The sequence below is a fragment of the Beta vulgaris genome, chromosome 9 (assembly GCF_026745355.1).
Source record: "Beta vulgaris subsp. vulgaris cultivar EL10 chromosome 9, EL10.2, whole genome shotgun sequence".
Classification (NCBI taxonomy): domain Eukaryota; kingdom Viridiplantae; phylum Streptophyta; class Magnoliopsida; order Caryophyllales; family Amaranthaceae; genus Beta; species Beta vulgaris.
In genome coordinates, this window is record NC_079210.1 from 7,114,234 (window position 1) to 7,178,612 (window position 64,379).

At 35.2% G+C, this 64,379-nt stretch overlaps 4 protein-coding genes across 6 annotated transcripts; all 4 read left to right on the forward strand.

Moving 5' to 3' along the window:
- The first annotated feature begins 26,065 nt into the window (after nt 1–26,065).
- On the forward strand, nt 26,066–35,194 carry LOC104902962 (asparagine--tRNA ligase, chloroplastic/mitochondrial). 2 transcript variants are annotated; one of them, XM_010690918.3, is made up of 15 exons: nt 26,067–26,596; nt 26,749–26,817; nt 27,431–27,541; nt 28,483–28,587; nt 29,096–29,233; nt 29,840–29,920; nt 30,042–30,119; nt 30,220–30,288; nt 30,380–30,454; nt 30,562–30,645; nt 30,969–31,055; nt 32,184–32,279; nt 32,361–32,435; nt 34,078–34,204; nt 34,878–35,194. In XM_010690918.3, exons 1-15 carry the CDS (start codon nt 26,183–26,185, stop codon nt 34,991–34,993), a joined length of 1,725 nt encoding a protein of 574 aa, XP_010689220.1. In that variant the 5' UTR covers nt 26,067–26,182; the 3' UTR covers nt 34,994–35,194. The 2 variants fall into 2 exon arrangements, with proteins under 2 accessions (XP_048491980.1, XP_010689220.1); XM_048636023.1 differs by lacking the exon at nt 30,969–31,055 and having other exon boundaries at nt 26,066–26,596.
- Nucleotides 35,195–41,269: 6,075 nt separating this feature from the next.
- On the forward strand, nt 41,270–47,585 carry LOC104902961 (uncharacterized). The gene is made up of 5 exons (XM_010690916.4): nt 41,270–41,370; nt 42,298–42,405; nt 42,548–43,570; nt 44,801–45,832; nt 46,339–47,585. Exons 1-5 carry the CDS (start codon nt 41,311–41,313, stop codon nt 47,452–47,454), a joined length of 3,339 nt encoding a protein of 1,112 aa, XP_010689218.2. The 5' UTR covers nt 41,270–41,310; the 3' UTR covers nt 47,455–47,585.
- A 5,582-nt stretch (nt 47,586–53,167) lies between these two features.
- LOC104902975 (uncharacterized) lies at nt 53,168–54,183 on the forward strand. Its single transcript, XM_010690937.3, has one exon. The coding sequence runs from the start codon at nt 53,230–53,232 to the stop codon at nt 54,175–54,177; it is 948 nt and encodes a 315-aa protein (XP_010689239.2). The 5' UTR covers nt 53,168–53,229; the 3' UTR covers nt 54,178–54,183.
- Nucleotides 54,184–55,197: 1,014 nt separating this feature from the next.
- Nucleotides 55,198–59,602, forward strand: LOC104902960 (pentatricopeptide repeat-containing protein At1g03560, mitochondrial). 2 transcript variants are annotated; one of them, XM_010690914.3, is made up of 3 exons: nt 55,198–55,366; nt 56,212–58,697; nt 58,842–59,602. In XM_010690914.3, exon 2 carries the CDS (start codon nt 56,340–56,342, stop codon nt 58,317–58,319), a length of 1,980 nt encoding a protein of 659 aa, XP_010689216.2. In that variant the 5' UTR covers nt 55,198–55,366; nt 56,212–56,339; the 3' UTR covers nt 58,320–58,697; nt 58,842–59,602. The 2 variants fall into 2 exon arrangements, with proteins under 2 accessions (XP_010689216.2, XP_010689217.2); XM_010690915.4 differs by having other exon boundaries at nt 55,199–55,360.
- Nucleotides 59,603–64,379: the final 4,777 nt, after the last annotated feature.

Consider the following 64,379-nt stretch of genomic DNA (forward strand, 5'->3'; position numbering starts at 1 on the left):
CCTAAGCCTTGTTCCTATAGTGCCAGGTCTGTTCCTTTCATGGGAACAGAACCAAGTTCCTTTGAGAATTCACCACGAACTTAATAAAGCTATTACTCAACCTTAACAAGAAGATTAATAAATACCCTAATGTATTCTAATCTTCATTCCATGCTTGATTCTTCATTTCTCGAACATCTTTACTTCGATCTTGATTAATTCTCCGCTTTAATCTTCAATCAAGTATTCTCTTAGCTCGAGCATGAATTACCTTGCAACAACATAAATAAAATATACTATGTCTTTTGTGGTTAGGTCATCTTCAAAACTCAAGGGTCAACAATTTCCCCCTTTTTGAAGATGGCAACAAAAGGCATATACTAAAAATAATACAATAAGTCATATAAAAATAATTTTAACAAAGTATGTAACCAAGTTAAATTAAGTATTATAGACTCGTTATTTTATTTTGTAAAGTCGAAATATGAGAACATAATTCATGACAAAAAAAATTTACTCTGATTTGCCTTATCTTTCCCCCTTTGGCATCTTCAAAAACATAGTCCACGATTTCAAAAAGATGAATATTATTCACTAAACACATCACACCACCAAACTTGTAAGAAATAAGTTGGTTAGTATAAGCAAATAAAGCATTCAACTCTCAAAAACCGCAATCCAAGAATATTAGCCATTCATTTAGACGCACACATGCAAAAAGATCAAACTTAGAATTAAGCAAACCAAGAAGTTCCATTGTAGCATGATTAAAGGAGAAGGATAGAAAAGACAAATATTAAACAAAGTTCATGTTCCCACACAAAATAAAACAAGCTAAATGAGAAAAGTTTATGATTTAGGAGAGGGAGGTTGTTCTACTTCTTCCACCACATCATGAAGCTTTGCCATCACTTCTTGATGATTTTCGGCCAATGTATCATTTCCCTTGAGCACAATGTCTTCCAACTTCAACAATCGAGTTCATAGCTTGAATGGAGGAAGAAAGTTCACCAAGCCGAGCCATATCTCTTGTTGTCCATCCAAGGCTTTGTCAACTTTGCTCATAACCCCTTTTACCAACCCATTTAAATCCTTAGCTTCCGTAGCAAACTCCATCATTGCTTCCGAATGACCCATAACCAAGGAAAACAAAGAATCCAACCTTCTAGCATGAGCTAGAGTATATGTAGAACCAATGGTAGGATTTTGAGAAGTCGAGGGAGCTTGAGAAGGCTTGGGTTTGCGGTTTGTTCCTTAGGTTTGGGAACAGCAGGTTGTTCCTCTAGAATGGGAACACCACTGTTTCCTTAGCTTTAGGAACAGAACAGGAGGGTTTTGAGGTAGAGGGAGGGATAGTATCATCTTGTGGTGCTAGGGTAGAGGGTGAGGCAGATTTTTGTGGAGATGGAGGAAAAGGAGGATTGGTTTCCATGGGAACAGGAGTCGGTTCCCTAGAAGGAGGTAGGTTAGATTCATAATCTTCCCTATCAATCACCTTTACTTCATCTTCCTCACAACTTTCTTCGGCATCAAGAATAGGAAAATTAAGCACTTTCATATTTTGAACCCTTTGACTAGCTCTAGTGCTTTCAAACCGGTTTCACCACCTCATCAACCACCTTCTTCCCTTTCTTCTTAGTTTCTTTTTTTCTTTTTCAATTTTCTTTTCTTTTTGATTTTTCTTTTCTTTTTCTTTTCATTTTCTTCTCTTCAACTTCTTTTTCTTCTTCTTCTTCTTCCACTTCATCATCCACATCATCATCATCCTCATCATCATCAAGATTAGCACGTCCCTTAATAACTTCTCCATTCACAACACAAACATTTAAGTTATTCAAGGCACGCACATTCAACATATTTCCGTGGACACACTTATGGACTGAGTTCCCGAAATTTTCACTTTAAACTTAAGTAGAATTTCGGTTACTAAGGCTCCATAGCCAACAACAAATCCATTTTCAATGCAATGACTCAAATGTTGAATCATTAAGAGGAAAGTTTATGTGTTTGTGAGAAGCTAGACAATGAATGTAAATTAAATCCAACATGCTAACTTGAGCACGTTTGGAAGACGAGGCAATAAAGCTTTCTTGAGGATGTGAAACAAAATTTTGTGATAAGGGGAAAGAAGATTATGATCAAGAAATGTTTTTCCCTTTTGACCACCATACTTAACAATCAATTGATCAAAGGAAATGTCCGAAAATGGATGAACCACGTTGTTTCTTGAAATAAACATCTGTTCCTCTCACGGGAACACCAAGCAGTTTACCCAAATTTTAGCATTAAAATCAATTTGAGTTCCTTTCACCAAGTGGAACAATTTCCTTCTTCATCCATGGAAAAGTTTTCACAAAATTCGTCCATCAATTTAGGAATCAAACTATTTCCATAACATTTCACAAAAAGATTTTCCCAACCTTGAAACTTAATCATATTAAGTAATTGACGAAAGTTTACTCTTTTGCACCAAGAAACATCAATAAAAAGTCCATGCACATACCTAGTTGCCGTGGAATTTTTTCGAACAACCGAGTTGTTCCTCTCTCGGGAACATCTGATTCCCCCTCACTAGTTGCATGAGCTTCTTCAACCTCCATTTCAACCGATTCTTCTTGTTTCTTCCTTTTCCTTAGAATTCTTGATGAAGAATTGGGAGAAATATCCATGGGTGTTGGTGATTCAATTTTAGAGGATGAAGGAGAGGGTTTTTCGGCTTTGTGGGAGGAGAGAGAGTGATAAGTGTTTTTGGTAGTCATGTTTTGTGGAGTAATTTTCGGTTTTATGAGAAGGAAGGAAAAAAAATTTGTTTTGTTTTAAGGAAAGAATAATATAAAACCGTGTATTTACACGTTTTAAGAAAAAAAATCTTTAAAAAAATATCTTCAACTAACTTGAGAGATATAAGGAAAAATCAGATTTTTAGGAAATAAAATCTGAACAAATATTTTTGGTTTTTCGAATTTTGAAAGAAAAAAAATCTAACTCTAATACGCTGGGAATTGGGAACAGCGTTTGGGAACAGTGAATGGGAACAATGAAATTTTGCTACTTTGGAACTCCATTAATTCTTTTAATCCTTTGTTATCACTTAAGGCATAGAATTGTCCTATGAACAATAAGGGGAATATTATTGGACATTGGTGAGCAGTTTTCAGACATTTTTACTTATACATATGAAATAATCATATAAGAATTGTGATGTATTTAAGCAAATAAAAACATCAAAAATGCACATCAAGACATAATGCCAAAGAATTAACACAAAGGGGAATAATGTAGCAATCATTTCAATTTAATTAAGCCAAGTTCAAGTCTCAATTTCTCAAACCTATCTCTATTTAAGGGTTTTGTCAAGATATCTGCAATTTGACGTTCAGTCTCACAGAATTCCATTTTAATAAGACCCTTTTCTAACATTATCTTTCAGAAAGTGATGCCTAATATGGATGTGTTTGACTCTTGAATGGTGTACGGGATCTTTAGAAATACTAATAGCACTAGTATTATCACAATAGATGGGAACACATTCAAAGTAGATTCCATAGTCACGTAGTTGTTGTTTTATCCATAGCATTTGGGAACAACATGCTGCTGCTGCAACATATTCAGCCTCTGCTGTAGATAAAGCAACTGTGTTTTGCTTCTTGGTGCTCCAAGAAACTAAACTATGACTAAGGAACTGAACCATACCTGATGTACTCTTTCTATTGACCAGATCTCCTGCATAGTCAGCATCCGCAAATCCTTTCAATTCAAAGGTATCACTCCTCGAATAGAATAGGCTTAAATCATCTGTTCCCTTGAGGTATCTTAGGATTCTCTTCACAGCTGTGAGATGAGATTCCTTTGGATTGGCTTGAAACCTTGCACATAATCCTACACTGAAAGCAATATCAGGACGACTTGCAGTTAGATATAGTAATGAGCCAATCATACCTCGATATTTGGTTTGATCCACACTTGTTCCTATAGAATCTTCATCCAATCTGGTTGAGATTCCCATAGGTGTATGATTAACTTTGGATGCTTCCAAACCATACTTTTTCAATAGTTCCTTTATGTACTTTTGTTGATGGATGTAGATTCCTTCTTCTGTTTGCTTGATTTGCAACCCCAAGAAGAAGTTGAGCTCACCCATCATACTCATTTCAAATTCTTTACTCATGAGATTAGCAAAGTCCTTGCACAAAGATTCATTAGTGCACCAAATATAATATCATCAACATATATTTGAACAACTAATAAATGTTTTCCTTTTGATTTTAAAAACAAGGTTCGATCCAATTTTCCTCTTTTAAACTCATTTTCAAGAAGGAACTTAGAAAGTCTTTCATACCATGCTCTTGGAGCTTGCTTTAACCCATAAAGAGCTTTGTCAAGCTTAAAGACATGATTAGGAAATTCTTTATTTTCAAAACCTGGAGGTTGTTCTACAAATACCTCCTCATTAAGATAACCATTTAGAAAAGCACATTTTACATCCATTTGATACAATTTGAAACCCATGAAGGCAGCAAAAGCTATGAAGATTCTAATTGCTTCCAATCTTGCAACTGGAGCAAAAGTTTCTTCATAATCAATGCCTTCCTGTTGATTGTATCCTTTCACAACTAACCTGGCCTTGTTTCTTATGATAGTTCCGAACTCATCTAATTTGTTTCGAAACACCCACTTTAAACCAATAACCTTGTTATGTTTAGGCTTAGGTTCAAGGTGCCAAACTTTGTTTCTTTCAAATTGATGAAGTTCATCCTGCATTGCTACGATCCAATCAGCATCAGTGAGAGCTTCTTCATGATTCCTAGGTTCCAACATAGAAAGAAAAGCATGAAAAGCACAAAAGTTTTTCAATTGAGATCTCGTTTGAGTTCCCTTATTTATGTCACTGATTATTAGTTCCACAGGATGGGAACGATGAGTTTTCCAAGGCTTTGGTTGGAAATCCTGGATGGAAACTTGGTTTCCTTGATCATCTTCATTTCCTGTACTTGGGAACCAGGTTCAACAATAGTGGATTCATTCACTAGTGCATCATCACTTAGTTCCTCTTCTTCCTCATTGGGAACAGGAACAGGATGTTGTTCCCTTGGCTTTGTTCCCATGACTTCGTCTTCCAAAGTCTCATCAATAAGACTTAGGTCTTTTGTCAATCCTATTTCGAAGTCATCTTCAACCTGTGTGCTTGCATCAAATTTATCTGTTTCATCAAAAATAACATGCACACTTTCTTCTACACACATAGACCTTTTATTATACACTCTATAAGCCTTGCTACTAGAAGAATATCCTAAGAATACAGCTTCTTCACTTCTAGCATCAAATTTTCCAATATTTTGTTTCCCATTATTATGAACAAAACATTTACATCCAAATGTTCTGAAATATGTAATATTGGGCTTTTTACCAAAATACAGCTCATAGGGCGTTTTATTTAATAAAGGTCTTACCATGGCTCGATTTATAATGTGACAAGCAGTATTCACAGCTTCTGCCCAAAAGTTTTTAGGAAGTCCACTAGCTATCAACATAGTCCTAGCCATCTCTTCTAGTGTTCTATTCTTCCTTTCAACAACACCATTTTGTTGAGGTGTTCTAGGGGCTGAGAAATTGTGATCTAATCCATTGTCTCTGCTAAAGTCATCGAACTTATAATTTTCAAACTCTTTACCATGGTCGGATCTAAGGTGAAGTAACTTATGACCACTCAAATTTTGTACTTTCTTTGCAAAGACAAGGAACTCATCATAAGTCTCGTCCTTGCTAGAAAGAAAAATAACCCAAGTAAATCTAGAGAAGTCATCTACAATTACTAACACATATTTCTTTCCACTTCTACTTTGTATCCTCATAGGTCCACATAAATCCATATGTATTAACTCTAAAGGTCTTGTGGTACTCACCACATTCTTGGACTTGAAAGAGGACCTAACATGCTTGCCTTTTGCGCATGCATCACACACATGATCTAAATGAAACTTAGTAGAGGGTAAACCTAAAACTAGTTCTTTAGAACGCAGTTTGTCAAGCAAGGAAAAGCTAGCATGACCTAGACGCTTGTGCCATAAGAATGAATCATCATCAATAACACTAAGGCATGTGAATTTGTTTTTGGGAACAAGGTTGAGATCCACAACATATGTGTTCCCTTTCCTTGTTCCTTCCAAAATGATATCCTTTGTGCTATTGTTGACTATCAAACATTTTTCACTATTAAACTTCACACAGTTCCCTCTATCACAGAATTGGGAAATACTTAACAAGTTATGCTTTAATCCATCAACTAGAAACACATTTTCTATGGAATGTGACGATGACTTACCAACTTTGCCCATGGCAACTATGTTACCTTTCTTGTTGTCACCAAAAGTCACACTTCCACCATTGTAGGCTGAGAGTGAGAGAAATCTTGATTTATCTCCAGTCATATGCTTAGAACAACCACTGTCTAGGTACCATGTGTTGTTCCCCCTCACTCCAACCTGCAAGAAAACTAATTGTTAGAGTTAGGAACCCAATCTTTCTTGGGTTCCTTTCCTTCAGGAACAATAGATTTCTTTTTCCAAATTACTTTACTTGTTTCCAAGTTCTCATTGATGCGACCAAGTCTTTTAGGACAAGAGTTCCTAAAATGACCAGTGTTCCCACAAAACATACAAACTTTATCACTTGGTAAATCAACTCTCTTTTTAGGTTTTTCAAATTTCTTTTTGTGATTAAAACCAAGACCTTCAGTTCGTTTTGTTTGAGGGTTCTTAATCCAGTTTGGAATAGGTAGCATTTTCTTTTCATTTCTCATATTGTGCAGTTCCCCTACAAGTTCCTTATTTTCAATTTCCAAAAATGAAACATGATTTTTCAATTCGTTTATTTCAGATTTGAAACTTTGCAAGGGAACTGACTTAATGTCAAATGAACTTACTTCAGGAACAAACTCTTTTAGTTGTGAAACTCAAGACTAACAAGTAGTTCTCATTTTTAAGATTTTCGAAATCCTCTTTAATTTAAGATTTTTGTCAAACAATTCGAAAAATCTTTTCTCAATATCAACATCGAACACTTTTAAGCCAAGAGGTATGTTCCTTTGCTACACTTAAAGCATTTTGACATTGTTTTAGTTTAATGGTTTCATCTTTGCAATCATTTACAGCGTCAACAATAAACTCAAATAATTTTTCTTTACTTAAAGAATTAAGACGAGTTTTGATGGTGTCTAGACTTGCCTCAAGAGATTCAATCTCTTCATCAGATTCGGAATTGTCAAGAGCCATAAGACAGAAGTTTGCAGTCTCCTCATTTGGTTGAGGATCATCTTCTTCCTCAGAGTCAGAGTCTCCCCATGCAGCAACCATAGCTTTCTTCATGTCAGATCGAGTATAGGAGTTTTTGTATTCTTTGTTCCTATCTCTGCTCTGTTCCCTTCCTTTGCCTTTTTCTTGTTCCCATTGGGGACAATCCTTGATGAAGTGCTCAGAACTGCCACACTTATGACAAACAAGTTTGTTAGAATATTTCTTATTCTTACCTTTGTAATCACCTTTCTTCATGTTCCTAAACATTCTTTTGAATTTTCGGACCATGAGAGCAGATTCTTCTTCATCTGTTTCTGAGCCTTCACTTTCATCAGCTTTTAAGGCAATCGACTTTTGCTTGGACATGTCTCCATTCTCATTGTCCAATTGCAACTCATGAGTCATGAGGGAACCAGCAAGTTGTTCCAAATTGAACTTAGTAAAGTCCTTAGTTTCCTGAAGGCAGTTACCTTAGCCATCCAACGATCCCTAGGAAGGCTCCTTAGGACCTTTCGTACCTGTTCCTCAGATGTAATCACTTTACCAAGAGATGTTAGCTCATTAATTATATTAGTAAAGCGTGTAAACATTTCTTGGATAGACTCTTTTGATTTCATTTGAAAAAGTTCATATTGGTTCATCAAAAGATCTATTTTTGATCTCTTAACTTCACTCGTACCTTCATGAGTGACTTCAAGAAGATCCCAAATTTGTTTTGCGGTTTTACATCCCATGACACGATTGTGTTCATGAGGACCAAGACCACAATGAAGCAATTTTATAGCAAGAGCATTAATTTCCATCTTTTCGAAATCAGCTTTATCAAAATCAGATATAGATTTAGGAATTACCTCATTCTTGTCATTAGTGGTAGTGACTTCAAAATCACCTACCTCTATGACTCTCCATACCTGGTAATTGTCGGCTTTGATAAAGATCTCCATTCTGTTCTTCCAGTAAGTGTAAAACTTACCATTGAACATTGGTGGCCTCTGCGTAGAGTACCCTTCTTCCAGTTTCTCTCTAGTATTCATATTTTTCAAGATCTTGAACTCAACAGGGTTTCCTGAATATTAGAGTTCCCGCTCTGATACCAATTGTTGTATAATATGAGCACTATAAGAGGGGGGGTGAATTATAGTGAGAGAATAAGCACTACTTTTTGCGGAATTAAAAGTAAACTTGGGAACAAACAATGGGAACACGAGAGATTTTACGAGGAAAAACTTCCTAGGCCTAGTAGGAAGAAACAACCTCGACCACAAGGGATTTTAAACAACTTTCCACTATAATAGGCCAAAACAACTCTGATTACAACCTATTACTTTTCTCTCGATTCTCAACTTAAGTCACTCAACTCAAGTTCCCAACGACAGTTCCCAACAACTGACGTTTTCTCTCAAACTTCACTCGAAGTTCTTTTCTCTTTCTCTTTCTCTTTCTCTTTCTCTTGCTTCACTCAAAGCTTTCTCACACTTACAAGAGTTCACTCAAACCCTTTTTCTCAAAAATACACTTTGTAAAACAATGGAAGAGTAATAAAAACTCGATTAATGTAAGTATGAATTCTCTTAAGGAAAGGCACTGACACTTTAGATAACTTAAGACAAATTAACTAAGTCAGACACACTTTGACTATAAATCAGACACATTTTTCTAAATGAATTAGGCGCCTATTTATAGACCTTTAAGACAAGACATGATTTCCACTAACTTAGACCATTATCACATGTTCTCCATGATTTCTAATTAATTAATTAAATTAAATTAATTATTCCATGTCATGTACATCATCCACTAATCCATTACTTCACTTCATAGAAGCAGTAACAAAGTACGTGGTTTTGCAAACTTGGAGAATAATTAATCTTATTTAATTTAATTAAATACTTGGAGGATAATTAACTTAGCCACTAAATCCACTAACTCCATAAACATGTAGCAGTAAATCATTTAGGCGTGTAAGCTAGAATTTAGGAAATAAATAAATAAAAATCCTTTAGCTAGTTTTTAGGAAAAAATCTTTTTCAAAATCTTTTATAAAAACCGGAAAACATTTTTTGTATTTCAAAAATCCGAAAATTTTAAAACCGGAAATAATATATTTTCGAAAATAAAATCTTTTAAATAAAATTAAAAGATAAAATATATATTTTAAAAAGATAAGATTTGAAAATCAGTTATTTTAAAATCAGAAAATCTATTTAAAATCTTTTCCTAACAAACTTAAACTAACTTCCTAAAATTATGGATCTTAGTCAAATTATCCCTAAAAACTCTAACAACTATATTGGGCACACAATTACTTAGGCGCACAATATTAGTCACTTAAGTTCCTAAATTAGTTTTAAAGTCTTGTTCCCTAATTATTAAGTCTTGTTCCTAAGCCTTGTTCCTATAGTGCCAGGTCTGTTCCTTTCATGGGAACAGAACCAAGTTCCTTTGAGAATTCACCACGAACTTAATAAAGCTATTACTCAACCTTAACAAGAAGATTAATAAATACCCTAATGTATTCTAATCTTCATTCCATGCTTGATTCTTCATTTCTCGAACATCTTTACTTCGATCTTGATTAATTCTCCGCTTTAATCTTCAATCAAGTATTCTCTTAGCTCGAGCATGAATTACCTTGCAACAACATAAATAAAATATACTATGTCTTTTGTGGTTAGGTCATCTTCAAAACTCAAGGGTCAACAATTTCCCCTTTTTGAAGATGGCAACAAAAGGCATATACTAAAAATAATACATATAAGTCATATAAAAATTATTTTAACAAAGTATGTAACCAAGTTAAATTAAGTATTATAGACTTGTTATTTTATTTTGTAAAGTCGAAATATGAGAACATAATTCATGACAAAAAAATTTACTCTGATTTGCCTTATCTTTCCCCCTTTGGCATCTTCAAAAACATAGTCCGCGATTTCAAAAAGATGAATAATATTCACTAAACACATCACACCACCAAACTTGTAAGAAATAAGTTGGTTAGTATAAGCACATAAAGCATTCAACTCTCAAAAACCGCAATCCAAGAATATTAGCCATTCATTTAGACGCACACATGCAAAAGATCAAACTTAGAATTAAGCAAACCAAGAAGTTCCATTGTAGCATGAGTAAAGGAGAAGGATAGAAAAGACAAATATTAAACAAAGTTCATGTTCCCACACAAAATAAAACAAGCTAAATGAGAAAAGTTTATGATTTAGGAGAGGGAGGTTGTTCAACTTCTTCCACCACATCATGAAGCTTTGCCATCACTTCTTGATGATTTTCGGCCAATGTATCATTTCCCTTGAGCACAGTGTCTTCCAACTTCAACAATCTCGAGTTCATAGCTTGAATGGAGGAAGAAAGTTCACCAAGCCGAGCCATAATCTCTTGTTGTCCATCCAATGCTTTGTCAACTTTGCTCATAACCCCTTTTACCAACCCATTTAAATCCTTAGCTTCCGTAGCAAACTCCATCATTGCTTCCGAATGACCCATAACCAAGGAAAACAAAGAATCCAACCTTCTAGCATGAGCTAGAGTATATGTAGAACCAATGGTAGGATTTTGAGAAGTCGAGGGAGCTTGAGAAGGCTTGGGAGTTGCGGTTTGTTCCTTAGGTTTGGGAACAACAGGTTGTTCCTCTAGAATGGGAACACCAACTGTTTCCTTAGCTTTAGGAACAGAACAGGAGGGTTTTGAGGTTGAGGGAGGGATAGTATCATCTTGTGGTGCTAGGGTAGAGGGTGAGGCATATTTTTGTGGAGATGGAGGAAAAGGAGGATTAGTTTCCATGGGAACAGGAGTCGGTTCCCTAGAAGGAGGTAGGTTAGATTCATAATCTTCCCTATCAATCACCTTTACTTCATCTTCCTCACAACTTTCTTCGGTATCAAGTATAGGAAAATTAAGCACTTTCATATTTTGAACCCTTTGACTAGCTCGAGTGCTTTTCACAACCGGTTTCACCACCTCATCAACCACCTTCTTCCCTTTCTTCTTAGCTTCTTCTTTTTCTTTTTCAATTTTCTTTTCTTTTTGATTTTTCTTTTCTTTTTCTTTTTCATTTTTCTTCTCTTCAACTTCTTTTTCTTCTTCTTCTTCTTCTACTTCATCATCCACATCATCATCATCCTCATCATCATCAAGATTAGCACGTCCCTTAATAACTTCTCCATTCACAACACAAACATTTAAGTTATTCAAGGCACGCACATTCAACATATTTCCCGTGGACACACTTATGGACTGAGTTCCCGAAATTTTCACTTTAAACTTAAGTAGAATTTCGGTTACTAAGGCTCCATAGCCAACAACAAATCCATTTTCAATGCAATGACTCAAATGTTGAATCATTAAAGAGGGAAAGTTTATGTGTTTGTGAGAAGCTAGACAATGAATGTAAATTAAATCCAACATACTAACTTGAGCACGTTTGGAAAGACGAGGCAATAAAGCTTTCTTGAGGATGTGAAACAAAATTTTGTGATAAGGGGAAAGAAGATTATGATCAAGAAACGTTTTTCCCTTTTGACCACCATACTTAACAATCAATTGATCAAAGGAAATGTCCGAAAATGGGTATGAACCACGTTGTTTCTTGAAATAAACATCTGTTCCTCTCATGGGAACACCAAGCAGTTTACCCAAACTTTTTGCATTAAAATCTATTTGTGTTCCTTTCACCAAAGTGGAACAATTTCCTTCTTCATCCATGGAAAAGTTTTCACAAAATTCGTCCATCAATTTAGGAATCAAACTATTTCCATAACATTTCACAAAAAGATTTTCCCAACCTTGAAACTTAATCATATTAAGTAATTGACGAAAGTTTACTCTTTTGCACCAGAATTTTCAAGGCTTTTAATTTAGGTTCTTTCCTCAATCACTTCTTAATCCTCAATTCTTCTTGACTAAATTCCTCCAAAGTATATTATATACCTTAATAGAAGTATCTCGACTTACTCAATCCTTAATCTTACTTCCGTGATCAACAAAACAATATTAATGACTACTACCAATCTCCTAATTCTGAAATGCATAAATTACTCAATTATCACATAGCTCATGTTATTAGTTGGCTAATAACATAGTTAGCTAATAACATATAATATCCACTGTAATACTCCGTATTTTTTTAGTAGTAATTTCGTATTAATTAAGAAAATATAAAGAATTAATAAAAAGGTATTTTAGTTTATTTACAAATTAATAGGAATAAATTATTATTAATATGAAATTGTTAGGCATTTTCGGAGTTTTAAAAGAGTAACCTAATCTTCACTTGACCTAGGGTTACTACCTTTTGGAGGGAGTATAAAAAGAAAAGGAGAGGGAATTTCAGAAAAACCCTAAACCCTTTCTTCTCCCTCTCCTCAGCCGACTTTTGCCTTTCTCTCTCTCCTCAGCCGATCTCTCTCTCTCTTTCTCTCTCTCTCAGAATTTTCTCTCTCTCTCTCGGATCTCTCTCTCCCTCAGATTTTTCCCTCTCTCTCGCTGTTCTCCTCATTTTCTTCGTCTCCCTCGCCGTGTTCTTTCTCGGAAATCTCGAGGGTGCGAAGGGGGTTGTGGTTCGAGCGCGCGGAGGGTGCGCAGGCGAGGAGGGTCGAGAGATTGCGCGAATTCGTCGAGGGTTTGGTCGAGTTTTTGTGCGAGTTTGTCGAGGGTTTTGCTCGAGGTTTTGTGTGCGAAGAGTGTCGTGGTTCGTGCGAGTTTGGTGCAAGTTCCGACGAAGTAGCGTTGCGAGTTCGTCGAGAGTTTGGTGCGAAGGGTTGTGCGGTGTTCGAGATTTTCTTGTGCGAAAAGTGGGTCGAGTGCTGCGACAAGGGTCGTGGTGTTCGAGGGTTTTGTGCGCAAGAGAGGAGTGGTGCTCGAAACTTTGAGCGATTTTCCGTCGAAGGTCTTCGAGGGCTGCGTGAGGCTGTCCGTGCTCGACGAGGGGTTGTGAGACGGTCTCGGTGTTGTGCGCGTGTGTGGTGTGGTTTTCGGTCGCCGGAATTCTTTCGCCGGCGAGTTCTAGCGGTATAATTTTTGTACTTAACTTAGTATGTCAGTTTATTAATTATTTTTATATTTACAGTTTTTCATAATTACGTACGTTGTATTTTTAGTAATTAATAATTAATAATTAGTAAGTAAAGTTGTGTAATAATTTATTAGATTGTTTAACTAGTTAAGTTATTGTTCTGTTTTAAGTTAAAATTCTGGTTAGGTTTGTAATTGGAATAAGTTGAAAGTAGGAAAAGTGTGTCCTATTATTAGTTACAGTTATTATCGTTTCATGGGTGACCTGTTTCATAGAACCTGACTTTGGGATTTATGACTTACCTTTTTGGACATGGAACTTACCTTTTGGACATGGAACTTATCTTTTGGACATATGACTTACTTTTGGACATATGACTTAACTTCTGGACATAAGACAGGTTGGACTTATGACCATTTTGGATTGGTAAAATAGTGGACTAATGTTACTAACTAACTTAGTTACTCACTAACTCTGACTTCTAAAAGACGTTAAATTCACTAGATTAGAATTATAACGAAAGTTCTGGAATAAGGTTTTAACTATCGTTTAATTCGAATCGTTAGGTCGTTATGGTCTTAGTACGTAGTAGTTGTTAGTGTTATCAAGAACGTAACACTAAAGCGTTGTTTTAACGGTTTAGGTCCCAATTTCATAAGCGGCTCGTTCTATTAAGTCAGCGAAAATTCTCCACTACAAGGTACGTACACGTACCAGTTTACTTTCAAGCTTAGTATCATGATTAGGTTGCAGTTCATGTTATTGGAACCTAGCACCATGATAGGGAACATTTGATTGTGATTGTTTGGTTAGACGTTTATAACGTGAAATCAATATGATGCATTGAAATATGTTGCATTGAAATGCGAAGTTCTATCGTAGTGTAACATCAGCATTATTAATCTGATCTATAGAGTAACGAGAGTGTTACCAGAGATAAGATTGAGTTTGGTAATTAAGAGAGCATGTAAATGACTCCTTAAAGTTATAAAAAGAATAGTTGGTAGTAAAAGAAGATTATGGCAATACTTGTAGTTGGATTCCTACAAGTATAGAACAATGGGGGGAGTGTGGGACTTGTCCTACACTCCTACGCAGGTCTACTGTGACGACAGTAGTGTCCTTATATTTTGATAACTCAAGTAGGCGAAAGGTTCCGTTCGATCTTGGGGGTATGCATACTAAGGTGATGGGTGTGAGACGGAACAAAACCGTATTTGCATTTCATCTAATAGACCAAGTTGTCTATTAAGGATTCAGTAGCCCGTATGATTCTAGTAAGATGACGGTGCCCGTTCGATGCAAATAATGAAAGATTAAAGAATGTGAGATATTGTAATTTCATATAGCAGTCTGTAAGGTGTGCATCATTTATGTTCAAATAGTTTCAATGGTTCATTACGTACTCAGCATAGCTGACTCTGTGTGTTATTATGTGTTTGTTGACCTGTGATGAACCATTGACACTTCAATGGGGAGCAGACTAGGTGAGCTGGTGCTGCTGTGTAATCCCCCACATTTTTAAAGGATTTTCATAAATATATTAAGTTATTTATGTAATTATATTAAATCCAAATGAGTTTGGAAAATGATTTGACTTTTAAAAAGGGTTGACTATTTTAAAAGTCAACAAAAATATTTTTCTAAGCTTAATAAAGTTTGTAATATTTTAATTAAGCGTGTTTTAAATAAGAGTTTAATTATTAAAAGTATATTTGAAAAGAAACTTAATGGAATCGAAAGCCCAAAAGAAATAAAAAGGGAAAGGATAATTTGATGACTAAAGTCCTCTTGTTAGTCATCAAAGTTTTAATTATTGAATTCCTTTTCCTAAGCCCAATAGGATTAGCCTATTGTTTTAATTATTGAATTCCTTTTTCCTAAGCCCAATAGGATTAACCTATTTAAATATCCTAAAACCCAAATATTTTTGCCCTACACTTATTTTCTCTCTCCTCACTTGCACGTGATCTTTGAGCCTCCTCTCCCACTCGACATTTTCTCTCTCTTCTTCCTCTTGAGCGTGACTTTCATTCTTTCTCTCAAAAATCGTTTCTTCTTCGCTAAGTAACGTTTCTTGTCGAACAAGAAACGTCACAAACCTTTTCTTGAAGCCGAAAAAGTGATTTCCGCCGGTTCCTTGCTGCTGTCCTCAGTCCGGCGCCCTCTTTCCTCCTCTTATTTTGGTTGTTTTCTTTACTTCTCCTTTAAGATTCCATTAAAGTTCTAATTTTTATTGTTATTTTATTATTATTTGCATGATTTCGATTTGATTATTATTTTATTATGAAATATGTATTTTTCGGATCATATGTAAAAAGAAAATTTTCAGATTATTATTTTTAGTTTTAATCATGAAAGATGTGATTTTTAGGGTTTTAAATCACTAGAAATCGATATTTAGAGTATGAATATGAATTTTGATTGGAATACGATTTTTATATTCATTTAAAATATTTTCAGAAGGTTTAGAAAATTTTATAGTTGCTGGAAATTCAGAAAGTTAATATTTTAAGGTTTTTTAATGGTTTTTAATCGCTAGAATAGTTTATCTATACTAGGGATTAAAAATCATGAGAGTTTAAATTATAAAAACGATTTTTAAAGAAGTTTAGAAGGGTTTGGGACGTTTTAAAGTTGCTGTATTTTTTTTAGTACAAGTATTTACTCGATTTCTTGGTTGTTTTAGGCGGAGAATCACTGTAGGGGACTTTTAGTGCTTAAAAGTGGCCTACCGTTACGTTTATACGAGGTACGTACATAGTCTACGTGCTAAATGGTTAGAAACATGCTCTAGGGATGTTTTTAATTTGTAGTATCATGTATAGGACCTTGTAGTTCATATATATGATTTACTGAGATGGCTTTACATGTTATTTGCTTGTATGCTACATGTAAACTAAGAATATGTTTAAGTATGACTTGTTTGTATGGAAGTTTGATGCAAGAAACTAAGTTTAGTTTGGTATTAATTCGTGAGTGAATTAATGTAAGTAGATTGGAATCATGGATTCTTTGAGTTTATCTATTTATCTTATAAGAACCGAGGATCTTATTTGGTAATCTTGAGTTATACCTATATAAAGGTACAGTTTACTGTTGGCTAGGTTCAACAGGCAAGTTAGTAAAGAATAAAAGAAGTTAAAAGAGTCTTGGATGCTAAGTTGTAACACTTATTAATTCTAAGATTAAAAAGGAGTTTTGTGATGTTATGTGATTAGTAGTTGTGAGTATTATGTGCTTGGTTGGTGTCAACACAAGTATAAAATGAATGCAACGTAAAGTGAAACGAGAATAGGTTATAGACTTTAGACTGGTGCACGTCTAGAGTTGGACACTAAGGGTTGGGGTACATAGTCCGCCGTGATATGTATCTTCGAGGTTGGATTGATCACCATTCCTCTTTAGTTCAAAGGTTCCTCGATATCGTAGGTCATTCTGGTTTACGGAGTCATGACCGTATTTCCTATTTCAGTATAGTCAACTCGTCCCAATAACTATTCCATTTAAAGAAGAAATAAAAGTTAGAGTCTAGTTCAGTAAGAGTTATCTGCAGCTGTTATGTTATTATTATTTTATTCTATAAGTTGTGTTGTAGTATCATGTTTAGGATTATTTTTGTCTGATATGTAGTACTCAGCTTTGCTGATTACGTGCTTGTCTGTGTTTGTGATCATGGCTTTGCCTATTGATCCTGTGGTGATCCTTCGGGGGAGCAGAGTCAGAAAGCATTGACATTACAGGTTCGAAGATGCATACCATTGGGGAATCTGGAATGGAGAGGCTTTTGTGACAATAGTAGTATTTAAGTTGTTTCTAGGAGTTTATATTTTCAGACTTTAGCTTTAAGTGGGTGTGTTTCAGTTCAAACATTGTTTGACTCTTATTTCATAAGTTTAATAAAGTTGGTTTTTTTTAGTAAGTTTTCCGCTGCAAAATTCTGAGTAAGCCGAAACGTTATCACACGGGCGATAATGCCTGGGTAATTCTCTAGATTTGTTATAAAAGTATTTTCTAGAAAGAGAGAATTATCGGGGTGTTACATGATGCATGGTATCAAGCATAAGGGGGCTAGTCTGTAGTTTGAAGTTAAACTTTTGGTTTAAGTATTACTGAATTTTATAGAACATTGTTAAATGGTTTGAGTTTGAATAAAGAGGGGTCATCTGTGAATCCCGAGTTGTATTTACATTTTCTATTCCGCTGCAATTTGGTTTTGAGACAATGAATTTGAGTTACCGTATTTCTAATTATGCCTTGCGTTCCATCGCGGCGGTAACACTCCAAAGTCGATGCGACGTGCATTAGACGTGTATGGAAACTTACCTTTGGACATGAACTTATCTTTTGGACATTACTTACTTTTGGACATATGACTTAACTTCTGGACATAAGACAGGTTGGACTTATGACATTTTGGATTGGTAAAATAGTGGACTAATGTTACTAACTAACTTAGTTACTCACTAATCTGACTTCTAAAAGACGTTAAATTCACTAGATTAGAATTATAACGAAAGTTCTGGAATAAGGTTTTAACTATCGTTTAATTCGAATCGTTAGGTCTGTTATGGTCTTAGTACGTAGTAGTTGTTAGTGTATCAAACGTAACACTAAAGCGTTGTTTTATACGGTTTAGGTCCCAATTTCATAAGCGGCTCGTTCTATTAAGTCAGCGAAAATTCTCCACTACAAGGTACGTACACGTACCAGTTTACTTTCAAGCTTAGTATCATGATTAGGTTGCAGTTCATGTTATTGGAACCTAGCACCATCATAGGGAACATTTGATTGTGATTGTTTGGTTAGACGTTTATAACGTGAAATCAATATGATGCATTGAAAATATGTTGCATTGAAAGCGAAGTTCTATCGTAGTGTAACATCAGCATTATTAATCTGATCTATAGAGTACGAGAGTGTTACCAGAGATAAGATTGAGTTTGGTAATTAAGAGAGCATGTAAATGACTCCTTAAAGTTATAAAAGAATAGTTGGTAGTAAAAGAAGATTATGGCAATACTTGTAGTTGGATTCCTACAAGTATAGAACAATGGGGGAGTGTGGGACTTGTCCTACACTCTACGCAGGCCTACTGTGACGACAGTAGTGTCCTTATATTTTGATAAACTCAAGTAGGCGAAAGGTTCCGTTCGATCTTTGGGGGTATGCATACTAAGGTGATGGGTGTGAGACGGAACAAAACGTATTTGCATTTCATCTAATAGACCAAGTTGTCTATTAAGGATTCAGTAGCCCGTATGATTCTAGTAAGATGACGGTGCCCGTTCGATGCCAAATAATGAAAGATTAAAGAATGTGAGATATTGTAATTTCATATAGCAGTCTGTAAGGTGTGCATCATTTATGTTCAAATAGTTTCAATGGTTCATTACGTACTCAGCATAGCTGACTCTGTTGTTATTATGTGTTTGTTGACCTGTGATGAACCATTGACACTTCAATGGGGAGCAGACTAGGTGAGCTGGTGCTGCTGCATGGTATCAAGCATAAGGGGGCTAGTCTGTAGTTTGAAGTTAAACTTTTGGTTTAAGTATTACTGGATTTTATAGAACATTGTTAAATGGTTTGAGTTTGAATAAAGAGGGGTCATCTGTGATTCCCGAGTTGTATTTACATTTTCTATTCCGCTGCAATTTGGTTTTGAGACAATGAATTTGAGTTACCGTATTTCTAATTATGCCTTGCGTTCCATCGCGGCGGTAACACTCCCAAAGTCGATGCGACGTAGCATTAGACGTGTATGGAACTTACCTTTTGGACATGGAACTTATCTTTTGGACATATGACTTACTTTTGGACATATGACTTAACTTCTGGACATAAGACAGGTTGGACTTATGACCATTTTGGATTGGTAAAATAGTGGACTAATGTTACTAACTAACTTAGTTACTCACTAACTCTGACTTCTAAAAGACGTTAAATTCACTAGATTAGAATTATAACGAAAGTTCTGGAATAAGGTTTTAACTATCGTTTAATTCGAATCGTTAGGTCGTTATGGTCTTAGTACGTAGTAGTTGTTAGTGTTATCAAGGACGTAACACTAAAGCGTTGTTTTAACGGTTTAGGTCCCAATTTCATAAGCGGCTCGTTCTATTAAGTCAGCGAAAATTCTCCACTACAAGGTACGTACGCGTACCAGTTTACTTTCAAGCTTAGTATCATGATTAGGTTGCAGTTCATGTTATTGGAACCTAGCACCATGATAGGGAACATTTGATTGTGATTGTTTGGTTAGACGTTTATAACGTGAAATCAATATGATGCATTGAAATATGTTGCATTGAAATGCGAAGTTCTATCGTAGTGTAACATCAGCATTATTAATCTGATCTATAGAGTAACGAGAGTGTTACCAGAGATAAGATTGAGTTTGGTAATTAAGAGAGCATGTAAATGACTCCTTAAAGTTATAAAAAGAATAGTTGGTAGTAAAAGAAGATTATGGCAATACTTGTAGTTGGATTCCCTACAAGTATAGAACAATGGGGGGAGTGTGGTACTTGTCCTACACTCCTACGCAGGCCTACTGTGACGACAGTAGTGTCCTTATATTTTGATAACTCAAGTAGGCGGAAGGTTCCGTTCGATCTTGGGGGTATGCATACTAAGGTGATGGGTGTGAGACGGAACAAAACCGTATTTGCATTTCATCTAATAGACCAAGTTGTCTATTAAGGATTCAGTAGCCCGTATGATTCTAGTAAGATGACGGTGCCCGTTCGATGCCAAAGAATGAAAGATTAAAGAATGTGAGATATTGTAATTTCATATAGCAGTCTGTAAGGTGTGCATCATTTATGTTCATATAGTTTCAATGGTTCATTACGTACTCAGCATAGCTGACTCTGTGTGTTATTATGTGTTTGTTGACCTGTGATGAACCATTGACACTTCAATGGGGAGCAGACTAGGTGAGCTGGTGCTGCTGCATGGTATCAAGCATAAGGGGGCTAGTCTGTAGTTTGAAGTTAAACTTTTGGTTTAAGTATTACTGAATTTTATAGAACATTGTTAAATGGTTTGAGTTTGAATAAAGAGGGGTCATCTGTGATTCCCGAGTTGTATTTACATTTTCTATTCCGCTGCAATTTGGTTTTGAGACAATGAATTTGAGTTACCGTATTTCTAATTATGCCTTGCGTTCCATCGCGGCGGTAACACTCCCAAAGTCGATGCAACGTAGCATTAGACGTGTATGGATTTTGGGGGTGTTACATCCACGTCAGCAACAAAATTCACATAACAATCATTTCAACTCTTAGATTTTAGAACGTAACGGTCACAACTTAATTTAATTGTCATTAGCATAATTGATCATGGATTATCGATTCTAATCTTAGCTTAATAAGTCAGGCTATTACATAACTAGTCAACTATTGTGTTAAAACTTAAAACAAACGTAAGAAAAATGAGAGTATCTTTTGGACAATGTTTCATGTCCATTTCTCACATTTTAACATAAATTAAAGAAAAATATTGACATGAATAATTCTGATTATGGGTGCTAGTCCAACTTTTAATTGTTCCTGAGTGGTCCTAAATATTACTCATATTTTACAGAAATGGTCTCACCAGGTAAAACGACCCCCCATTATCAACCCCACCGTTCTAGCCACCCAAAACCACCCTGCCGCTAGTACTCCCACCAACTTGAAACACCCAACCCATCGCCAAACCCAACATCGATTCTTTCATCCAATTTCAAATTCATAATCAAAGTCTTTTTTATTGGTTATTTCGGTAGAAAATTTTAAGTATTTCACTAGAATTGGATCTTTCAATTCTATAATGCAATTGTAATTATAGTTCTTCGGTGAAATATAGATGTGTAGGAAGAAAACTGTTAAAATTCTACTTTAATGAAATTTCGTATTATACTAGAAAACTATGTTCAGGACTAAGTTTTTTTTTTCACCGCAGTTGAGAATTATTCTTTCTTTTTCATGTTTAGTGACCAATTATTTATAATACAAATATGTAACATAATTGTGGTTACTAAGTGATAATACTATATATTAAATGATACATTTCTAGTCTTAATTCCCAAAACTGAACATCCTGAACTAGCTTCACAGTTTAGACCAATTGGATTGTGTAATGTGGTTTATAAAATGATCACAAAATGTATTGTGAATCGAATTAAACCTATGATGTCTCACCTAACAACATGTACACGAACTAGTTTTGTGCCTAGACGACAGATAACGGATAATATTGTAATAGTCCAGGAAGTTATACATACAATGAGAAGCAAACAAGGCAAAACGGGATACATGGCCATAAAAATAGATTTTGAAATAGCCTATGATAGGCTACGTTGGAACTTCATACAAGAAACCCTCTCTGAAGTTTGGTTCCCCAACTTTTGAACTCGGTTATCATGGAATGCATCACAACCTCTTCCATGAAAATCCTCTGGAATGGTGAACCAACTGAATCTTTCTCTCCGAGTCGGGGAATTCGTCAAGGGGACCCTCTATCACCGTATATTTTTGTTCTATGTATGGAGAGGTTGAACCAGCCTATAGAGGAGGCCATCATAGCAAATAAATGGAAACCCATCCGAGCAAGTAGAAATGGTCCCAAGCTTTCAAATTTATGTTTTGCGGATGATATAATATTGTTTGGAGAAGCAACAGTGGAACAAGCTTTAGTTATCCATCAATGCCTTCAACGTTTTTGTGGTGCTTCGGGGTCTAAAATCAGTTTTGAGAAATCAAAAGTTTAATTTTTTTCTCGAATAATATGAGTTGTGAGGATAAAAAACGGGTTAGCGAGGTGCTCTATATTGATACTACTAAGGATTTGGGTATGTATCTAGGCATGCCAACTTTAACTAGTAGAGTCACCAAGGATACCTTTGGGTATTTATGTGAAAAGATTGATCGCAGACTAGCAGGGTGGAAAACTAAATACTTATCATTGGCTGGCCGCATCACTCTAGCTAAGTCCACTGTATCAATTATTGCTTCGTATGCTATGCAGTCAGCGAAAATTCCCAAAGCCATCTGTGATGACATTGATAAGAAAACCCGCAGATTTTTTTGGGGTGGTGATGAGAATACGAAGCGCATTCATTTACTGTCTTGGGAATGCTTACAGATTTCAACAAAAAAAGGAGGGTTGGGATTTCGCTCATCTCGTCAAGTAAATGCAGCCTTTCTCACTAAATTAGGCTAGCGTGTACTTACCGAGCCTAATGCTTTATGGTCTAGAGTAATGCGAAGTAAATATTGTAAAGGCCGATGTGATGTGGACATGTTTAGACCCAAAGCTAATATGTCCAATGTCTGGAAGGGTATCACGGATAATGCAAATACACTGTGGAATGGCGCAAGAGTTGCTGTTAATAATGGTTCAACAACACTGTTTTGGGATCACAGATTGACTTCGAATTATACTCTTAGAGAACTAGCTATTCATGACATTCCATCAGAGCTCGAAGGAGCAACAGTAGCTAAATTCTGGGATTAAGAAGCTGGTTGGAAGTGGGATATTTTTGCTAATCTACTTCCACCAAATGCTATTAAAGAAATTGACGCTCATGAACTCAAGGATGACTCGGAGGTTGGAGATTTGTTATACTGGGCATGGAATTCAAAAGGTAAGTTTACAATTAAATCTGCATTAAACATCATAAGGAGAGATGAATTAGAAGAAAATGATGGTTGCTGGGAATTAATATGGAAGCTCAGAGTACAACAACGTATTAGAGTGTTCCTTTGGCTAGCTATGCATGATAGAATTATGGCTAATGCTAATAGATGCAAGCGTCACCTTACGGACAACTCTAGGTGTATGCACTGTGAACTTGAAGATGAAATAACTCTACATGTGCTACGCGATTGTAAGGCTGTCAAGGAAGTGTGGAGACAAGTTGGAGGACCAGCTCGATCTAGTTCTTTTAAAACAGGTACTCTCCAACAATGGATTACTCGAAACGTTCGGTATCAAGCTAAAAATGACATGTCACCTGAAACATGGCCTATCTTTTTTGCTTTTGTCATTTGGTGGTTATGGAGATGGAGGAATTGTGTTGTTTTTAATAACACTCAAGCTATCCCGGTTGATATTAACTCATTTCTTATGGCGAGATTTGAGGAAACTTGGAGGACCTTAGGTGACAACATTTTGGTTTCGGGGACTACTGCTCCTATGTGAACTGAAACCTATATTCGCTGGTTGGCACCACCTGATGGTTGGTTGAGGTTAAACACGGATGGTGCTGCCAAAGGGTCCCCAGGACCAGCTGGAGGAGGTGGTGTTAATAGGAATAGAGCTTGAGACAATCTATATGCCTACTTGCTCAACTTTGGAGCTTGTCACACATTTATGGCGGATCAAAGCTGTTGAGTTTGGTTTGGATTTGGCGAAGTGTATGAGAATTAGTAAACTGCAGGTGCAGATGGATAATCAAGCGGCTATCCCAGCATTGCAAGGAACTGAAACATACGACGGAACATGTACACACATTATCCATAGATGCAGGAAGATGATAGAAGACCCAAGTTGGATCGTGGAGATCAAGCATTGTTACAGAGAAGGGAACAGAGCTGCAGATTGGCTAGCCAATCGAGGAGTTTATCAGAACAACAAGACAGAGTTGGTTCAAGTCCCCCCATTAAATCTAGGTCGAATTTTGTTTGAGGATGTCGTGGGTATTGCTATACCCCACTACATTCCTCCCTAGTGTGTTTTTTCTTAGTTCATTGTTAGTAGTATAGTTTGTTTTGTTTCTAGTTTTTCGCGAGGGCTGCCTCTTCTTAAGCATAAAAAAATACTATATATTACCAAGTTATAGTACTATTTATATGGATTTGTGAGATTAATCTTGGGTTTAATATGCGGTTTTTGAGTGAGTGGCGCGGGGAGATCTTGGTCATGGATGCGGAAATGATACTAGCAGTACAAGCGAGAGTACGACGTTGAAGGAGTTTAGTGTGTGGGTGGTGCGAGGATATCCTGGTGACATATGTGGCTAGATGAGCAACCGCCATAATACGAGCTGCCAGTGGCAGAGCCAGAATTTCAAAATGGGGGGGGGGGACAAAATAAGACAAAAATATTCATTGTCATACATACGGAATTAAGAAAAAAAATTACATAAACAATAAATAAAAAATCACAATTGCATTTGGCGAGTTTTCATTTTTTTTTTTTTGGAAACTATCAATAATATATATCATCATTGGAAACTTGAAGAAACAAATCTTTCTCAAGAAAAGTGACCAAACAATCATTCTAAAATTGATCACCATGCTATATCTCAACTTATTTTTTATGTAAGTCATTCCTGAAAATGTTGTTTCCATACTTGCCATAGCAACCGGATAAATGAACCAATAAATTAACACATGTGAACTAACTATTAGACTATATAAAAATTAATTAATAAATTACCATCATAAAGAAACTAAATCATCATATAAAATTATAAATTAATTAACACTACCTTGTGTATACAAATTCACACATTTCACATTTCACAAAACATAACAACAAAGTGCATCAATCACAATTCACAAATTTAAAAATTATACACTTACGCAAATAGTACAATTAATATCAACCAAATAAGATTTTAAATATACAATATAAGAATTAAAAAATTAATAATGTAAAAATATTAGAGAAGTGAGAACAGCGGTGCAACACGATGGTCACATGGCGAGCTGGTCGGCGTGGCGGTGGACAACACGCGTGTGGTGGTCGGTGTCTGCGTCGTGAAGCGGCTGCTGGGCAGTGGGCTGAACTTTTGAACTTGAAGGGTAGCGTGAGATGAGTATTGGGAAAGGAAGGATACATAAAGTGATATATTGATATGTTTAAGTTTTAAAAATTAAAAGATTTTTAATGTTTTAGGTTGATTTAATTGAAATTATGATGATAATTATGGAAGAGAACCAAAGCATTGATGGCATTAGGCCCCACAATTATTAGTAAAGATAAAAACAAGTCTGTAAGTGGAGACAAGAAATCAGGAAACCAAAGTTTTTTCTCTAATTTGACAATGCAAGTTATTCTGCGTCTGGTGCATGAATTTTTTTAAACGAAAGTCCATAAAAATAATTTTTAAATTCGGGGGGTCACATGACCCCCTAGACCCCATACTAGCTCTGTCAGTGCGAGATGCCATAGTTATGGATAAAAGAGGAGAGAGAAAGAGTGGGAACTGTGTAAGAGGATTGTTGAAGGGAAGATAGAGAGGAGGAGGAGAAAGAGAAAGGGAAGAGAATGGCAGGACTATGGTAGGGGAGCGGGAAGGAGGGAGAGGAGGGAGAAGGAAGGAGATGGTGTTAGAATCGGAAAAATATTTTTTCTAGAAAAAATAAGCGGTAAAATCGATCACTAGTCCTTTGTAACTATTTTGTAAATCATGACCAATAGTTAGAACTACTCAGGAATAGTCAAAAGTTGAGATTGAAAATTGTCAAATGTTGATAATTCAAACTGTTCAATTAAACTTACTTCCTCCGTTTTTTTTAGATGTTACACTTTCTATTTTGGGAAGTTTTAAATTAGATGTTACACTTTTATTTTGGGTAATAACTTCTCTTTATCTTTCTCCTATCACATGTTCACATGAGACCCTTTTGTTTTTCATTCTCTCTATCTCTCTCCTCTCTAAAAATTACATAGGAGTCCGTAATTTAAAAAGTGTAACATATCAAAAACACGGAGGAAGTATTTAATTTTCACTCGATACCTAAAAATCGATACCCGCTACCTAAAAAGCTAGTGTGACAACAAGAGGACCAAAAACCTGCTAGTTGCTAGCAAGCGACTACTCACTTCCAGTTTCATCTGAAACATGTCACCCAATTATCATCACCAAAGATAGAGAGAAACTACTATTATGGCCGTTGCCTGCTCTCCCGCTTTCTCTCTCCGCCTAAGACCCCACACTGCCCTTCGTTTCTTCTCTCGCTCTTTCCATCCCACAATATTCACAACCCCAACCCTCTTTTACTCAACAAACCCTCTCAACGCTCTAACTTCGCACCCTCACTTCTCCTTCTCTCGTCTGCATTTTCTCTCTCCTCACCCTCGCCGGAGCTGCTTCTGCACTCTCACCTCCGCCGCCGGAGACGATGTCAAAACGCCGGAAAATGTCGACTCCGGCGAGAAAGTCGGACATTATCGTAAGAGGTTGAGAATTGCTGATATTAAAGGAGGTCCTGATGAGGGTTTGGACCGTTTAGGTCAGAGTTTGGTGGTTCGTGGATGGGTTCGGACTATTCGGATGCAAAGCAGTGTCACTTTTATTGAGGTACTAGTTTTTTTATACTCTCATAGTCATGTACGAACTTGTTATATTTTTTATTTGGCATGGAAGTCAAACTGTGTAGATTAAAAATGAAATAGAGTTTTCTAGTTGGAGTGTTGAAATGTTGGGGGACATTGAATTGAGTTATTGTGCAGGTGAATGATGGATCGTGTCTTTCGAATATGCAATGTGTGGTGAGCTCGGATGCTGAAGGTTATGATCAGGTACTTTCTTTGTTGTTCAATGATAATGTTTATACTCCCTGTATTTCGTGCTTGTTGCAAGTCGATCGGCGTGACAACTTATCTAAGCGGAGGAAGTATATATGTCATTTGGATATGAATTGTCCTAGTTCAAGTCATTATATCTAGAAAAAGAAAAGGGAATTAATGAAATAAAGGAATGCACCTTATGTTATGGTGGAAATGGTTAACACTAGTTTCCATGCTTTAACATCTAATCTCGACGTTTGGTTAGGAGCAGCACAGCTTTAGTAGTGAGTTGAATATTTGGAATGTTATTTTGAAGGCCCATTTTAATGTGATTAAGGGGTCTTGAGGTTGGGACATGGTGAAATTGTGGTCTTTTATAAGCCTCAGTTGGTGGAGTTTGTTGATTGTGTAAGCGGTGACTGGTGAGGCAGTTCGGATACTCGATCGTTTAATAGTTGTGAATCAATGAAACTTTGAGGTTCGCCTATTCTGTTTGTTCCTATACCACAAACTTGTTTTGAATGTGGCAACGTCAGCTGAACAACCAGAAAATATGTTCATTTTATATGAAAAGGACTTGCGGCGTGTCTGCCATACAAGCTCTCACTGTCTAACTCAATTGCAGGTGGAAGCTGGCTGCATCTCCACAGGTGCATCAATCATGGTCCATGGTGTTGTAGTTGGAAGCCCAGGAACAAAACAGAAAGTTGAGTTAAAAGCTGACAAGATAGTGACGGTAAGCATTTCCTAATGTTGTAGTCTTAAGTTCCGTTGCAAAAGCTGTTGGATTTTTTTTTTTTTTTTTTGTAAAAAGATGATAGAAGAATCGTTGTTTGTTTATTTATGAGAGAACTGTATTTCCTGGCATCCAATCTCTTATTTCTATGTGCAAGAAGCTTCTAATATAGAAGTACTCAAAGATTGTAATGGAGAATGAATGGAAGAAACATTTCTGGATGTAAGATCTTTGTGATCTTACCAAAAGCATAAACAACGCGTATTAGCCTACTAGGGGCTATAAGATCACTTGTCCACTTGGATCCTATCTCCTTTCCCATGTTTCAAAGAGATCTATTTTTACCAAAAAGAAAAGTAATGCAAAACATCCATTGTACATTGAAAAGGGCTCTAAATGAGCAAAAAATAAGTCTTGCATTTACCATGCTTATGGCACTCCCGAGAGTATAATAGAGATTGCCAAAATAGTGTTTTTTTTTTTCATTATCAGGGATCTTTTAGGAAGGTTTTTTGGTAGAAATGTTAAAAAAGGGGACCTCTTAAAATATGCATCCACCAAATCTTGCTGTGAAGGAGAGGTGTGCTTTTCCATGGTGTTGCCAGTAAATCCCAACCTTGTGAGTCTCACCCTCATGGTGGGCAATTTGAAGATATGGGATTATCATCTTGAGTAATACAGGACAGACTTGCATTGAACTTTGTGTATATGCTATTTTTCTCTTTAATATGATGAAAAAGATGTCACATTTCAAGAAAAGCATTTTCAAGTTCATTAAAATATAGAACAATAAGGAAGTATTCAAAGATTGTTACAGAGAATGAATAGGTTTACCATCTCTTTAATTTTCAAGTTCTTAGCCATTTTTAATTGGTGCTGAAATTCTTACTGTTCGATTTTTTATTTTCTTTTTCCCCTTCTTTTCTCTTTTATGGTTTCAGGTTGGTGAAAGTGATCCTTCATTTCCTATACAAAAGAAAAGGGTCAGCAGAGAGTTTTTGCGGACTAAAGCTCATCTTCGCCCTAGAACCAATACATTTGGTGCGGTATGATGTCATCTCAGTGTTTTACTATTAAACTTGTAGAGTCCTTTCAGTAAACCTAATGACGTATGACTTCAAATATTAAATGCATTGTCTTCCGGACTTGCTAATATCATGAAAAGAAATAAGTCTTTTCCTTGTATAGATTTTATTGGTGTAATCATTTAACATTCATTTGTAGACTTCTTATTGGGAAAAAAATCATAAGGTATACATGTGGTGTTTCCACTTTCCAGGGTTGATGGTCTTGGACTGTATGTTGCTCTTACTAGGGTTTTGTTGTGTTCTGTAATCTTGATCATCATATATCTCATGTTTCTATTTCTGTGTGCATCATTATTGTCTTGCTTTAAGGAATTTATCTCGTGAGGGGATTTTAAGTAATCTATCTGTAGACTGTAGCTAATCTAATGTGCAGTTCTCTCTTCATCCAGAGTAAAATTCTATTTGCATGTGAAGAACTCACTTAAAGTGTCTCATATTGGTTTATTGTCATTGCATGCTGATTTAGGTTGCGAGGGTGAGGAATGCTTTAGCCTATGCTACACACAAGTTCTTCCAAGATAATGGATTCGTTTGGATCTCTAGTCCCATTATCACGGCTTCAGACTGTGAAGGTGCCGGTGAACAATTTTGTGTGACGACTTTGGTAAGTGTCTTGCTCAGAGTTGCACTTCTGTTCAGCCAGTAGAGCTTTGTGTTGTACCTTTATTCATTTGGCTAGATTGAGTAACTTGGAGCATCCACTCTGATTGGTTTGCTTTAACTGTAGAGTCTCTTATCATATATCTATGAGTTTATTGCATGTGAACTGGAGTATTTTGTCTCACTTGATGCCACAGACTGCTCGACAAGGCTGTTTCATTGGTTGGAAAAAGAACTGTCTTGGAAAATCAGCTTTCCACTTTCCTATATTTGGTTCGGAAGCAATGAAAGTAATTTTCTTGGGTTGAAAATAGTTCTCTGAAGTTCATGTTTTGGCAATGAAGATTTACTATAACCACTTTTTAAAAAAAGGAGCCTTAGTGTGCAGAAGAACTAAAGTAGTGCTTGTAAACTTGGGCACTTCCCTTGGAATAAGATAATTAGAACTTTGAAGTCATTTACCACATATTCAAATTCATCTCTGTTTTTAGGAACTGTGAATCTAATATAATGCAGATTGTCATCCATATAAGGCTCGTATGATTTCACATTTTAATTAAGCGGTTATCTGGCTCATCCTAATCTCTATAATATCCTTATTTACCAACAGATTCCAACCTCCCTGGAAGCTTTGGAATCTTCTGCAGGAACAATTCCAAAAACGGAGGAAGGTTTGATTGATTGGTCCCAGGTGAGTCTTTCCTCTAGTATGGTGTCAAAAAGTCACCAATCTCGGATAATGTTACATTTCAAAAAAGTAGTCAATGTTACTTTTGTTTAATTGTCTATTTTTTTTTTAAAATCATATGCAGGATTTCTTTGGAAAGCCAGCATTCTTGACTGTGTCAGGCCAACTTAATGCTGAAACATATGCTACTGCTCTTTCTGATGTAACCTTGTCGTCTTTTCATTTTCTTTTGTGTTTGGTCGTGTATCTTCAATCTAATCATCTATGCAATATATTTTAATATGTTGATGTCTTTCTGCCAGGTATATACATTTGGCCCAACCTTTCGAGCTGAAAATTCTAATACTTCTAGACATTTAGCTGAATTTTGGGTATACCACTTTATCTTTCGCAGCTGTGATGCTGATTGCTGACATTAGCCTCTGTCACTTATCTCTGATGTTTGTCGCCTTGGGTCCGTAGATGATTGAACCTGAACTCGCATTCGCTGATCTCAACGATGACATGGCTTGTGCAGCTGCTTACCTCCAGTATGTAGTATGTTATCTCAGACTTCCGTTATCGTGTTGGATTTGTTTATCTGGTTTCTTATCTTATTATCTTGTTCGGCTGAATCTCTTGTTTCTTTTATTTTGTGTGTGCAGGTGAGGTACATTCTTGACAATTGCAAAGAAGATATGGATTTTTTTAACACGTGGATTGAGAAGGGCATCATCAATCGACTGAATGTAGTTTTTTGTTGAACCAATCTATTCTATGTGCTTTCCTTTATTCCGCTATCTGTTCCCTTATCTAAAATTTTCTTATTCCATGTATTTGCCACTTCAAATGTCAATGCATCATTAGTTTTCATTTAAGATACAAATGCAATATTACTTGTCGGTTTTGAATTCAAGTACGATAATTGATGCCTAATCTTGAAAAAGGAGTACTATTTTTGTAATGGAGTATTGTTTATGACCTTCAAGGTGCAAGTTTGTGTTGTTTGTTAGAATATGTGGATTTATATATGTTCTCTGCTAATATTTTGAACTTTGTCTCTGATCTGCAGGATGTGGCTGTGAAAGATTTTGTTCAAGTAACTTATACTGATGCTGTTAATATTCTTCTAAAAGCCGATAAAAAATTTGAATTTCCGGTATGCTCTTCTTCTATACTACCTCCGTTTCTTAATAAGTGCATCACTTTCCTTATTTGGAATAGTCACAATAAGTGCAACCAACTCAAAATGGTAAAAAAAAACTCAATATTATTACAAATATGCCACCAAAAAGCAAGATGGGACCACAGCTTTTGTGTTTCTTCACTTGAATACTCTACTTAATTGTGGACCCAACTTTCTCTCTCTACATTCCTTGGTATTCCCCCACTTTCTCTATGTTGCACTTATTAAGAAACGGAGGAAGTATATATTATGTATATGTATTGATACTGAAGTTTAACTTTATTAAATTTTAGTGCTCTAATGAGTGACACACTTTTTTCCAGTACAAAATTCTTTAGCAAGTATCAATTACAAGATTTTCTACTCCCCTCTCCCAAAGAACCTTCCAGTGCTATGGTACATTTATTTATTTTCTTTTTTCTGCATCTAATTGGTGGCTATTTTCAAAGCCGAGAGGGAAGGGATTGTTGAATTTGATAGGGGCAGATCAGATCAGAGTATTTCAATAACAGCCTTAGTAAATGTGTCAAACTTAAACAGGGCTGTTATTTAAAAGTATTGGGAGAATAGACCGGTCATTGAAGACCTACCAGTAATTGCGTCCATGTGTTTTGAGTTTTGACTTATAGTCTGTGTATGCATTTTGCTTTGTATATCTTTTTTATGGTGGGTGAGGGGTTGTCAGAGTTTGGTGGATCAAATTATTAGGAGTCCCGCTATTTCGCAGATATGTTACTGTTCATTGCCATTACTCTGATGATTTCCTACTTTACCATTTTGAGGTGTTGTACGTTCTGTGTCCATCTGCTTTTTCACTTAGAGCTGTCCTGGATGATGTGTTCATCTACTTGCTTTTGTGGAATTACTCAAAAATTCATTATCATATGGTTCACTCACAGGCTTAAAGCTATCTTTTAAACATCATCCTTACTGAATTATATGACAGGAAGAGACTTTCTGATTGTCTTTGCACATTTATGATCATTGTGTAAGTCGAGTTAAAACATGCTCAAATGCTCCACATCATTTTGGATTAAGGCTCTAATATTATTGCTGTCATTGTTGTTGCTTCTCACTTTCTCAGTAATGTTGATCCTATAGGTAAAGTGGGGTTGTGATCTCCAGAGTGAGCATGAACGATATATTACAGAAGAGGCTTTTGGTGGTTGTCCTGTAATCATTAGGGATTATCCTAAGGCACGTATTTGTTGGTTAATGCTGCTTCAGTCAACTTTTTTTTATGAAGCTAATGAAAACATTTTGGAACACATGTTTCAGGATATCAAGGCATTCTACATGCGGGAAAATGATGATGGGAAGACTGTAGCTGCTATGGATATGTTGGTTCCAAGGGTAATCTCTTGATAAATTGTCTGTAGTGTTATGTGTACAACTTCACTGAAAGTATCTATATCTGCAGTACAAAAATCCCTTGGAACATATGTTGCTTTCTCTTCTCTTTCATTCGTTGCTTTTAAATATATAAATAGAACAGAATCACTCTCACCTCTTTGTTATGCACTTCTCACCTTGCAGTAGATATTCCACTTCCAATGTTGTGTTGTTGTTGAATATCTCATTTAATTTATTTAATTGAATTTATCAATCATTTATATTGGTTGCAATCTAACATTTAGTAATTCTGTTTACATTGTCTCTTATATTTATATTTCCCCTCCATTATTGACCTGGCCCCATTATATAAGTAGACTGGAAGCTATTAACAAACTTTCTATTTGATTAAAACCATATAAAGGTTTTTAACAACTTCTCTGAGTTTTATTAACCTTTGATTTCTCATTCCTGTAAATGAAAAATGAGCACTAGGAAAAAGTCCGACTCAAAATTTCAAACTACAAAAGTTTTGGTTAATGGCAGGCTGGAATCTGGAGAGGGAAATTAATGAAAATGGTGAGGCGAGTTTAAGGAACTGACGGCTTCATTTGTCCCTTTTGGGATAATCGATGCCTCTTTTTTCTATGGACGTCTTTATGGATTTATGATATATCTATATACATAGAATATAGGAGACTATTCATATTATTACTCAATATGTGTGTTTTACATTATTTCCTAAAATTATGTTGCACATAGTCTTGCTTCCAAGTAGAATAATTTTAATTTATACAGAAATCAAAAAAGAATTTGTTGCTTATTGCTAAACCCAACTTTGTTATGTCGGATATTCTCTCTCTATATATATTTCCTATCTCTTTCTTTGAAGTTTAGGTTTTAGTCTTGTTCCAACCTCGAAATATCTATAGACTCACTCTGTCCCAAGCTAATCTTCACACTTGGGATCGGCAGAGTTAACTGCATAAGAACAGTTTAATGTAGAATCAAAGATTAGTAGAGAGAAAATTAATTGAAGTGTTGGGAAAAGATTGACAGGATGGAGAGAGAAATGGGAGAAGTAACTGGGAAGTTTAAAGATGAATTGAGGTGGAGGGAGTAGTAAAGTCTGAACCGTAATTATCTTAGGAGAAGAGATAATTGATGGTTAGGCGAGATACATTGATAACAATGAAGACTGAATAAGGACCAGAGAGAAATGCAGCAAAAAGAATCATATGTCATTACTTTTAGTTTGTTACTTTATCTCAGCAATAGACTGGCTAAAGCACATTTCAAGTATATATGATCAATCTTCTGTCAAAAATCTCCCCCTCTTCCGCAAAAGAAAAAAAAGGAAGATTTTGTTAAAGATGGATTTATGGAAACTTCACTAAAATGTTTGGTTAGTCTTTTCTTTAGTCTCTGTTATTCTTTAGTTTTTGAAACTTGTATTTCTCTCAAGTTTGACTTTTCCTTTGTTTTTCCCTTTGGGTATTTATAATTTTGAGGGACACTAGTTGCTTGAGCATAGGTGGAGAGATGGATTTGTTGAATTGCCTGCTGCCAACTTGGTGCTCTTCAAAGCCTAGACATTTGGTGCTAGGATATGGTGAATTTTTTATTTGGTTATCTTTAACATATGATTGCCTGTGTATATCAGATAGGTGAGCTTATTGGTGGAAGTCAAAGAGAAGAACGCCTTGAGCGTCTCGAAAATCGTTTAGATGAATTAAAGCTTAGCAAGGAAAGCTATTGGTGGTACCTTGATTTGCGACGTTATGGATCAGGTTAGTTGTATAGCTGCATTGTTTTCCAAATTGTTGATGTAATGCTCATTTTCTTCTGCACTCCTTTCCTATAGGTGTTTCCTTATATGAGTACCTTTTTTTCTTATAATAAAAATATTTTGCTCTAATAAACCTATCAGGCTTGTTCAAGTCCATGTATACATTACGTCATCCAAAAATCAAAAGTATGATAGACTGGCTATATGTATCTAAAGGTTTGAAATGAATGGGTGGTATTTTTGTAACTTCACTTGAAATGGGGTCCATTGGACTTCTTTCTCAAATATAGATATCTATAGTTTGTTGAAAGGAAAATATGCCAATCTGTATATAAGTTTGGAAGAGAACCTGGAGATTTCATAGCACTTCCAGTTTCATACTTCATCGTTCACATAGAAGTTGAAAAGACAATCCAGCTCTAAGCTTATCGCTCTTCTTTCTCGTCATGTGTATCTTCAATCTTGTGTCCCAAACAGTTTTACCAACTTTAATTAAATGTTTATCTAAAATAGTTTAAGGTTGAAGAGATGATACATTTAGGAGGCAGTGTCCCAAACACTAATGATCTGGATCAGAATATGGTGGAGTATGCTTGATTGAAACCTGTTGGCTGCTTCTATAATCACACTATCTTTTGGATCCCAATCTTAATGCCTAGTTTTGTGTTTGGCAGTTCCTCATGCAGGTTTTGGACTGGGTTTTGAGAGGCTGGTTCAATTCGCAACTGGGATAGATAATATCAGAGATGCAATACCATTCCCTCGGGCACCAGGTTCAGCCGAATTTTGACATGGAACCGGGGCGGATCTAGAAATGTTGAATTGACGAGGCAAATGAATATGAAAGTTGACCATTTTTCAACTTTCAAAACTTTACCTTCACATTTTGATAATTTCTTGTAATTTTATATGATTTTTTACAATCATTTTTTGTACGATCATGGGACTGAAAAAATAAATTATTTTATATGAATGTGTAATTTATATGTCAGGGAGAACCCTATAAGAAAATCACGTGGGCGCTCAATGGTTAAAGTCATTGGGCTCCCACCTCCGAACTTGTTGGTTGGGTGTTCGATTCTTATTAGCCTCAATTTGGAGAATGTGTGTAAATGTTTGCTTTTGGGTATAAATCTCAAGTTTTTAGTTTTTATAAGTTTTTTTTTATGGGTACGATCCCCTTTTTTACGATTTTGCCCCAACTCATTAGGGCTAACCTTGTTTAGGCCAGTAATTACCAAATAAAAAATAAATAGAGAACCATATAAGTCCCCCATGATTCAACTTTGTGCATCTCATCTTTCATTCCAAAGTGTAGTCGCCTTTGTCCTGCTTCAAGGGAATACTTGGTTGAATACTAGTAGAGGTGGGCATGGGCTGGGCTAGCATGCAGGCCGGTTTGAGTCTGCTTGAGGCCTAGCCCGACCCATTGTCTACTATGTGGGCTTGTCACAGTAGAGAAATTTTATATCAGGTTCGGCGTGGTACGAGCTTGCCTATATGGCTCTTGGGCCAAACACCCTTTTTATTTGTTTTTTTTGTCTAAAATTACTTGGTGAAAGGGGGTTTAGTTGACAAATGTCTTTTGCTGACTGTTAGCCTGCATGAGAGTGAACGTATGCAAAAAAAAAATCTCATATGCCAGAGTATGAAGTCCCTAGCTTAATATGATCCTTAATCAATCTCAAATAAGTTTGATTATTCGGATGAATGGGTATAGTTAAAAGCTCAATCTCAATAACCATAGACAAGATCAGTAACGTCTACACCTGATCGATCAGGTGGATCCCTCGGGCTAGCCCGAATAAGTGCAGGATTACTAACAGGCATAACTAGATTGACGGATTGATCCGAGCTGGCCGACACACTAGCCCCTTCTAAATACAACTCTTGTATTACTTATAGAGTTACAGTGTATTTTGTTTACGTAAACATGAATTTCAGTCATATGAACCTATAACATAACTCGTAACTTGTCCCTTAAAATAATACCTATTTTTTTTAGCTGCAATATTACCTATTTTGATTACTTTTTCTATCTTTCTCCTCCTAACCATGGTCCCTTCTACGACTCTACATATCTTTCTATCTCGCTCTCTCCTCACCTAATTAATTGTCCCCTCCCATGTTGAAACTAAATCAGAATAAAAGAAGTATGAACTTTTAAGGTTGAAGTCAACTTATCTAAGTCGTTTTGCGATTGGCGTTATTACGCATCAATGTAGAAGTTTCAAAGTATAGAAGTATGTCAATCTATTAGGTCGGTGAACATGTAAAATTTACACTTTTTAAGAAGTCCCACTTTTCCAAAAAGTGAAACAAGTTGCTTACTTAGACTCGGATCAGTATAAATATGTGAACTTGGTGTTCCCTTGTAATCTATAGGTGGGAAGTCTCCTGGTTAATAAGATATTCAAGACACATTAGCTTCAACTTATTAATCTTATCTTATTTTAATTTAACTTATTTAAAGTAATTATAACTTTCTAGAGTTTATCTTATTGGATTTCAATAGAATTGATACATATTGATTAAGCACATGAGAGCATTAGTTAAGAGAAGTTAAGAATCAATTATCAAAAAAAAAAAAAAAAAGAGAAGTTAAGAATCAGTTTCAAAAGAATTAAAGAAAACAAACCCGATTTGTCTATGACAAACAAACACCACTTTCACAACCCAAATAACCACCACTCAAGGCTAAAATAAGATGTAACAACTTGTTTTACAACCTAATTTACTAGCTTAGCTCTTATCTCAATGAATGACAAGTAAACAACAAATTTTTTTTTATAAACAAATCCAAACCTGATTTTATACTGAACGCACACTTGTTTTAAATAGAGAGAACTCTCTGGTTTTTCATTAATCAAACTTGAAATTTTACAAACTAGCACCTAACTATTTATACTACAACATGTCAAAAATTCACGGCCGAGAAAGATCTAAAATTATGTTTCAAATAAGCTCAAAGTTGAGTAAGCTGCTGAAATTTGGACATAAAAACCTTTCTATATTCTTTCGGATATAACTTTTGATTGGATGCGAACTATGAAACCACTTGGAGGATTTCCTACACTAAAAAATCTTTCCTACCAAAGGTCACACGCCTCAAGATAATGATGGAGTGTTGCTTTCCACTCCTATTCTTTCTTCAGCTTTATTTACGTTTTTCAGCCCCTTTTGTTGATTTCTCAACTTTATTCAAGTTTAGGAAAGCTTTTAAGTGGTTCTTTGACAAGCAGCTGCATCATGCTTGGTAAGCTACTTGCTTAAGCACATAGGTGACTAAGCACATTACAAAAATCAGAAGAAAAGCTTAAACTAAAATGTTACAATTGTTACAATAAAAAAACCTTAGTTAAGCTTGTTTAAAACTTGTTTGATTAGGACTCTAGGATACTTAGCACTAATTAAACCTAATTAATCCTACTTAATCAAAATGAGAAAATTTTAAGTAAGATTATAACACAAATTAAGTTCATAACAAAAAGAACTTTAGCTTTAGAACACAAGTGTAACTTGCTCGTAAGCTTGAGTCCTTGCTTATCCACGTTCATTGTCATATGGTTTTGAGCTAATTAAGCTTTTGAACACCTTGTTATCTTTCAATATTAACCATATCCAGAAGTTAAAGAAACTTATGAATTATTATCAAGACCAGACTAGATGCATTTGCATCAAGAGCTCTCAAAACTTATTTTAAAAGGTGTTGGAATTTATTAAAACTTATCTAAATTTATTAGTTCCACTATTTTTTAATACTGATAATGTTTCTTATTTTATGAAGTTCTATGTTACTTACAACATTGACAAATTTGATAATATATATTGTCTCATTTTCTCTCCTAGCACATGATGGTATTTCATTTCTCTCTCTCCTCACTTTGGTTTTTGTGCAAGTTTTTTTTTTATTACTTACAACGTTTGTGAGTAATAAAAAACTAAGGTAGTATAAGTTGATAAAATTTATAATACTAGATACTTTTTTAAGAAAAAGGGTGAAGTGAATTCATCCTTTGTTAGATAAATTTAGACAATTTAATTGAATTAACCCTAATATTAAGGTGGCAGCCCCATGCTCCATGAGTGTGAGTGAGTGTGACTGTGTGATGGACCAAATGATCAATCGTTTGCATTTTATGATTTACTCATTTCATTTTTATAATTTATCCATTTTTTTTATCCATATTTATGGAGACATTAATTTGAATTTTTTTGATAAGAGACATTAATTTGAATTTTAATATTTCTAATTGTCAATAAGCAAAAGTTATAAAAATTGATATTTGGAAAACACACATTAAGACAAATCTAACAAGATCTCACATGACTATATATTTCATTTTAATACAAATCACAAAAGATAGTCAAAATCATGTATGCAAATAGTGAAAGTCACAGATAAACTAATAAAAACCAAAGGGAATATGAAAGCATTAAGGGGTTTTATATACCATTGTGTTTCTTCAATTTCTACATTATACCCCATCCTTCTTAAAATTCCACACGTTACCCTCAAACTTACATTTTTTAGGGTGCGTTCTGTTCAACTTAAAAAATTAAGTTTCAGTTCAGATAAGTTCAGATAAGTTCAGATAAGTTGCAATAAGGTCTAATAAGGGCAATAAGTTCCAATAAGGTCTAAAAAGGTCCAATAAGTTCCAATCAGGTGCAATAAGTTCTAATCAGGTGCAATAAGTTCCAATCAGGTCTAATAAGGTCCAATAAGTTCCAATCAGGTCTAATAAGGTCCAATAAGGTCCAAATAGTCAATGTTTAATAAATATTTGTATTATTGTCTATTATTTTGTTATTCATAATTTCATATCATATTAGCTGATTATGTTATTATTAGAATTTAATTAAAGTACCACAATGATTATATAGTATTATCTTGTATTAGTGTCTATTTATTTATTATTTATTGTATTATGTCTATTATTTTATGATCATATCTATTAGCTGATTATGTTATTATTATAGTTTTTATTAAAGTAATAATGTATAGTATTATACTTGTTATTGTCTATTATTTGATTATTCATATTGCTATTAAATAATATTATAATCATGGTCAAATAATTAAGGTTAACAATAATAATAATAATTATAATTACAATATTTTGCAATTCGTATTTAAATAACTAGAGATAACATGTTTTCATTACTAATAACAATGAAAGAACCGCTCCTTGAATTGTTCACTACCCGAAACCGCAACCCTAAAGAACACTATTTTCCTCTTAGCACAAAAAAATCCGAGAGGTGTTGAAGGTGGATGATCGAATGAAAATTGATGGGTGATTATGATTGGTGACTTCATGTTTGTGTCTCTAATGGAGTATTGGAGAAAAGAAAAAAAAAAAGAAAAAACAGAAGGAAGAAAGGAGAAGAAAGGAGAAGAAATGAATGAAGCAATGTCATGCAAAGCTACGATGATTTTGACTTTTTTTTTTTACTTTCTTTTTGTTTTCTTTTTATCTTCTAGTACATTAATATAAATGAAAGGAGAAGAAAGAAAAAGAAATGAAGGAAGGAGTTAATGCTATCTACTTACCTTCACATTAATGAAAGTGAAGTGAGAATTTTTTATATGTGTCAATTTTAACTTGTTAGCAATAAATGTTAATTAACTTTTGATTTTCTACTAGTGTTTTATAAAATCAAAACAAGACTATTAGATATATTAGTGGTGAAAGTTATGTATAGACAAATATATAAATAGTAAATTTTTTTGTTAAATTAATTATCATAAGAGATAATTAATAATAATTATTTTTTAAAGGACGAATTATAATAATTATTACTCCATAAAAAATTTTGAGGGGTAGTATTTACGTTAGTGGTAATATTTATGTTATTCATGGTCAATGTTTTTGTCTAATAAGGTCAAATAAGTTTCAATTAGGTCCAATAAGGTCTAATAAGTTTCAATCAGGTCCAATAAGGTCTAATAAGTTTCAATCAGGGCCAATAAGGTCTAATAAGTTTCAATAAGGTCAATAAGTTCCAATAAGGTCCAATAAGTTCCAATCAGGTTCAATCAGGTCCAATAAGTTGAATCAAGTCCAATCAGGTTTAATAAGTTCCAATAAGTTCAGTTCAGGTTCAATAAGTTCAGTTTAGATAAGGTCCAATAAGTTCAGGGCCAATAAGTTGAATAGAACGCACCCTTAATGTACAATACCCCTACCGTTAATTATATGTCATTAATTTTGTTTACTTTTAATTTAGCGAAACTAATCTAGTTAAACTATGCATAAGTTAAATTAGTTCCACTAAATAAAATAAATTAAATGAAATTAACAATATATAAATAATGATAGGGTTATTATACATTAAAAATTTTATGTTTAAGGATAATGTATAGAACTTCACAAAAATTAGATTACAACGTATAAACTGAAAAAAGACAAGGATATAACGGAAGAGAACCCAAGTATTAATATAAAAAAAAAAAGACTTCTTAGGCGTGTACCATTTGTTCCATTTCTGATGAGTAAATGTACTATTTTGCCAAATGTTCATTTTAAGCATATTTTTTAGCAAAAAAATATGTTCTATTTTCATAAAAATTATTTTATTTTCAATAAACAAATGTTCTATTTCAACAAATGCGTTTTAAGCTTATTTTCAGCAGAAAATTATGTTCTATATTTTGTGAATCTGTTTTATTTTCGATAAGCAAATGTTTTATTTAAAAAAATGTTATTTTGAAACTTATTTTCCACCAAAAAATATGTTCTATTTTCACTGAAAATATGTTATATTTTCACTGAAAATATGTTCTATATTTATAAGCATATGTTCCATTTAAGTAATTGAAATTTAGTATGTTCCACTTTAACAAAAAATGTTCATTTTCGTATTTGGATTATGGTAATGTTCCACTTCCCAATAAAATGTTCTTTTTCATAAATGAATTCTTGTAATATTTCATTTCAACAATAAAAGTATCCGTTTTCGTAAATGAATTTTGTAATATTCCACTTCAAAAGTAAAATGTTCGTTTTCATATTTGTAAATGTTCTATTTTGTATTGTAAAATCACATTGAGAGAGCACAATGCACTCATTACTTTAAGTGAATTGTGGGGTGTCTAATTCTATGGACTTCTCATCTCCATATTATTTTGCAGAAAGACCACTGCCATTGAAATTCAAAGAGGTATTCTTTCTTTTTCCCTTTATATAGAGTACTCCTTATCATTTCATATATTATTAATGTATCTTCATACTTCAAAATTGAGCTTGATTCAGGTATCCAATCTATCAATGATATTGTAATTCTCAGTGTTATTTAACTATTTTTGTGGGAGATATCTTTAATTTTCTACAATTTCAACTTTTCAAATTATTAAATTCATGATGAAAATACTAGGTCACAAGCGTAAATTGAGCTGATGGAGAAATCAATCCCTAAATCCAACCTAAGTTTTTCCCATGGCATTTATGTAAATGAATGAAGTATATTTTGTTTTAAAAAGAAGGTTAAATTAATATTGTTCCCATGAAATAGTAATGACATATGTTGTACTCCCTTCGTTTTCTAAAGATCTTCCTTGTTATTGTTCCTACTTATCCGTTTCCTAAAGATCTTCCTTGTTACTATTTCTACAAATACCAAGGAGGATCCACATGTGTGGGGTGTGGGTGTTGGGTGGGTAAAGTAGGAGAGAGAAAGGGGTTAAAATAAATAAACAAATAAAAATGTGTTAAAGTAGGAGAGAGAAAGGGAGTAAAATTGAATTAATAATGTAATGGTGGACCATATGATAGGGACATGAGAGGGTAAAAAGGGAAAAACAAATTACAAATAAGGAATAAAGTAAAAGAGGGAAGATCTTTTGGAAACGCACTTAAATGGAAAGAGGGAAGATCTTTAGGAAATGGAGGGAGTATAACATAATAGGAGTACAATGTTGTATAGAAATTAGAAAATAAGAAATGTTGTGTAAATTTTTTAAAGATGTTATACAAAAAAGCTAATGCCGATTGTTCTTTAATTAGAACAAAATTTGTTCTACTTAGATTGGAAGTAGGCAATGATATGCCTTAATTTGTGATATAAGGCAAATGGTGTTTCATTTGCCAGGTAGAAGAAAGTGAAGACTCTGAACTTTTAGAGGGAACTTCAAAGATGTTAACTCGCAACGAAAATAGAGTAAGACGAGTATGGAATCGAAGAAAAATGAATTCACAGGTATGAAAGTACTCTACCTAAGAGAATTCAAACCAACAATTTGTTGAATGATGCACAAAATCTGTTGATTTTAGTGAATGATTTCAATTCATTTACTTCCATTGGAGACCATAAAATCTGTTATATTTGTTGCTTGATGCAGCCAACTGACAAATACTGGGATTTTCGGGGAAGCGAAAAAAATTATATAAAGTATGGAGCATGGGTAGTTGAAGAAAGCATCTCCCTTTTTCATGGTAAGGCGAGTCCTATTCGCCATTTCTCGGTTGATGATCTTAACAAGATGAATGTGGAAAAATGTTCTTATTATCGAGAGGGTTTCCAAGACTTGTATCGTGGTATTTGGGAGGGAATAGTTGTATTGGTAAAGAAGCCTGATGTAGCTGACAATCGGAAAGAGTATTTTTTGCGGGAAATAGTAGTTGCCACACAGATGGTTACTCATAATAATTCCCACAAAATATTAGGATGTTGTCTTGAAACTGAATGTCCTGTTCTTGTTTATGAATGGATGGCACATGGAACTCTTGAGGATTGTATATATGTAAGAGAAGAGAATTGCCAAAACAAACTAGTATTAGAGTGGAAGGACAGGCTAAGGATTGCTTGGGAAATATCTCATGCGGTTGCCTATCTTCACGCTGCTTTTCCGAGGCCCATCATCCACGGGCACTTGACACCTATCAATGTGTTCTTGGACAAGGACAACACTGCCAGATTATCCGACTATAGTCTTTCTATATCGATACCAGAGGGTGAAGAATTTGTTGAAATAGATCGGATACCAGGGAGTATTGGCTATATGGCACCTGAATACCACCATGGCAAAGTAGCAGAGAGCGCAGATGTGTATTCATTTGGTATGCTTTTTCTCATGCTCTTGACAGGAAAGAAGCCATATGATTATTACACTGATGTAATTACAGGAGAGACATATGATATAGTGACTGAGTTACGTACTTGGGTGCAGAATGGTGTAAAAAACAAGCCTATCAGCAACATTGTAGATCCTGCAATTACTAGAACCACAGTAACAACCACTGAAGACCTCCAGCTGAGAGCATCTATAGAGCTTGCGATCAGGTGCATCGCAGTAAAAGGAAACCACAGACCAACGATGGTGGGAGTTGCAACTGAGCTCAAGAACATGATTACATCGACTAAGGTAATGACTTTCCTAAACAAGTGTATTTTTTTAGCACCATTCAGCTTTAAACGTAGTCTATGAGTGGTTTCCATTTGTTGCTGAGATATATGTCTAGGGATGCAGTCTATTCACCTTATTTTTCTTGAATTGTTTTGAATTGAACTTATTGGAAATCATCTGGACTTATCTGAAGTTTAACTTATTGAATCTTATTATATAATGTGTTAGAACTTGTAGTTATTGGAACTTATGGAAACCAATCTGACTCATTAGAACTTACTGGAACTCATTAGAATTTATTGGACTTTTAAACTTTTTTTGGTGAAGAGAACAATAGATCCTTGCTGCTTTGTGTTTATTCATGAACTATCCTGATTTTCCAATCATGTAGCAAATTTTATTTCTTTACCTAAATTAATACTTACAGAATTATCTAAACAGAAAAACGCTTGAGAAAGGTTTTTGCCATATGCCTTTCCAAACTAAAGCCTTAAACAAGTGTCTCTTACCATAATTAATATTCTAGACTTAGGCTCCTTGGTCATTCTTTTTTCTTTTGTCATATAAGGTAGTAAGGTGCCTATTCACTACAAAAAAAAGGCTATTTAGAGTCGGAATTTGAGATGGATATAAAATATGTCTCAAATTTTGCAACAGTTCCGTCTCATACTCATATTAGAGACAATTACTTAGATTCCCCTCTTTAATTAGAGAGGCTTAGATTAATTCCTCTCTCTAATTAGAGATGCTCATATATATTACGTTGATGTTTCTAGTCTCCAACTCGAACACTTCCTTCTTCCCTAAATATTCGAGAAGAGAATACAAACTAGAATATTGCCTTATTTTGCTTCCTCCTTCCCTATACTATGTAGATGTACTTATTCTCCTACCTATATAATGGAATTCAATGGTATAAAATTACTCCCTCTGTACCTATTTGTTCTTCTACTTTCCGCAATGGGGATGTTCCTCAAAGTCTTCCTATAAAGAAAGTTACCTTATTTGGACAACAAATAGTAAGATAGAAGTAGTATAGAATAAGAGAGAAGTTCCACACTAAGAGAGAAGTTCCAAAAAGTAAGTAAGATGGTTCAAAAAGTGCTTGTAGATTGATTTCTTCCTATATTCCTTAAAGAAGAACAAGTAGGAACAGAAGGAGTACAACCTTATACCAGAACAATGAAGGGGATGTCATGTCTCAACTTCTTTATGTAAAGAGTTTGATAATTTCATTAATTGTTGTAGGAAGAGTGCATCTACAGAAATTTCCAAGGAAGCAAAGAGAATTTTATAAATAATGAAGCTACTGTACTTGAAGAAAGCATTTCCTTTTATCATGGTAGAATGAATCCTATTCATTACTTCTCAGTTGATGAGGTCAACAACATGAATGTGGAGTTATGGCATAAATGTTGTGATATGTACCAAGGTTCTTGGGAGGGGAGAGCTATTCTGGTAAAGCTACCAGAAAGCGAACTAAGGGGTCCCGCATCTTCTAATGAAATTCGATTAAAGGTTTCGCGTGAAATTGTGGTTGCTACACAAATGGCTTCTCATGATAATGTCCATAAATTACTAGGATGTTGCCTTGAGACTAAATTTCCGATTCTTGTTTATGAGTGGATGGCAGCTGAAACTCTTGAAGATCGTATATTACTCAAAGATGAGAAGCATAACAAGCTACCTCTATTAGAGTGGAAGGACAGGCTAAGGATAGCAGGGGAAATATCTCATCTTATATCTGATTTTCACACAGCTTATCATAGGCCTATCATCCTTCGGAACTTTGAACTGGATAATGTTTTCTTGGACCAAGACAACACTGCAAAATTATCCAACTTCAGTCGTTGTGTTTCTATTCCTATCGGTGGGGAATTATTGGTAGAAGATTTTGGAAAAGAAAACAGGGATTCAAAATGGGTGGCACCTGAATATCAACATCCTGGAAGAGTGGCAGAAAGTATAGATGTTTATTCATTTGGTGTGCTTTTGCTTGTGCTCTTGTTTGGAACTATATTGCTAGATACCCATATGAATTTATGTATGTGGGCATTGCAATGCTTCAAAGATAACCGCATTAGCGAGATTCTAGATCCTGCAATTGCTAGAAAAGGGGTGACAAGAATTGAAGACCACCAGCTGACTGCATGTATACAGCTCGCATTCATGTGTATGGCAAGAGAAGTTTACAATAGACCAACTATGGTGGAGGTTGCAACTAAGCTCAAGAATATGATTCAATCCTCTGTATCTATCCCTACTACCAGTCTTTTACAGGTATGTCTTTCAAGTCAAGTGTATATTTTTCTTAATCTTGCTTAATGCAGTTCATAAGAGGTTTTATTTGTTGATGAGACATATCAATGGACGAGGTTGTTGTGTGTTTTTTTCATGGACTATTCTGATTAATAACATGTCAGCTTTAGTAGTTGACCCAAATTAGCACTTCAAACAACACCATCCTAGACGATAAAAGGCTTGAGGAAAGTTTTAAAATTAGCTTTTTGAATTTTCCGCCTTAAACATGTGTCTATCACTGTAATTAGTTATTTAGATCTTGGGATCCTTGATGATTATATATCTTGAGGTAGCCCTTTTGCCACTTTTTGATTCCACATCTTTTGGTTGCATGCTGTACATATGAAAGGAAAGGGTCAGTATGGTCAATGGCGAGTGAAATAAGATACAATGATAAGAAGCTATAGTAGATGGGATGGTATGAATTTCCAACTTTTTAGCTTTAAAAATGATATTGAGTTTATTAATTTCATTGATTGATGCAGGGAGAGGGCATATGCCAGGTTTTCCGAAGAAGCACAGAAGACATTGTAAGGAACGAATCTATGGTACTTGCAGAAAGCACTTCCTTGTTTCATGGCAGAGTAGACCCTATACGTTACTTCTCAGTTGATGAACTTAACAAAATGAATGTGGAGTTTTACATTAATGAGGAGTTGTCTATAAACAATCTTGATACGTGGTCCGAGGAATTGTACATAAACAATCTTAATACATGGTCCTGGCTAAAACATTTTTCATGGTATCAAGGTTCTTGGGAAGGAAGAGCTGTCTTTGTAAAGCTATCGAGTGGTTTATTTAAGGATCCAACATCTGCTAATAAGTTCTTAAAGATGCTATCGCGTGAAATTGTGGTTGCTACACAGATGGCTGCTCAAAATAATGTCCATAAACTACTAGGATGTTGCCTTGAGACTAAATTTCCAATTCTTGTTTATGAGTGGATAGCAGCTGAAACTCTTGAAGATTGTATATTATTCAGAGATGAGAACCAAAATAAGCTACCTCTATTAGAATGGAAGGACAGGCTAAGGATCGCATGGGAAATATCTCGTGTTGTTTCTGTTTTTCACACAACTTTCCATAGGCCTATCATCCTTAGGAACTTGGAACCTGATAATGTTTTCTTGGATGAAGACAAAACTGCCAAATTGTTCAACTACAAGTATTGTGTTTCCATTCCAGAGGGTGAAAAATATGTGGTAGAACATCTTGAAGAAGAGACCAGTAATTCTCAATGGTTGGCACCTGAATGTCGTCATTATGGCAGAGTGGCAGAGTGCGCAGATGTGTATTCATTTGGCGTGCTTTTTCTTGTGCTCTTGACAGAAAAGGATGTCATTGCTGATCATCAGGGGACTCATATAGTTAAATGGGTAACAGAAAAAGTCAGAGACAAGCGCATTGGTGACATTGTAGATCCACAAATGAATACAAACGGTGTGGCAAATACTGAACTGAGTGGAGCTATAGAGCTTGCACTTAGGTGCACAGAAACTGAAGAAGGCAGTAGGCCAACCATGGTGGACGTCGCAACGGAGCTCTACAACATGATCAAATCCTCTGAATCTATCCCTATTACCACTAGTACTGGTGTCTAAATTTTCCATGCTACAGAGCAGCCTTAAATTTGATTGATTGATACTGCATCTTAATGTGCAGAAAGAACTTGATCCATGTTAGGATACTCACTAATTTCTTAAAATGACAAAAAATGTCCTTGTGGTCCCAACTCTTTTTCGATTAACTAATTTAATTTAACCACTAAATCAAGCAATATTTGGTGTTATAATTTCAATGTATAATACTAATAAATGAAATATTTAAGTACTCGGGGTATTGTCCGGGCCTAAAAACTAGTTTCACTTTTTAAGAAATAGTAGAGGAAGAAAAAGATATCTATACCACATAATCCCCACATTTTGCACGGGTGCTTGACTACTTCCTCTATGGCTCTATCTTTATAGTTGACTCTTTTTCTTTGGGCATACTTGTCGAGATAATATGTATTGAACCTTTATATATTTAATTATCAATAAGTAAAAATTACAAAAAGTTGATATTTGAAAAATGGGAAAAGCTATATGCAGCCCTAAGGGCTGTGTATAAGAAACTTAAAATGGAAATAAGTTGCATTAATTGATTATTTATTACATCGGTTGATGCAAATTTTTTCCATAAATTCACAACTTATTTCCATTTTAAGTAGTGTATTTATATCTTATATGCAACCCTAAGGGCTGCATATAGCATAACCCTTGAAAAATATGCATTGAGACGAATTTAATAAGATATTAACTCTCTCCGTTCTTTTTTTAATTGTTGTGTTTTTCTTAAATAGTTGTTTCTTTTTAATTATTACATCATTTAAACTCTCCTTATTTTGGGTACTTGGCCTACCGTAAAGTAATACTATTATATTTATTTTTCTCTTTTTCACAAAAAATACTTTTTTTTTTACCTTTTTCCAGTATTTTACATTAAAAGGGTTAAAAAGTACCTACCAAAAAGTGACATTGCCTAATTAAACAATTGTGCATTAAATGTAGCAATAGAAAAAGTAGAGGGAAGAAGCAGCAAAAGAAAAGTTACCCAAGCCACCCTCCTCTCTCTTTTTTCTCTCAAACCCTAGTCTCCCCTACCTTTTTTCACTAATTAGGGGATGTCATGGATGATTTCATCCATGGTAAGCCCCCTTTTCCTTTTATTTTCAGTTTTTGGTTTATTTGTTTCTTGTTTTGTTAAATAAAATAGTCTCTCTTTATGAGATTTTTTCTCAGACCCTGTTATAAGGTTTTTAGTCTCTGTTGTGGAGATGTCCTTCTCCCATATGAGAGTTGTGAGTATGGTTCTTTTATCTTCAGGTATGAGAAATTGTTCTCATTGTTTGAAGTTCGACACTAAACATGAAGGTATTGGAATCTCGGATGCGGTCAACATGGCCAGATCAAGAATGTTCTTCCCAAACTATGTCATAATGATTGACTTCCTCATCAATAGTTGCTTGATTCAGCAAATACAAGAGGGTTGCGTAGTATTGCTCGATCTGGTTCATTGTAGTTTCTTGGAAGATGAATTTGATGTAACCTTGTTTGATTGGATTTTGTTTTTCTTTAATACCTATTGTAGATGCCATTTGGCCTTCAATTAATGAAATTTCTCGTTCAAAAAAGAAAAAAATAGAGGGAGTACATGAATATATTTTTCCTTAAATACAAATTACAAAAGATAATTAAAGTTATATACTTTCTCCGTTTAGAAATAGTTGCACCGTTTCATTTATCAATGAGTAAAAATTATAAAAATTTAAAAAATATATACATTGAGACGAATTTAACAAGATCTCATATGACTATGTTTCTCCTAAAATATAAATCACTAAAAATAATCAAAGTGTAAGATATGGATGAAGTATATAAATAGGGTCAAAAGTCAAAGTGGGTCATCTAAAAATATTGAGGGAGTAGTTTAATACTTCATCCGTTCTGTTTTAAATGAAATGTTTGTTTTTTCACACAACTCAACGCGCTTCTCTAATCATTAATATCTTTAGTTGTACACACACGTAAAAAATATAAAAAAAAGTTATAATTTGATAGTATGCATCTCTAAAAGACCTCACTTGACTATGTTTTTTTTTATATAATGGCGATAAATTGGAGTCAAAATTGATACATGAACGTGTCATTTTACCCTATGTTTCATTTAAGACAGAACAGAGAAAGTAGATGTGATGGGTATGGTGAACCTATATGTGTAATATAGATTATAGAACAATTGTTCCTTATACCTGGAAATTTGGACAAGTACTGGTTATTACTTATTAGGCGCGTAACATTGATGTCTAACATTTTTGCCTTCACTTGACAAGAGAATTGGGAAATCAATTATCTCTATTATATAAGAGGAAGAGGACACCAAAAATGGTAAACTCTTTTATGCCCTTAAGTAATAAAATACAAATTCATCATCTTTTACCATAATGCCCCCAATTAACAAAACTAGCCTTATATGCACGCGATGCGTGCTAAATCATTATTGAAATTAAATGCAATATTATTGAACAAAAGAGTAGCAAACAATATAAAAAAAATGATTTATAAGGTACTCTAAAGAGTATCATAACATGAAAATTTTGTGTGAAATATATATTGTTTTGGGATATTATAAGATTCAACTTTAAAAATATAATTAAGCTACTTTTTCCATTTATTGTGCAGCAATATGTAACATCCCGATAATTATCTTTTCTAGAAAATACTTTTATAATAAACCTTAGAGAATTACCCAGGCATTATCGCCCGCGTGATAACGTTTCGACTTACTCAGAATTTTGCAGCGGAAAATAACTTATTAAAAATCAACTTTATTAAAACTTATGAAATCAATAACAATTGTCTGAAACTAAACACACCAACTTAAAACGAACTAATGTCTGAAACATAAGCTCCTATGAAAACAACTTAAATGAAACTAATAATACAAGAGTCTCTCCATTCCAGATTCCCAATGATATGCATCTTCGAACCTGTAATGTCAATGCCGTCTCAACTCTGCTCCCCCGAAGGATCACCACAGGATCAATAGGCAAAGCCATGATCACAAACACAACAAGCACGTAATAAGCAAAGCTGAGTACTACATATCAGCATAAATATCCTAAACATGATACTTCAAAAATATAACTTGCAGGATAAATATAATATAAACATATAATAATCTGCAGACAACTCTTACTGAACTAGACTCTAAACTTTTATTTCTTTCTTTAAATGGAATAGTTATTGGACGAGTTGTCTCAACATGAAAATAGGAAATACGGGAGCTACCACATATTCCAAAATGACCTGCGACATCGAGGAACCTTTGAACTAATGAGGAATGGTGATCAATCCAATCCTAGAAAAGCCATGGGCTACCACCATGTACTCCAACCCTTAGTGTCCAACTCTAGACGTGCACCAGTCTAAAGTCTATAACCTATTCTCGTTGCACTTTACATTAATTACATTTTATTACTTGTGTTGACACCAACAAGTACATAACACATAATTAAGAATCAATCATTCATAACAGAAGTTCTTTTTATCTTTGGATTAACAAGTGATCACAACTTATCAACCAAGACTCCTTTAATTCCCTTTTTAATCTTTACTTACTTACTCGTTGAACTCAACCAACAATAAACTTTTACCTTTATATAGGTAGAACTTGTAACTTACCAAATAAGGTCCACGATCCTTATAAGATAAATAAATAATCTCAAAGAATCCATGTAAAACATGATTCACTCTAACTTACATTAATTCACTCACGAATTAATAAATAACTTGACTTATCCTGCTTGCATCAATCTTCCATACAAACAATTATAATCATAACACTTCTAGTTTACATGTAGCACACAGGCAAAATAACATGTAAAACAATTCCAGTAATCATATATATGAACAAATAGAGTCCTATACATGATACTAATAAATAAAAATACTCTTAGAGCATGCTTCTAAATCACATAGCATGTAGACAATGTACGTACCTTGTATAAACAAATTGGTAGGCCACTTTTACGCGCTAAAAGTCTCCCACTACGAAATCTCCGCCTAGAAAATAAAATAATGAAATAAATACCTTGAACTAAAAATTTACAGCAACTTTAAAACGATCAAAATCCCCTTAAACGTGTTTTAAAATCGTTTTTACGTACCAAATTTTCGTTATTTTTAATCCTTAGTATAGTACAACTATTCTCCTTTCCTTCTTCATCTCTTCTCCCTCAATCCTCCATTACTGACACCTTAAACCTTCAATTTTCTCTCTCTCCTTCCACCTACAGGCATTTATCTCCCTCCCATCTCTCATTATGAATTTCCCCCAAAATTAATGATGGTTGTTGTTGTTCTTCTTATTGTTGATGTTGCCATGGAAATTTCTGAGTTTTAGACATGGGTTTTACACACCATTTTTTTATGGATTTAGTCATAGAAAATTGACCTTAGTTTATTTTCTTCTTCTCGATGTTGGGGAATTGGGTTTTATGGGTTTGTCCTTGAATAATGTTACGAGAACAACAGGAAATGAATTTGAAAGGGTTGCGAAGTTTAGGAGAGAGAGAGAGAGGAAGAAGATAGAAAAGAGGGTTTTACAAGGGGTTGAAAAAGGATTGGTGAGAGACATATGCATGAAGAGACATGAATAAAAAACCTTTGATAGATTACCGGTTAAAACCCATCGGGCCTCAGAGCTTATAAGGTTTCGTATCTTTAAGAGCAACAACAATTTTGCATGAACTAAATTCACGCACCAATTTATCTCTGTCTTCTCTACTGATTTCCGAAAAGTAGTCTCCATTCATCATTGGTTAGTCCTCGATCCAAACGGGCAGATTTGAACGTGGACATGTTGTTACCTCGAAACCATGTTTAGGCATACCTAGAGTAATCAAGGTCCATCAAATGATTATTATCAACCCAATTAGAAAAGTCGTGGAATCTGTGTTCCATCTCAGTTCTCCCATTACCATTGCTCTCATTCAAATAAGTCGTTTCATTAAAGTCATCCGCAAGGAGCCATGGACCTGAATATTTCGACTTAATGCTCATTTAGTCCATAAATCACGCATATCAATGCTATCAGGACTAACCTACACAACTGAAAATAACCAAGGGTCATCTCCCACCTTTCTAATCTCCATTATTAAATGTTGCGAGTGAGATTCATAAGTAGTTACAGTAACCACATCAGATCTCCAAAACATACAAATACCACCAAAGAAACCTTGAGCTTCAACTCTCAACTGGCTAGAGAAACCAGTCTTATCACGAACATTTTTGGGCTTGATCACCACTTAGGTGGGTCTCCACAAGAACTAACATAAGAGGATTATTAATCCTAATTAATTCTTTAATAATTGCCACCTTGTTGCCAACTCCTTGAACATTCTACACCAAAATTTTTATCGACATATTAAACTTTGCGAAAATAGGATAACTATTAAACATACTCAACGAAGAGTTAGGCACCATGGATAGGAAAGCTTCCCTCGATGCCCTCATTAGACTGTTACATATGGTAATCTGAACTCCATCATCAAGAACGGAGTGCTTTTCTCGGGGGGAATATATGCATTGATCACTATCTTTGCACAATTGGTTGTTGCTGAGACCAGATTTTGTTGTAGGCACATATGGGCTAACTTCAAGAGATCATTCCCTGGTGAAATTTACAGACAACAATTCTGGGCAGCAGCTAGAGCATCAACGAAGGTTTGCAATCGTAAACTACCTTATAAAATTTATGGTTGTTGGTTTATTTTAATGTGGTATTCTTGATTGCTACCTTCTTTATTGCTTCACCAGGCTCTATTTAATCAGGAAATGGAGAAAATTAAGCTAATTTTTGCGGATGCCTACAAGTGGTTGGCTGCTATCCCAACCTCTCAATGGTATAGGCATGCTTTCTCTACTAAATGCAAATCAGGTATGCAATTGAACAACTGTTGTGAGAGTTTCAATAACGTCATTAGAGAAGCTAGGGTGAAACCTGTATTATCATTGATGGAGTGGATTAGGAGGTGGGTGATGAAAAGGAGTTATCAGAAAACGGATGGTTTGAAGAAGTATGAAGGTTTAATCATGCCTTCAGTTGTCAAAATGATTGCAAAACAAAAGGAGTATGTGAGGAAATGTGATGTTAACCAGGCTGATGTTTGGGAATTTGAGGTTGACTATGAGAACGAGACTTATGCGGTTAATTTGTTGGAAAAGAAATGTGGATGTTATAGGTGGGAACTACTTGGAATCCCCTGCTGCCATGCTTTGGCTTGCATAGAGAAGAAAAGGTTGAACTATGAGGATTATGTTCATGTGGCATATCATGTCCAGTCATATGCAGCTACATATGCTCCAGCTTTTCATCCAATGCCAGGACAAAGTCAATGGGAGAAGACAGACCTTGTAGAACCTATGCCTCCCACCATTAGGGTTATGCCCGATAGACCAAAGCAAAAGAAAAGAATTAAGGAACCAGAGGAAGGGAAAGTAGCCAGAGAGAAGAAGCAAAACAAGTGTTCAAATTGTGGTGGTCTTGGCCACAACAAGAAAAAGTGCAAAAAAACACCACAACCAACTGCTCCAAAGTCTAAAGGAGGAAAGCCAAAGTCAATAGATCCAGTGGTGCAAAATATAGAGAAGAAGAAGAAAAGAAAGAGGAAGGGCACTGGTGATCAAGTTCAAACAAGCACCCTGCAACCCCCACAACCAAGTCAACCATCTCAATCCATCTGCATTTCAACAGTGGTGCTTGATTTTGCTAGTCAAACATAATTTAGCTTTCACTCAATTAACTCAACTACAAGTTGCTTTTCAAATTTGATGTATTTTCGAGTAAACTTATGTATGCTACTACTATATAAGCATTTTATGTGTGCTATGTATTTTGTTTTTGCCTAAAACAATTGGCAATCATTTGACTATTATGGAAGTTTTTTATTCGATCAGTTAATAAGTAGGTGCATGTATGTATTTGCATTCATCACTTGATATATTGTATTTGCATTCATCATGTAAGACAAAATGTAGCAAAATTAGTATTTTCCATTCATATGAACATATGATCGAACTGCAAAGACTTGATTACACCTACTAATTTCTCTAATCATACTATGACTACCAGCAACAGTTGCTTCTGTTGCCCAAAAAATTCCGCACATTTAAGAAATACTACCTCCGTTCTTTTTTAGTTGCAACGTTTGACAAATTGCACTATTCATGTTCTCTTATTTGACCACATTTATTGATTTATATGTTAAACAAAATATAGTCATGTGGGGTCTTGTTTGATTCGTTTCGATGTAAGCTTTCATAATATCAAATTTTTATAATTTTTACTTACATACAATTAGAGATAAAACGATTTGAAATTGTACATTGGCAAGCGTGAAAGTCAAAACGTTGCAACTAAATAAAAACAGAGGTAGTAAATGAATAGGAAAAAAGTCAATATCGTAAACCGACATAAGGTAGGTCTTAACAACAAAATGGTAAAAATAAGGTAGTTTCTCGCACAAACTTGAAAGTTAAAGGTAGTTTGGGACAAAAGTGAAAATGAAAAATAATGGGATAGAGAGGTCACGTGCTAAACATGTGATATTAAATGATCGGAAAAAAAGTCTACGCCGGAAACCGGCATAAGGTAGCTGTCAATAACAAAATGTTAAAAGTAAGATAGTTTAGAACAATAAAATTTTTATAAGGTAGTTTCTCGCAAAAACATGAAACTTAAAGGTAGTTTGGGACAAAAAACCCTAGTAACTTTGACTGCGTTTTATGCTCTTCATCTCTCTCCTTGAATTTACCTGGCTCAAGGGTTCTCTTTTATTCTTCAGTTGTTAGTTGCTACTCTCTCACCACTCACGACGGTCTCACCACGTCACCGACGGCACTCCGCGGTTTGATGTGCACGCGCAACGCTGCTGCAGATAGTAGCTTCCACTCTTCCCAGTACATGGTAGTGGTAAGCCAAAATAGATCACACGAATCTCCTTTTCTTTGTATTTTGTCATTTCTGTTGTTTTTTTTTTATGATTTCATACGAAGTATTTGATAGTGATAACTGTTAACACTGAATACTGGGATAGTTTCATGGAAATATGGAGTACATTACCTAATTTGGCTAATTAGTTTTGTATAATCTCCTAATGGTTAAAGATTTCAAATTTCCTAATAAAGTGCTGATAGCATACTTTGAATATATTAACACTTAAGTCATTGATTGACAAATCATGATTGTGTTAATTGATAGATTTTTTATGATTGTCATTTATTTCTTTGTTAATTGATAGAAATAGGATGATGGGGCGATGAGAATATGGAATTTTGGACCCAACTAGTTATCATGTCTTGCTAATTGTTAGGCTATGGAGTGTGAAGGATGAAGGGTTTGGAGTATTTTTGTGAATTACAAAAGCGATAGACTTGAATTTTAGTTTAGTCACATTTCTTGAAAGAGATCCTTTTGTTCAAGTTACTTTTGTTCAAGTTAGTGATAATGATGTATTATAACGTTCTCAAAGTATGAGAACTCGTAGAATTTCTTATATAATTGTAAGCCAACGGGTTAACTCTCTAGTTATTGGTTGTAATTTGTGATTTGAACTGATGTGTTGAATTTTTTTATCAGTCTCTGACCCTATGTAGGTTTTTGAACGAGTCCAAACCCGTGTGGGTCATTTATTAGATTTACCACTGCTCACCTTATGATACTTGAGATTAGTTTTTGGCAGAAATTATTAATCAAATTAAGTGTTCATGTTAAAATATTGAAATCATAAGCTTATATTGGATCCATGCTGTCCCCAGGTTCAAGCTTTGTAATTGCAGAAAGTTCTGCAGTCTTATGGTTTTCTAGAAGGAAGAAGAGAGGAGGGAGATAAACGTCTGAAAAAGGCGTGTCATTTTGCACCAGCATCACCTCTAAAAACCCTCAGATGATTAGACCCCTGGTTCTTCTCAGACCTCTTCACCCTCTCTCAAACTTCTTAAAAACCTATACCCTTATCAATGGCGGACACCACCATTTTCTCTCTCCTCCATCCCCCAAAACCCCAGGCCATCTTCAAAATCCTCGACCAAACCTCGAACCCAAATTGGTATTCTTCAGCACTTCACTCCCTCCATCTGAATGGATTGAACCCTTCACCGACATCTCCGACGTCGTTTTGCAGTCCAACCAGAAGCTCCAGACCTCCATATGGGTTTCCCGAATCCTGGAAGTCCTTGATGATTCACCAATGATGGAGGTCAAATTGACTGATTATTGCAACAAGTTCTTAATCAGACTAACTCCCAATTTTGTTACTTTTGTGTTGAGTTCTACCCATATTAAAACAAAACCAGACACTGCTTTTCGCTTCTTTAATTGGGCTGGTAAGCAGAAGAATTACAGGCAGAAACTTGAATGTTTTGTTTGTTTGATTAATGTTTTGAGTGTTTCAAATGATACTGGTAGGATTAAGGTTGTTTTTAATTATTTTAAGGAGTTGTCCTTTGTTATGACTGTGAATTCTTTCAACTCTTTGATTAAGAGTTTCGGAAATACTGGAATGGTTGAGGAGTTGTTGTGGGTATGGCGACGAATGAAGGATAATGGGATTGAACCTAGCTTGTATACTTACAATTTCCTGATGAACGGGCTAGTAAATTCTATGTTTATTGAGTCTGCTGAGCAGGTGTTTGAGGTGATGCAAAATGGGAAAACTCGGCCCGATATTGTTACCTATAATACTTTGATTAAAGGGTATTGCAAGGCTGGGAAGATAGGGAAGGCGATGGAGAAATTGAAAGAGATGGAGGTTGGAAACGTAGAGCCTGATAAGATTACATACATGACTTTAATCCAGGTTTGCTACGGAGAGAACGATTTTGATGCTTCTTTATCTCTTTACCATGAGATGGTGGAGAAGGGATTCGATATCCCACCTCATGCATATAGTTTGGTGATCTGTGGGCTTTGTAGAGGTGGGAAGTATGCGGAAGCATTTGTGGTTTTCGGGGACATGAGTCAGAGGGGATGTAGTCCAAACATTGCAATATATACTGCGTTAATTAATTCATATGCCAAGAGTGGAAATGTGGATGATGCTTTAAGTCTTTTGAAGAAAATGAAGGTAGAGGGTCTTACTCCTGATGAAGTTACTTATGGAGCCATTATCAATGGGCTTTGCAAGAGTGGTAGACTGGAAGAAGCCATGAAATACTTCAGGGTATGCAGAGATAATGGGATTGGTGTCAATGCTATTATATATTGCTCTCTCATTGATGGCCTGGGCAAAGGAGGGAGAGTTAAGGAAGCAGAAAGGCTTTTTGAGGAGATGGCTGACAACGGTTGCACACGTGATTCTTATTGCTATAATGCGATGATTGATGCTCTAGTGAAAGGTGACAAAATCGGCGAAGCTTTGACACTCTTTGATCAGATGGATACCGAGGGCTGTGACCAAACAGTTTATACATACACCATACTCATGGATGGATTGTTCAAAAAACACAAAAACGAAGAGGCATTAAAGTTGTGGAATACGATGATTGATAAGGGTATCGCTCCCACTGCAGCTTCTTTTAGAGTTCTTGCAATCGGACTTTGCCTTTCAGGTAAAGTTGCCAGGGCTTGCAGGATATTGGATGACCTAGCTCCTATGGGTGTAATACCTGAAAACGCTTGTGAAGATATGATTAATGCTTTGTGCAAAGCAGGGCGCATCGAGCAGGCTTGCAAATTGGCTGATGGAATTGTTGATAGGGGCCGAGAGGTACCTGGGAGAGTTCGTACGGTTCTGATCAATTCCCTGAGAAAAGCGGGAAATGCAGACCTGGCTATGAAATTGTTGCATAGTAAAATTGGCATTGGCTATGATAGAATGGGAAGCATTAAACGACGAGTAAAGTTCAGGAGTCTCCTGAATGTTTAGATCTCAGATTCGATTGTTCTTGAAGTGTTACATATTGCAGACATGCTGCTGTTATCTATACACTGTTTCTTGTTGGTCAAAATGTAATTATGGACAAATAAATTTCAATTTGAACTACCAAAAGAACCGCACTAGGAAGAGGGAAAGCTGAGAAATTGATTCAGGATGACATGTTGGTAGCAAGAACCAGCTAGATTTGAAGGTTTCTGGTGCTAAAATCACAGAAGTTTGTATGCCCTTTTTGACTAGAGATTAGGCATTGCACCGTGGATTTAACAAGTAGACAATTAACTATGGATATGTAGATGAAAGTAGAATGACATTGCAGAAAACAAGCATTGCAGAACTGGAAATTGGTACCGTTGAAGAACTAGGCTGGTATGATAACATGCTCTTGCTCTTCACTGTCTTGGCTTTTCTATCTAATTATATTCATGTATTCATTTATTTGCACTTGTACTTAATGTAGTTCATTGAGTTTTTTAGTCCAATTTTTTAACTTGTGGATGTAAACTGGATCAGATTGATTCATCAAGTGAAGCAACTTCTTCAAGCAGACTGGGAATACAGTCTGGTTCAACTTTGGTCGTTCGAACTTTGGTGCTCAGATGCAAAAGACTCTTGCAAAAGACCATTTATATATGCACGTAGATTTCCCGCAGATCACATCCATACATGTACTCTTAATGATTGGTTATGCTTCTTTTATAAAAGGCTAAATGTGGGGATGCAAATAAATTCTATTATGGTGAAAAGCTCAAGAGATGGGTAAAGAAGAAGGTTCTGAACCAACTCCTGAAGAATCTGCCCTGCTACCACCAATAATGACGGCAGCTGCAGCCTTCCGAAACAGAAAATCGGATTATAACCTAAGGAATGCATTTGATGTTTTATAGTTTTTGCTATCATGTGTAATTTTTGCCATTGATGGTGATTGGTATCAGCTGACCTGGTCCTATTAAAGGCTTTGACATTGTTGTTGATGCTATTCCGGGATCTATAAGTTCAACTCCGGAAAGTGGCTTTGTATATCATCTACTTTGCCTAGCTTCTCAATTATCAGCATGCAGCTGGATGGGTTCCCAAACGAGGTGTGTGAGGTTTGAGGAAACTAACAACTAGGCGTAATTAACTTTAGTTTTTGCTAGAGAGCCTCTATTAAATTTGCTGTTGGTACTTGGTACTTGAGTATTACCAATGAGGTAAGAAGATAGTTAACGGCTTTTTGCAATCAAATACTTAATTGAATTTTTGAAGTGCTTATGGGGAAAATTTTAGTGTGACTTCTTGATCTTCGGTTAATGTCTGAATTAGTTCACTACACTTGCCAGATAATAGAACTTGCTGATTTGCAAATCAATTTGATTAGGAAAAATTCTCAACAATTTCATCTATGGTTAGTTTTTCCATGACATTTCTGACTAAACACAACTATATGAGGCATCATCGTAAGACCTCAAATGATCCAAGCGACCAAAATTTAGAAAAGACAATTGGATTAATCCATACATTGTGCTTTCAGGAGCACAATGAATTGTTCTCCCACAATATAATATATAACATTTATGAAAATAAACATTTTACTGTTAAAGTGCAACATAACAAGAATTTATTTACAAAAGCGAACATTTTACTGCTGAAGTACAACATTACAAGAATTCACTTAGAAAAACGAACATTTTATTGTTGAAGTGAAACATTACCAGGATTCAATTACGAAAACGAATATTTTACCGTTAAAGTGAAACATACCAGAATTCAATGACTTAAACAGAACATTTGCTCATCAAGAAAAATAGAACATATTTCTTGCTAAATAATACTCCTTCTATATTTTTTATCTTTCCTACTTTGACTTTGCACGTTTTCCAATGTACTTTTTTTACATTAAATATCTTATATTATATATTAGTAAAAATTATAATAATTGAATATTAATAAAGTGCTCAATAAGACGAATCAAACAAGATCCCACATGACTATATTTTTTCTTATATATTGAGAAAAATCTAAAAGATTCTCCCTAATTGTGAATAGTGTCAAGATTCTAAGTGAGAAAGATATATAAATACAGAGGGAGTAAGTTTTAAACGAACATTTTTTAAAAATAGAACATTTGTTTATTGAATATAGAACAATTTTCGCGAAGAATAGAACATAATTTTCTGTTGAAAAATAAGCTTAAGACAAACATTTATTGACAAAACATTTGCTTACTACAGATATAACAATTTTCACAAAAAACCGAACATGATTTTCTGCTAAAAAATAAGTTTAAAATGAACATTTATTGAAATAGAACATTTGTTTATTAAAAATTAAACAATTTTCACGAAAAAACTTAAACATCTTAAAACAAACCTTTGTTAAAATAGAATATTTACGTATCAAAATTGGAACAAATAACTGACACACCATGTACATTGTGCTCCTGGTAGCACAATAGAATTTTCACAGTTGGATAGTGAAGTCGTTAGTGAGTTAACAAAGGACATTAAAAGTCAAAAAAAACTCTCTTCAGTCATGTAAAAAAAAAAGTTAAAAATATGACTAACTGGACTAACTAAACAGACAGTCAAATAGCATTCCATACCAGCTTTTGTTTAGTGTTTGTTCACAGACTTATGATTCAAGAATTGTCCTCAACCTATCCTTTCTAGATGGCAAACCTGAACAATTAAACAGGAAAAACCATAGGAAATCAATAGAAAAACTGGCAACACCAGTTGGAAGAATGAAGTTGGATTTTGAGGTCTTCACGTGTCTACATAAAATCATAGATGCATACAAATGTCAGGCATGGCCCTTTGAACCCAAGGAATCCATGGTCGCTCTCAGTGGCGGATCTTTTTTTATTTGAGGGGAAAACCCAAAAAAGAGTTAAGCATTTATATCAGCAATAGCAATGTTAAGAACGTCCTCCAGAACATCAGACTCCCAACTACGCCAACCAAGATCCACAAGCTAGAAATGGGCTAAGTCGAAAGCAAGTTTGTTACCAGAATGCTTTACAAACGACCATTCAATACAACAAAAATGAGAAGGCAAAGAAAGAATATCCGCAATGATAAGAGAGAAATCACTAAGACCCGACACACCCTGTTTTAAAGCTTGGATCACCGAAAGACAATCGCTTTCAACTATTAGCTTGGAGAGCCCATGATCAATACCCCACTTCACGCCGGCCAACACCGCCTTGATTTCCGCCATACACACATCCCATCACACCCCATGTTGAAACATAGCACACCCCAGCACCGAACCACCTTCTTCTCTGCACACCGATGCCCAAACCACTTCCCCACTCGCCCAAAAAACCGGCATCCACATTGATTTTTGCCCAGCTCGCAGTAGGCCTCATCCATGAGATGGGGTGGACCACAACAGTCCTCGCAGGCTTCAGCGCCTCACATGTCGCAGCCTCGCTCGTCTCCTTATGGATCTTTTGCGCATAGGCTAAAATGCTAGTTGGCTCGATTCTCTCGCCTTCCATAACCACCCGACACCGAGCTCCCCAAATGACCATGAAATTGTGAGAACCTCTTCAACACCCTCCGCATCTAACTGCGACAAGAGATGTCCCCACCACACCCCTAGATTCCTACAAGCCTCCGGGACCACCCTCGAAAACGAGCTCAGCTCCAACACTTCCCTCGCTAAAGCACCATGGTAAAGGACATGCAGCCCCGTTTCCTCCACAACCCCACACACCCCACAACTAGTCTCAATAGCTTGGATACGAGCATTTAATCCATATCGCATTGGGAGAGCCTCCAGGCAAGCACGCCACGCGAACAATTTAATCCTTGGCAACACAGGATCTCCCCAAATCAGCTTCCATACTTCCGATTGAGTCAACACCAGCCTCGAATCCTCACACCGAACATCCGGAAACAAGGCCCTATAGAGTACACTTAAGTTTAATATACTATTATTAACATCCGGATCTTGACCAACTATTTAACATGGGCCAAGTAGATAAATTTTTGATGAATAAAAAAACGCTTATAAGAGTACACCAAAGTTTAATATACTATTAATAATGACCGCAAAAAAGTTGTAGCTAATGTAATTATTCTAAATCTCAATGGTTGGTACCCATTCAAATTTTAAGCAACTTCTTTCATTTATATGTTTGACCATTATTAAATCTTCAAGGAATTTGAAAAATTAGCTCATAAGTGGATGAATTTTTAAGAATTTGAAGGATTAGTTCATCATTAGTGACTAAATAAACTGCCAAATTGCTTTTTTAAGTCAACGCAAAAAAGTAGCTTATATTTTATGATTGTTAGGAATGATTTGACGAAAAAAGTACGAATAACAGTGGGAGAAACATAAGCTTTGTTTATTTTTTTGAAAAAAAAAATAGCAACAATAGTGGAAAAATGGTAAAATAAAGAGAGAAGAAACTTTGATAAACAAAAAAAACCACAAATCTAGGTTGCAAGGTTTGAACCTCCAACCTAAACCTTTCCTCAATATCTCAACGCTTTTATATCAACCATTGTGCCAGCATTATGTGATTAAATGCAATTGTTTAATTTTATTACATAGTTATGGGGGCCAGACCCTCATCCGCATCACTTAAGATCTGCCCCTCGATCTTATATGCAACGTTGTAAACCTCAGCATCATTTTCTTTTACACCTCAAATATTAATGTAGGATGTAAGTGGGACTGGTCAAATAGGAACCTCACCCTACCTCCACCGAGGATGAGCTTAGGTTTGACAGATGAAAGCCATACCCTCCATGGATGATGGAGCTGACATAGATCTTAAGTTTTACCAGCCCTTGCCCCATTGACGTCCCTAAGTAAATATGATCTTCATATGCTTATACGAACGAAATTCTCCTAGCTAGCTAGCTAACCGTCTCATAAAATTAGGGGCTCTGTGCTAAATTAAATTATAAAAATAAATTTTATTTGGTGAATAGGAAGAGATGGGAGGGTCATTAATGGTCTTTTTTGGAGAATAGGAGAAGAAACACCAAACAAAAAAAAATTAAAATTTACATCCAACATTACACTTTATATTATTGGAAATGAATAGTTTGTAATTAGAGTTAGATTTTCTTTTCCCCTTTAATAGGACAACTAATAGAATTGGGCCCCATATATTTTGGGGGTCTGTGCAGTTGCTCACCCTACACATGGCCTTAGCCACCTATGTAGCTAAAGTAACTACTTAAATGGATAATATATACACCCTATGTTAGTGGGTTTTCTTTCCCTTTTTGAGCTTCAATTGTTGAAAGGTTTGTGAAGTGGTAAGAGACTATCTCACTTTGGCACGTTCTTTCTTAAGCTGATGGCTCTGTTGCTAATAGCCTCTTACCATGTGTGTACACTATAGATGATTTTAGACTTCTATGTTGAACGCAAATTAGATGGTAGATACGAGTCTACCATCTAAATGGTACGCACCATTCAACATAATGAATAAAATAACATCCTCAATGAACAAACTAAGTAAAAGAACAACACAACGAAACTCAATGAACATCTAAATCAGCAATGAACAACATGAAATAAAAATGAACATAAAAGGAAATATCTGATGAACAACCACTCAACCTAATGAACAGACAAAGAAAACACAATGAACAAAGAAATATATGCAATAAACAAACTAAGAAACATAAAAATAAATGTTAACAAAGGAGAATCGTCGAGATCGATATTCATTGAAGAACAGTTGATGTACATTAGTTTCACATGTTCATTGGAGAACAGTTGATGTACATGCGTTTTGGCTCGCGTTTTGGCCCGTGTCTACTATTAAAATGGTAGACACAAGTCCACCATCTACCAATTGATATGTTGAGCTTTAGCGGGTGTTATGGTCTTATGGTCATAGGCCATCGTCTGTCTTATACTTGGTGGAGGTCACACTAATTTGAAAATCAAGGTCCCAAAAACTAGAATATTATACACCATTTGAGAATACAAAAACTAGTTTTTTTTTTTTTTGCCCGGACGATGCCTCGGATCAGTTACAATAAACAAATATGTTATTATTTTTTATTTCATAATTCATTTTGCTACTTTTTGTAT

Bases quoted from the DNA above. Each gene is read 5' to 3' on its own strand.
- LOC104902960 (XM_010690914.3), top strand. From the start codon at position 56,340: ATGATTAGACCCCTGGTTCTTCTCAGACCTCTTCACCCTCTCTCAAAC.
- LOC104902962 (XM_010690918.3), top strand. From the start codon at position 26,183: ATGGCCGTTGCCTGCTCTCCCGCTTTCTCTCTCCGCCTAAGACCCCAC. The intron at 26,818-27,430 runs GTACTTTCTTTG...ACTCAATTGCAG, and splicing joins ATGCTGAAGGTTATGATCAG to GTGGAAGCTGGCTGCATCTC. The intron at 30,646-30,968 runs GTAGTTTTTTGT...TCTGATCTGCAG, and splicing joins GCATCATCAATCGACTGAAT to GATGTGGCTGTGAAAGATTT.
- LOC104902975 (XM_010690937.3), top strand. From the start codon at position 53,230: ATGGAGAAAATTAAGCTAATTTTTGCGGATGCCTACAAGTGGTTGGCT.
- LOC104902961 (XM_010690916.4), top strand. From the start codon at position 41,311: ATGGACTTCTCATCTCCATATTATTTTGCAGAAAGACCACTGCCATTG. The intron at 42,406-42,547 runs GTATGAAAGTAC...TGCTTGATGCAG, and splicing joins GAAGAAAAATGAATTCACAG to CCAACTGACAAATACTGGGA. The intron at 45,833-46,338 runs GTATGTCTTTCA...TGATTGATGCAG, and splicing joins CTACTACCAGTCTTTTACAG to GGAGAGGGCATATGCCAGGT.